Source organism: Solanum dulcamara, chromosome 3 (assembly GCF_947179165.1).
Source record: "Solanum dulcamara chromosome 3, daSolDulc1.2, whole genome shotgun sequence".
Lineage (NCBI taxonomy): Eukaryota > Viridiplantae > Streptophyta > Magnoliopsida > Solanales > Solanaceae > Solanum > Solanum dulcamara.
The window spans coordinates 20062273-20134361 of record NC_077239.1 but is presented as its reverse complement, the minus strand read 5'-3'; the positions used below and the strand labels follow the sequence as shown (position 1 = coordinate 20134361).

Genomic DNA, 72089 nt, shown 5'->3' with positions numbered 1-72089 from the left:
CTTGCTCTTGCTCAACCCACGATTCATAGGAATGAGGGTGTATTCTTTCAAATCAATAGACTTATGCGCACTAATCGGCTCCTCTCGATCCTGGTGCATTGCTTTAACCTCTGAATACTTTATCTAAAAGTAGCTCATCAATAAGAATCTGAGCTTTATTGTTCCAGCCACCTTGAGTATGAGCAGTAGTCAAATAGAGTTAAGTAACGCACAAATCGTAAGGGAAATTTTATAGAGTTAAACTCTATCGCACTAACTCAGAATATGAAAGAAGTGGAAGAATTCCTAATGTCCTATAGCCTCCTAATTGTATTTGTAGTGCATTGTAAGTGTAGTGCAGGACACACCCATAAGCAAGACTCTACTAGACAAGACTTCATAGACTCATTAGGACTCATGAACTCTGTGCTCCAATACCAAGTTTGTCATGCTCCGGAAGGGTACCCTAGGCATGGCCGGCACTCAGAGACTATTTTTAGTCCCCAAGCGAACCACTTGGCCTGTTCACACAATCATTCAATCAACTATCTATCAGCAGAAGACTTATATCATGAATATAATCAAATAGATACTCATAGAATAAGGCCAAAGGCCAACAATCTGTCTAATCGAATCAATAAGACTAGTACGAATGAAACTACCAAAAAGATAATCTCAAATCAACAAGTCAACAATTCAGTCTATGAAGCCTCTATCAACTATCTGAGTGGTGCCAATGACAGGTTCATGGCTATTTCAAATCAAATAAAAATAAAATTTTAAACTCTAAATATAGATGATAAAAGAATGACATTCTCCAAAAGCAGGGAAGACTCACCAATCAGCTGGAATATGAATGGATCCTCAACGGTGTGCCTGTTGATGATCTCTAGAATCTGTCTCTGCATAATGAAATGATGCAGGTCCAAAATGGACGTCAGTACATGGAATATACGAGTATGTAATATGGTAGAATGAAAAATGCATAAGGTAGAATACTATCAACTCAGATACCTCAAATCAAGAAGTAAGCAACTCGATCAAGATATCAAAAATCTAAAGCAAGAGTAAGGTTTTAAACAGAGACGAATCATATACAATCCAATCCAATCAAATCAAATCAGAGTACTATCAAGACCTATATGAGAGTTTCTTTTATCCGACAACAATCACTTATGAGCCAGTGATCGTACAATAAACTCATTGTTGTTGCCACAACCGTCTAATACCTTGCCGGGGTAAAGGACATATCTACCAATTTGGATCCAACCAAATATTGATGAAAAATCTTAACTTAAAGAAAAACAATCAAGATACCCTTTCTTGAAATTCTTGGATTTGTTTTTTTGGAAAAAATATGATTAGGATTTAAGATTTCTCTTAGCGATTCATGTATTTATAAAGAAATTTGGGTTTTAAATGTTGAAATATATGAAGAAGAAATTATCTTGATGAAGAACCTTGAAAGAGAACCCTAACTTGATATTTTCTTGAAAATTCTTGAGCGTTAAAGTTTAGGAGTGAATTAGAGGGTTTTTAATGAGGAAAATTTTACTTATACACATTTTAGGACATTAAAATAACTCTCAAAGGGTTATAAGATAAAAATGTAGGGTTCTCTTCCTCTTAGTGTCGCGGAGCCATATCGGACTTCTGCCAGGATGGAGCATTTTCAGCAAAATGGTCATAACATTTTACTCCAAACTCCAATTAAGGCAAACTTGGTGGAGTTGGAAAGAAGACACGTAGATCCTTAATTTGGTAGGTCGTAGGCCACCTAACTATTAATATTCGGAAAGATATGGTCATTTGAAGTCGATCCTTATACGGACTCATATGAAAACTTAGCCGATAGAAATTCTTTGGACTTGACTTGGTGTTAGAGATCTCTTACGACTCTAAACCATATCTAATACAATTTTATATGCTTAAGAATTGATCCTAACTCTTATATACAATTAGAAATCATTGAGTTCAAGTCTATACGCATATGAATAATGGTTCGAGTCTTGGCAAAAAATTTTAGGGTGCTACAGATCCATTCAATAAATAAGTCCCAATAAACCCAGCTCATATATCTCTTACCCTCTTTACCCATATAGTACTTCCCTGGTGGCCTAATTAACAATTGGATAGAATTTTATAATCAGATTTACCATTTAATATTGCATCCAAAGAATCCTTCACAAAATTAGGTACAAATTCAGTATTAATATTTTGAGCAGAATTGAACTTAGATTCTTCGGGAATTTTGGAGTTTGATAATAGAGATTGAACGGTCAGAGCTTCAATAATTACGGTTTCACCACCAACTTGTGCATCTGTAGTCATAGAAATGCACTCAAATATAAAATTCTCAAGAAAATAAAACAAATTTAAACTTTATGGGAAAAAATATATAAATTCAAAGTTTATAATTATTTTATGTGCAAAACTTTCAACATTTTTATATGAATAAATATGAGTGGAGAAACTGATTTGATTTGAGATATAGATAATCATGAAATGTAATTATGAACACCGATTCAAAGTAAGTTGCATAGACTAGTAGTACGAATTTGATGGTTATGGCATGTTGTAAATTACTTCCACCAGACTTATCAATTAGGCCACTAGGAAGGTACTATATATGTTTTTCAATGGGTAAAGTGATGAGAGGGGAATGATTATAGAAGTTGGATTTATTGGGTCTTAATAATTGGTGAATCGAATTTAAAATGTGGATCGAATGGAATATTTTAAAAAAATTAATTGTAATAAAATTATATTCATGTAGATTCCATATAGGATAATTGTAATGGCCCTTTCCGATCATTATGGGTACGCCAATGGTAAAAAAATTGAGCCAGAAAACGTTTTGGGTAGTGACTTGAAAATTCTAGGTTATGCCAGTTTTAGACGGAGTCTAGGGAATTCGGGAATGAATTGGGGATGATGTCGAGGCTTGAGTTGATTTTTCTAGTAAAAAGACATTAAGGAGTCTGTAGGGCCTTTAGAAATTAAATTTAGGTGAGTAAAACTCTCGAAATCAAACTTTACGTGAAAAGGTTGGTTTGGAACGTCAAAAATTAAATGTATGTTGTAAATTAAGAGCTTTTGGGGAGTTTTCGAGTCTCTAATCCATTGCAAGCCGCTATAGCGAGAGTGATCCCATTATAGCAAAAAAAATTATTCGAGCTCTATAGAGGGTTGGCTCGCTACGATGGAATCAATATAGCGATGTAGGATCACTATAGTTGGGCAAGTCGGATTTTATGCAAAAAAGTTCCAAAACATCTTATTTTCTGCAACTTTATTCTTAGAATTGAGAGGACAGATTTAGGGCAGTTTCCATCCATTTTCCACCAAATTCATTGGTAAAGGTAAGTTCATTACTCCCCAATCTTGTAAATTAATTCTTAAGCCTTATAACCTAGAATATTACTTGGGGAAGGTTTTGACTTGATTTAATGGTAGAAAAACCCTGGGTTGGGTCGAATGATCATGAATTGGCCTTGGGTTAAGGATTTGAGTATAATTCAAATTTAATTAGGCCATTATTATTAACTGCTTGGATTTTGTTATTATTTTAGACCAAGAACAAGCAAGGCACTTCAAAAAGGGAAAGCTCAAGTTCTTTAAAATTTTCAAGGCTTAATTTGAGGTAAGTGATAGTTGTGTGCTTCAAAGTTATGTATGTATGCATGTCTACTGCTTTGTAGTATTCCATTCGGTCGACTAGTCGTTTGTTTTGGGTTTTATGCCCGTTTCCCTATTTTGGAGCTTTTATAACTTGAAAAATTAACTTCGGTCATAACTTCAGGTAAATGACCTCAGAATGGAATTCTGACAGTTCTATCAACTCTGAAATTGCCAAATTAGGCTAGTAGTATGGTCGGCCGAGTATTGAGACAATCGGGACAAGTTTAGGACTATATGATACTTTTGCCATTAAAATTTGGCCCATAGTTGACTTTGGTCAATATTCTTTAAAAATGGGCTTTGATCAAAATTTTGATAGCGCGGTTAGTTCCAGAATATTGAATTTGGTCTAAAATGACCGTTCATTTGCTTTCTGAGGCTTTTGGTCTAATCTCAAGGCCCGTTGTTAAATTTGTCTAAAATAGCATTAGGAATAGGACCCACATTCAGTCATAACGACCTCGTATGGGAATTTTGAATGCGTTATTAAGTCCAAAACGTCAAATTTGGTGGGTAGCATATCTCATTTATATGTACGGGTTCCCGAACGAATCCCAAGCACCCGGTTGGAGACTTGGACATGCCAAAGTCCATCTTGCACTAGCTGTGTCTGGTGCCATCACTTTTGCGATCCCTGGTAACTAAAGAGAATGTCGCTAAAGCGACTTTGGCACCAGCGGCAGGGGTCACTAAAGCGACCGCCCATTACTAAAGCGATAAGTCGCTTACGCGACATTGTGTTGCAAAAGCGATGCCTGCTTTTTGGTGGGTGTCGCTTAAGCGACCAACAGGGGTTCACTTAAGCGACACCTAAGGGACATTTTATGTACAAAAATTCAGTGTTGTGTTTAACTTTGAAAATTGATTTCTCTCTCAATTTTGAGACGATTTGAGTGATTCGAAAGGCTATTTCACGTGGATTTTTGAGGGGATGAGCTCAAAAGTTGGTGTAGCAGCTTTGTTGGAGGTAATTTCTTCTGTCATGTTGTGGTCCCTTCTTATTTTTGGCTAAATTATGAATATAGATGCATATTGATATTGAAGTTGTTTTAGTGTGCAAATTGTTCTTACTTTTATAACACAAGCTAGGTATAGCATTTAGGACCTATTCTCAAAGTTAATTCCATAAGTCATGGAGCAGGTCCTACAATTACTGATTTTGACTCTAAAATTGGCCCATCTCCAAATTCAATAACTTTAGCATTAAAATGATCGTATTGATGAGATGATTAATATTTTGTTAGCGTGGCGGCGATTGGAGGTGATTCAGAGGAAAAAAGCTTTATCGTGGTGGATTTAGAGTGCGCGTGATCGGCTTTGAGGTAGGCTACGATCTCTCCCTTTTTGACTAAACTCTATTAGATATCGTGTAGTATAATTTACATATGACTTAGGTGAGTATTTGCTGAGGTTAACATTCTTCTCATCTGATCTCGATTTCTTGTTCTCAGGTGAGTTTTATGCTAGAAAAGTTTCGCTTAGCTGTGCTTGTTGGGAAGTGAGGTGGCATATTTTGGGCTAAGGCATCGATCCAAGAGATATTTCTCCACCTATCTTATTCCGAGCCAAGTCCCGATTATCTCGCTCTTATTTAGCAGTAGGCTTATGATGTAATCTCACCTGTTATCTATTGTTGAGACCAAGCTCGTATTCGAGGAGCGATTGGATATCAGGTTAGTCCATTAACTTATTTGTGTGCTAGGACTTGGTATTTCCTTATGGCTACGTGTATCTTGTTTGGATGCTGGTTATGACATGCTTACATTGTTTGAGCATATTCACTAGTTTTATGGTACGATCCTGCTATTGAAATTGGAATTTTCACTACTACTTTTGAGAAGTCTTTTCTCACATTTTTACTATTTTAAACTGATTTTAATGGGAGTCGTACCACCTGGATACTTGGTCACTGGTTTTGGAAACTTATGAGGCATCAAGGACGTGCTACTTTTTCTACTAGAGGCATTAGAGGCATCTGGGATGCACTCAGTTTCACTTGGCTATTCGATGCGTCGATACCTTTTTTTGGCCCACTGATGCCCCCGAGTTTACTCTTACTGGTTGGGCCATACCCCCGGGAGTTTATTAGCTGGGTGAGCGGCCCCTTTTCAAGTTTCTCACGGTTAAGGTTACTGGTTTACTAATTTTCTGTGTGGCGTCTCCCTTTCCATATCGACTTGGTTGCTCACTCTCTGGTATGACTACTGGAATATTATTTGTCTATGTAAGACCTAGTTCAGGCCGAGGCAGTGTATACGAAATTCTTATATCCCCTATGGGCCCCTTTAGCCAGTATACCACTAAACTAGATGAGGGAGTCTCATAGGTCCCACCTGGCAGGCGGGGGTCCGGGGTGGGTCTATATAGTTATTGTAGTTGATCTCTGAGAGCCATAGATGATTTCACTGTTTTTACTACATGCTTGCATTTATTAGCATCGCTATCACCAGCATATTTGTATGGTTTGGTCCCCCAATTTTATGGGGGTCGGAGGCATGTTTATCCTTATTTGTACCTTTTGGGGGTATGGGCATTTGGTCGGTTATTGTCTAATTATACTTCGGTTATTGTCTAATTATACTTATTCTTATCTCTTGTTGTACTTGTAGTTAGTACATTTGGGTTGTATTTGTAGTTGGTCTACATGGTATTTGAGTTGGATGGTGGTTGGTCCTTGTTGCTAGGCTCAGTCAGAATAGTTCCTAGATGATTATGTTTTAGAGTTGCCAGTTAGCACTGTATGTTCATTAGTAAACTTTTATGACGCCTTATTCTAATTAATAGGTTGTTGGATTGCATTTCAGGTGAGTTCTTTGACTCTTTTCCTTTATCTGTGGAGCTTCGTTGGCCTATGCCTACTAAGTACCATTCTTTTGGTACTCATACTACACTTCTACCCCCTGCAGATCATAGTACAGGTCATCGCCATTTATTTGGACTACTGCAGAGTAGCTTCTGATTCAAAATTTTAGTGAGCTCCTCTGTTCAAAGTTACCGATTTCGATCCACGCCAGATTAGGACTAGTCTTTACTTACTTTCGAAGACTTTCTATACTCATATTATATTTTTAAAAGCCTTGTATTTCTTTTTTGGTTTAGATGCTCGATTACTAATTGATGCCAAGTCTTAAGGTGGTTTCTTATATTTGTTTCATTTATCATCTTTATTCTCATTATTACTTGCTTTCCACTTTATTTATTCATGTTCCGCTTGATAGCCCGTTGCCTTTGGTTTCGGGCTAAGGATTTAGGGTTAGGCTCACTTGCTGGTGGGTGTTAGCAGATGCCATCACCTTAAGAAATTGGGTCATGACAAGTTGACATCAGAGCTTTCGGTTGACCGACATCATTGGTATAAGGGCAATACCAAGTAGAGTCCTGCGAATCGGTATGGAGACGTCTGTATCCCATCTTCGGGAGGCTATAGGGCATTTTTAGGAAATTTTGTTTTTTACTCCTTATCTTGTGTCCTTATTTTGAATAATCTCTAAACTGATCATTTCAAATCCATTCCTTCTTAGATGGATAGTAAAAGCTTCCTGGTGGGCATGGTCAAAGTCAACAGGTTTTACTAGAGTTTCGGCGGGTGGTTCGCAGGCTAGAGATGGGTTAGCAGTTCCTCAGTAAGGTTTGTCCTTAGTATCAAAATATGTCATGGAATTTCTCGAGTAGGCTGGAAATTATCCCACATCACCCCTTACGGATCTGGATATGAGCCAGGAGTTTATTAGGAGAGAATTTTTGCCATTTCATTAGACGTTGGAGCATTTGATAGCAATTGGGTCTACCTTTCCCTAGATTTTTATCCACGTGAGGGCAGTAGAGCAAACATGCTTTGAGGCGTAGTGGGGTAGTGGTAACAGGCTTCTCCATCAGGGCGAGTTTCAGTTTGGCAAGAGTCATCTTTCTTCTCGACCCATCAGGCTTACAATGATAGTACCTCAGGTTCCAGAAGGTTTTGATGTAGGATATGGGGTTTACATCAGATAGGGTTCAGGTCAGACTCCTTAAGGTGAACATATTTGAGCCTTCCGGTATTGTAGCTTATCCTATCCTATTTGGGTCCTTTTAGTAGGATGTCATTGGTGAAGATTATTATGGGGCTGGTGAGGAAGGCATCTTTGTTAGAGAGTATCACAGGGCCCTAATGTAGTCGACTAGGGGAAGGGACACCTGTAGTAGCCTACCCTATTAGGGTGGATCTAGTATTGGTCCGAGTCAGGGCCAAGATAGCTGACCTCAAACTTCTAGCCGACAGTCACAAGGGTGTTATGACTGTGGTTCACTAGACCACTGGTCCCGGGGTGCCCCAGGTGAGATTCGATGTTTCAGACTTCTCATACTCATCAGACAAGAGTTGTTGCACCTTGTCGTACCTGTTGAAATCTTGGTCATCGATCTAGAGATTGTCCTCAGCGTAGGAACCATGCATAGTTTCCTTAGCCAGGTCAGTATCAGGGTTTTATACCATCTCATGTTAGAGGTTGAGCTCATAGGGTTGCTGGTGATGCTTCAGTTGTTTAGGCCGAGGTCGGTCACGATCCATTCCATGCTTCCATGCGTCAGTCAGAGGCTGAGGATTCAGGTATTAGTGATATTCACTTGATTTTCTTATTTTACTTTATATTTCTCATTTGGTGTGGCTTTTAGATTTTCATACCCATACTTATCTAATTGGCTTGTTAGTTACCTTCTGACTATTATGGCTGCCCTATTTGGACCTATGTTTGTGTGTTTTAGCTCCGTAGTTAATTTTTTTTAGTAGTGGATCATTTTGGTTTTACTATTATGCTACAGTAGTTGTAAAGTTATACCTTGTGGATATTGAGACTAGTTGATTGCTCTGGTGGGATTTGTTCAGCTATTTTAGAGCTTTGGGGCTTAGTCCTTTTCCCTTCCTAGATTTCCCCCAGTGTACTTAGCTGGTATGAGGTTGCTTCGAGAGAAGGGTGTGTCGGCAATTGTGGTCCTCTATAGATCTTGTGCATCAGTTCTTCCTTTGTTCGACTTCCTATTCTTAGTTTATAAAGGGGTGAAGCTAAGGTTTGACCTTCAAATTGGTTGGGTTTTCTCTTCATGGTAAGTTTGATGGTTTAATTATCGGTTCAGCTGGTTATATGATGCGGTGTCAGATGGCTATGTTTGAGTTGAGAAAACTGGAATGAATTATCTCTTATTATTCCAAGTATGGTGATGTTTTAGCTTGAAGCATCACGTAAAGAGGGTTTCATTGGGTTCATAGAAATGGTGGTTTTCTTATGCTTGTGACCGACCAATAATTACCAAGAAAGGATGATTGCGGAGCAAGAGCATACATATTGATGAGTCATAGTTTATCAGAATTGCCTTGTTGTGCTATGGTGATTATTGGACTTTTAGGTGATTAGTCAGTACATTCTAAAAATCTCAGTCACAGGCTTGTTCTACCTTACAACTAGGACTAAATTTAGTTTCGGTGATTCCGTGTCATTCCTTTGTTCTATTGAAAGCTATAATGGGTGTCTCAATAGTCCAAAGAGTCAGATTGTTGAATTGGGTCTTCTGTGGTGGTGTGCTTTGAAGAATTCAGACCCTTGCTTCCATGGATGAATGGGATTTCTCAAATGACTCTCCTTCAGGATAGAGTTAAAGTAATTCGTGGAATCATCTCTTGGTTTCTTATTCAGGGTACGAGGTTTGCATGTGTTCTTGTGGTGTTCCTTGAGGTGGCAAAGTAGTTTCTGGGCACCTAGTGCTGGTGTTTCTAAAGTTTCTATGATAGGAGTAAGTCGGAGGAGCTGGAGTCAATACGGTCTTGTCCTTCGCAAGGTGAACTGGTCCTTTGGAGTGGAGTGTTTAGTCTCAGAAGGTGAGTTTTAGTTGGGTTTTTGGATTTTGAAGTTGAGATTGGAATTTTGGGCTTTGCCCTAGTTTAGTTTCCTTGTTTTAGTTGTTGTCATCCCTTGAGGTTAGTTGAGTTATGTGACTTCCTAGAGGTTGTGCAGTGTAGTTCGGTAAGTAAGTTTCAAATGGTATTGGCACTACTAAGGATAGTTAAGGACTGGCAGAACGCCCTTGGTGACTTGGAGAAAAGGATGTGGAAGCATAAGACAAGCATTTGGAATTTTGATTGAGTTGTATCCGCCATGGCCCTATATTGCTTATATCGGTGGTTTTGGTTTAGCTTGATCGACCTCAGTTGAAACTCGGTGTTTTTAGTCTAGTTCTGGCTAAGCGAGCGAGATTTGGAGCCCATAAAGGGATTTAGAGGGGTTTGGGGTGTTTGAATGGAATTTGAGGATTTTCCTCTCAGCCCAGGCTCTGTGATGGCGTTGCTCGACCCGAAAGGGTGTCCGAGGTCTAGTGGAGCAAGCGGACCCGGTACCCTCATCCTTTATGCCTCTAGGCTGCGACTGTACTTTTATCTTTGTGAATAAAAATTCTTTTAGTAGTGGATGTTGTAATGACCCTTTCGATCATTTTCTTCATTATCTAACCTTTTCAGCATTTAGAGCTTCTACCGCGATCCCAGGTCATTTATGACTTGTTGGCACTGACAATTCGATCGTCTAGTCATTCATTTGGGTTTTATGCCCGTTTCCCTATTCTAGAGCTTTTCTAACTTGAAAAGTTGACTTCGGTCATAACTTTAGGTCAAAAACCTCAGAACGAGTTTAGGATCATTTGGCGCTTTTGACTTTAAAATTTTGCCTATAGTTGACTTTGGTCAATGTTCTTAAAAAATGCACTCGAATCAAAATCCTAACAGTGTGGTTAGTTTCGAAATGTCGAATTTTGTCTAGAATGACCCTTTGTTTGCTTTCTGAGGCTTCCGGTCTAATCTTAAGGCCCGTTGTAGAATTTGGCGAAAATAGGCATTGCAAGTGGGACCTATATTCATTTGTAACGACATTGAATGGGAATTTTGACTGAGCCATTGAGTCCAAAACGTCGAATTTGGTAGGGTAGCATATCTCATTTGCGCACTCGGTCCCCGAACATATCCTGAGCACCTTGTTGGAAACTTGGATATGCCAAAGTCCATCTTGCACCAGCTGTGTTTGGTGCCATCACTTTAGCGGTCCCTGGTCGCTAGAGAGAATGTCGCTAAAGAGACCAGAGAGTCACTTATAACACCCAAAAAGTGTTAACAAGACTCGAACTATTCTTCATATGCGTATAGACTCGAACTTAATGAATTGAATTCTAATTGTATATATGAGTTAGGATCAATTCCTAAGTATTTGAAGTGTATTAAAGGTGAATTATGGTCATAAGGAACCTCTATTACTAAGTCGAGTTGAAAGATCTTATACCGATTAAGTTTTCATATAAGATCGTATAAGGGTCAACTTTAAATGACCATATCTATCAGAATTTTAAGGTTAGGTGACCTATGACCTATTAAATTTAATATCTACGTGTCCTCTTTCCAACGCTACCAAGTTTGCCTCATTTGGAGTTCGTAGTAAAATGTTATGACCATTTTCCAGAAGATGCTTCATCCTGGCAAAAGTCCGCGATGGCTCCGCAGCGTGGAGAGGACGCAGACTCCACTACCTAAGCCAAATGATGACCCATTTATTTTTTAAGGATATTTTTGTCCTGTAACCCTTTGGGAGTTATTTTAATGTCCCCAAATGTGTAGAAATCAGTTTTTACTCATTAAAAACTCTCTCATTCACTCCTAAACTTTAACGCTCAAGAATTTTCAAGAAAAAATTCAAATTAGAGTTCTCTTTCAAGGTTCTTCATCAAGGTAAGTTCTTCTTCATAGATTACAAGATTTCCAACCCAAATTTCTTCATAAATACATGAATCTCTAAGAGAAATCTTAAATCCTAACCATAGGGTTTCCAAGAAAACAAATGCAAGAATTTCAAGAAAAGGTATCTTGATTATTTTTCTTCAAGTTAAGATTTTTCATCAAAATTTATGGAGTTTTTAATGTATGTAAGGCTAAACTAAAGCATGGACATTGTTCTTCCATGTGCTCCATGATTGTGATAGGTTGATTTGTGAATGATTTGAGTCCCCACGATTGTGTTTCAAGAGATTTTCCTTAAATTTAGATATGTTTCCTACTATTGCAAAATTGATGTTTTTCTATGAACTTGTTTCTTGAACAAATCATTTAAACTACTTATTTCATAAACCCTAATAGTATGTTGACTAATATTAATTGTATATGCCTAAAGATTGAGTTAGAGCCTTGAACTCGTGAATGTATGATTGTGATTGAGATGTGAGCATGATGATAGTCTTGATTAAACTTGATAGTCTTTGCATCTTCATTATTGAACTAAATTGAATGGTCTCAACTAAATGTTGTCATAAATAATTATCCCAACTACTCATAAATGAATGATTTGGGAATGATTGAAAGATTGATTATTTGAAAGGATTGATTGGATAGAACAGATGAACTAATAAAAGTCCATATGAGACTTGTTATTTGGTTTGATTGGAAGATTGATTGTCTTATGAGCATTGAGTCATGGGAGGAGTATCGAGTACCAAATTAGATAAGAGTAAGTAATAACTCGAACTTAATAACTACATCGCCAAACGTAGGAGAGGATTGAACCATTAAAGTCGGATGTTTCCCTATTTTATTGCCCTGAAAAGATAGGACTTGATTGATTGTAGATTTGTCCTTTACCCTGGCAAGGTATTAGACGGTTGTGGCAACAACAATGAGCTTGTTTTATGATCACTAGGTCATAAGTGATTGTTGTCGGATAAGAAAAACTCTCATATAGGTCTTGATAGTACTCTGATTGGATTAGATTTGATTAGATTGTATATGATTGGTCTTTGTCTAAACATTACTCTTGCTTTAGACTTATGGTATCTTAATCGAGTTTCTTACTTCTTGATTTGACTTATGTGAGTTGATAATAGTCTACCTTATGCATGTTTCACTCTACCATATTACATACTCATACATTCCACGTAATGATGCCCATTTGGGCCTGCATCATTTTATGATAAAGAGACACATACTAGAGGTCATCAATAGGCGCATCGTTGAGGATCTATTCGTATTCAGCTGATTGGTGAGTCTTTTATATTTTCGGAGGATGCCACATTTTTCTTTTTAGCTTTTGAATTTAGTTTTCTTTATTTGAATTGAGGTATCCATGAACTTGTCGTTGGCACTAATTAGATAGTAGTGATAGAGGTTTCATAGACTATATTGTTGACTTGTTGATTTGAGATTGTCTTTTGGCTAGTTTCATTCGTACTATTCATGTTGATTGGATTAGATAGATTATTCGCCTTTGGCCTAATTCTATAAGTATCTATTTAATTATCTTGATAAGTTAAGCCTTCCGCTGATAGAGAGTTAACTAAATGATTGTGTGAATAGGCCAAGTGGTTCATTAGAGGATTAGATTAGTCTCTGAGCGCCGGCCACGCTTAGGGTACCCTCTCGAGGTGTGACATCACTAAAGTGACCTTGGCACCATGGAAGGGGGTCGCTAAAGCAACCACCCATCGCTAAAGCAAAAGGTTGCTTAAGCGACCTTGTGTCACAAAAGCGATGCCCGCTTTTTGGTGGGTGTCGCTTAAGCGACCAGCAGGGGTTCACTTAAGCAAACCTGAGGGTCATTTTATGTTCAAAAATTCATTGAAGTATTTAACTTTGAAGATCGAATTCTCTCTCAATTTTGGGGCGATTTAAGTGATTCCAAAGGTTATTTCGCGTGGTTTTTCTAGGGGAATCGGGTGGTGAGCTTAGAAGTTGGTGTAGAAGCTTCGTTGGAGGTAATTTAGTCCATCTTGTTGTGGTTCCTTCTTGTTTATGGCCAAATTATGAATATAGATGCATGTTGATATTGAAGTTGTTTTAGTGTGCGAATTGTGCTTTCTTTTGGAACACAAGCTAGGTTTAGCGTTTAGAACCTATTCTCGAAGTCAATTCCATAAGTTATTGTAACGATCCATTTAGTCATTTTGAGTACTAGAGTTTTTATTTCATAAAAGACTCATCTCTTAAACTTAAATATAATTTTGGACTATTCGATAACTACAGTTATTAAGTTGATGGATAATTTTAGATAATTAATTTAGTTGGAGAGCTAAATTTATAATTTATTTAATACCCTATGCCACTTTATTTATTAAAATAAGTTAGTAGAGCTTGCCACTTTTAGTATATAATAGCTTTATTTAGAGAAAATAAATTAGGCGAGGAGACATACCTATACAACGACAAAGAGTGGTCATGAGTGCTCCTGGTAAATCAACCACGCCTCTAAATCCTTGCCTTGTGCATATGAGTTGGATCATTTATTGTTATTATAATGTGGGTAGTAAAAGAGAAATAAGTGAAATTGAATTGGAAACTGATATACCTATGTAACGTTTTATACTTTTAAGTTTATAGATGGTAGAAGGAAATCATTGGATAATGGTTATGCCCTCTCATTGTACAATTATATTGATTAGGTGCATATGAGGTAGTTTTGACAGGTTTAAGGATTTGCATATTGGGTTTTCTCAAATTGAGTTACTGATATGGTAACTTTGATGTTAGTTCATATGTATTTATTATATTACTTTTAAATTTTCTTACGATTATCATATTATGATTTAAGTTCTGATATATTAGGATAGTTAATTAAATATTAGGTGTGGTGTATTATATGAATATCATAAGAGTTATGATATTGGAGAAATTGAGGCTTAATACTAGGCTTGAGGTTTAAGGAATTGATTATAGAGTTGGGAGAATTATTGGGTACAGGTTAACATGTATATATATATATATTATTGGTGTCTACGGATTCATTTGCTTACGAATATTGTATACTTGATAGATTGGAAATGTGGGGTATTGAAGAAAGGAAATACATTGGTAAATTAGCTTTCTTGACTTTTGGTTCTTCAGTTGAGGTAGGTTATGATTTATTCTATATTATAGAGAGATTCTTAATAGTGATTGATAGTCATTCAGTAATATTTTGAATTTTTCTATGCATTTAATTATTGTGGTTTGGATGATAGATATATTGTTGTGATCGGTCTGAAATTTCAAGATCGTGAGATTCATAATCTTGAACTTGCTCTATCAAAAGTGATGCCTTGAATAAATAAGGTTTGATGAAATAATGTTAATGGAGTGAAAAGTGATAATAAAGAATAATAAATTAATTATATTTGGATCGGGTGTCATGAGCCAACACGATTTAATTAGATCATGTGTAATAAGCCAACACAATATAATTAGATCATGTGTCACGAGCCAACACGGTATAATTAGATCCAGTGTCACGAACTGATATAATATAATTAGATCGGGTGTCATGAAATGACACAATATAGTTGAATTGGGTGTCACGAGCCAATACGATATATTTGGATTGAGTGCCATGAGACGATATGATATTATTGGATCGGGCTTCACCTTCCAACACGATAATATTAAAGGAAAAAATATGAAAATGACTTGATCTACTCAATCTCAAATAACTCATTTTCCAAAAAAGCCTGGTGTAGAGGCATGAGTCCTCATGTATACTTTTGATATTATTGACTGATTACATAATTATTTTATTATGTTGTCACTTTATCTTGATCTTGTTGTTTCCCACCTGTTAAGTGCTATAGTTGACTTCCTGTAATTACTTTATGGATGTTGATTTCTATTCCGAGTCAGCCGATGATACTTGTACATGTTGCCCTGTGTTGACCCCTACTTGTATTTTATTCTATTTTTAATTTTGTGGAGTGTAGCGAGTGTACCATCAACTTTGACTCGCCCTCAGCTCTAGCCAGTCTCTAGTATATCAGATTCTAGGATGAGCTAACCTCCTATCTCGTGTTTGATTCCTTTAGTCATGGCACAATGTCTTTAATTTTGGACACAAACTATGTTATCTATGTATTCTAGTATTTGATACTCTTAGACTTGATATTTGAGATTAGATGTCCGTAATGTGATGACTTTCAGATTTTGGAAAATGTATGTAATAGACTTTAGTGGTTTTGTTATTTCTTACTTTCATAAATTGAGCTTCTGTATTATTGTCGTATCTTATAAGTTGGGTTTGTATCGTTGGTTCTCCCACTTAGGAGATTAAGTGTGGGTGCCACTCATGAATGTTTTGGATCGTGACAGTTATGGAGTGGGTCCCACAATTCTTGATTTTGACCTCAAAATTGGCCCGTCTCTGAATTCGATAACTTTAGCATTAAAATGATCATATGATGAGGTGATTAACATTTTGTTAGCATGGCGGCGATTGTAGGCGATTCTGAGGACTAGATCTTCATTGTGGTGGATTCGAAGCGCGCATGATCGGCTTTGAGGTAGGTTATAGTCTCTCCCTTTTTGACTGAACTCTATTAGATATCATGTAGTATATTTTACAGGTGACTTAGGTGAGTATTTTTTGAGGTTAGCATTCTTCTCATCCGATCCCGTTTTCTTATTTTTAGGTGAGTTTTAGGCTAGAATAGTTCCGTGAAATCTTTAGATTGGGTTGTGGACCTTGGTTGTGGTGTTGGTTTAGCATTATTATCCTATTTAGGATTGTTATTGATGACCTTAGGCTAGGTTTGAGCCTTAAGTTCTTTATCAGGTGTTTATTGCCCTCTTAGCTAGGCGTAGCTTCAGGTAGGACTTATTATGGATAGGATACTCTTTATGCTTGTACATATGGCCTCTAGGGCTCTTCGTAGTCGTAGGTGTGGTTTAGATGTGCTTGTTGGGAGCTGAGGTGGCTTATTTTGGGGTAAGGCATCAATCCAAGAGATATTTCTCCCCTATCTAATTTTGAGCCATGTCCTGATTGTCTCGCTTTTATTTTGCGGTAGGCTTATGATGTCATCTCACATGTTATCTATTATTGGATCCGAGGCCGTATTCGAGGAACGATTGGATCCTAGGTTAGTCCCTTGACTTATTTGTGTGCTAGGACTTGGTATTTCCTTATGGCTGCATGTATCTTGTTTAGATGTTGGTAATGTCATGCTTGCATTATTTGAGCATATTCACTTGTTTTGTGGTACAATCCTGGTATTGAAATAGGAATTTTCACTACTACTTTTGAGAAGTCTTTTCTCATATTTTTACTATTTTAAACTGGTTTTAACGCGAGTCATACCACCTGGATACTTGGTCACTGGTTTTGGAAATTTATAAGGAATCGAGGACGTGCTCCTTTTTCTACTTGACCATTAGAGGCATCTCGAATGCACTCAGTTTCACTTGGCTATTCGACATGTCGACGCCCTTTCTTGGCCCACCGATGCCCCCGGGTTTATTATTGCTAGCTGGGCCATGCCACTAGGAGTTTAATGGATGGGTGGGCGGCCCCTTTTCAGGTTGCTCACGGTTAAAGTTACTGGTTTACCGATTTACTGATTTTTGGCGCGGCGTCGCCCTTTCCACATCGGCTTGGCTACCCTCTCTCTGGTACCACTATGGGGATACTCTTTGTCTATGTAACACTTGGTTCGTGCCTATGTAGTGTATACAGACTTTCCGTATCCCTTATGGGCCCCTCTAGCCAGTGCACCACTAAACTGGATGAGAGAGTCGCATGGGTCCCCCCGGTAGGCCAGGGGCCTGAGCGGGTCTATACACTTTTTGTTGTTGATTTCTGAGATCCACTGATGATGTCACTAGTTTTTACTACAGACTTACATTCATTAGCATCGCCTATCACCAACATATTTGTATGGTGTGGTCCTTCGATTTTATGGGGGCCATGGATATGTTTTTCCTTATTTATACCTTTTGGGGGTATGGGCGTCCGGTCGGTTATTGTTTGATTATACTTGTTCTTATCTCTTATTGTACTTGTAGTTGGTACCTTTGGGTTGTATTTGTAGTTGGTCTACGTGGTTGTCACAACCCAACCTCGTAGGCCGTGACTGGGGTCCGACCTAGACACCCATCTACATATCTATCAGATGTAGTCAAACCGAACTACGAACAATGTGACAACATATATAAGAACCCCAATGGGACACAACGTTTCCATACACATATACCCCCTTTTATTTGTCTCCTGAGTAGTTACCACTAATCATATCGTGAAAGGACACGCAAGCTGATAAGGTTGCCATAGCATATTAACATTCACAACACATCATATAGACGCAGTTGAACAAAACTTATACACAATCCACACACATATGTCTACAGACCTCTAAGAGTGTAAATTGTATCATATGGCGGGACAGGTCCCCCGCCGTACCCCTAAATAAATAAATATATACATCAACAGATCAATACCAACAGTTTAGGCTCTAGTACAAGAGAGCACTTCTAAAATCGCTAAGTGGAAATCCTAAGCTGGCAAATCCCTAAAACGCGTGTCTGTACCTGTGGGCATGAAATGTAGCCCCCCGAAAAGAGAGGGTCAGTATGATATATGTACTGAGTAAATAATAAGCATAACATATCATAAGTGGGACCACATCTGAAATAAGACTTCAGGAGACAAGTATGATACTCAAGAAATCACTGTACCTTTGCCTTATGAAATAAAATCATGTATGATCATATCATATATCATATCCTGCCCATTATGGACTCGGTGAATCTGTCATAGACAAGGCCCATCTTGGGGCTCGGCACCATTATCACATTATCATGTCATCATAATAATGCTGAGGAACGTATAAACTGATCTATATATATATATATACCATACCCGGCCCTCTAGTGAGGGACTCGGTGAACTAGAAACTAAGCACGACAACGTACTCGGCCTATTGTGGGACTCGGTGTCATAAACATATCATCATAACATCGTATCATCATATACCATACCTGACCCTCTGATAAGGGACTCGGTGAATAATGTAGTTAAATGCGCTTGATAACATAGCCGGCTCGGGACTCAGTCAAAGATGTATTAATAGTATGCACGAGCAGAGTAGTGAGTAACCATATGCAATTTAAATCATCATCTGAGACTCAATAGAGTAATCAAGTGAACCACCACTTAAAGATCAGGGTATTAATCGTTCTAAAGTACCCTTTAAATGTCATTAGGGATCACATCAAATAGAGCCTCAGAAATCATAGACATGTATCGATATAATTCTAAATAGCTTATGGAATTAGAGACATTTGTCATCGTAGAGTCTTTAGGGATAGGAGCTTATACATCCAAGTACTATCCAACATATAGAGGGATCGAGGGTAGTAGCTCAACTACTTTAACAACCTTAACATTCAGAGGTGAATAAGGATCATGAACCATGTTCAGAACTTACGAATGGAATTACCCCTAAAGCTCATGTTACATATCACTTATATCTAAGACATGCCAAAAGAAAAAAAATGATAGGCTTTACATACCTTTTATAGATCAACTATAACCAAGCTTGCTTTGTTACCCCTTGAACCTATTTAACACGAAAGTAACATTATTATGAATAAACTACAACTTTCTAACTTATAAATCTATAACCAACGACCCATAGGAATCATTTCCTCGTTCACACTCCTAGATTAGTATATTGATTAGTTAAGAAGTCAACGGAAATCGTGCAACATCTCCCCTATAACTCGCCCTATCCGGACTTCCATTAACCTCCAATTAACACAGTCATACCAACAACAACAACCACCATCCATATACAACAAAAATACTTCAACATTATTCAATATAAGTTCCAAACAGCCTATCCAAAATCACGACATCAAAATACAGTTTTCAATCTTTATTTTATAAAATTACAACCACACAGAAAGGAGCACAATGTGGCTGCAAACAGCAGCACTCATGCTCATCAACGACCATATTTCCATCCCTTTAACACACATAAATTACCTTCAAATACAATACCATAATAATAATAACATTAATCAACTTTAATCCAACTAGAACTACTTCAATTCTGTCCATTTACAACGTCAACAGTAACTATGTAATTTTCTTATTTTCAACTTCACTTAACATAATTAATCTCTTCATTATAACATCATTAACTCCAATTTGAAAGGAAGAAACCCTACCTTAGCAACTTGGCTTCTTAACTCGGCTGAAAGTTGTAGACTTCTCGTTTGACCTTCTTTCTACCCCAACGATTAATTTACGTTGTTAAACACCATCATTTGATCAAAGAATACCTCAGATAATTAATTTATGGATCAAAACTTGAAGCTCATCCTTGCAGCAGCTATGGTCGTAGCTTTCTCTCTATTTCTCTCTAGGGTTATAAGTTAGAAGATGAGAAAATAAGTCCTTAGTCATAAGTTCAACTTTATATACATCACATTTGGGAGGGACATGTGTCATCCCCTAAGGGAGACAAATGTCCAGCTCCTAGCCATCTACCTCATCCATGCATCCACCCTACTGCTGCCACGTTTCCTAGTGGGGTCCATCTTAGTAGGTGTATCACCTACTTAAAGTAGGTGCATTACCTACTTGCTTATTTTCGTAGGTTCGTAATCTCGTCTCACTTTAAGAACCTATGTGATCCTCGCTACTTAAACTCGACATATATTCAAGTAGCTTAATTATGAAAGACATCTAAGCGGTAGCTTACGCAAGTAGGTCGATTACCATGACTCATTACTTGGCCTCCAACTCCTTTCAAATCCTTCCTTAGAATTATTTGATAATGTCATGGATAACATGGATCGCATGCCAACTTTAGAGAAGCTAAACAAATGTTCCCATGTATCAAAAGTGCGGGGTATAACATCCTTCCCCCTTTTAGAACATTTGTCCTCAAATGTTAATTAACCTCATAAGGTCTTACAAGGATATCAAGAAATCTCTGTAACAGTTTGTCATATATAGGCCTCTTATTAATCAATACAACCAATTTAGGAGTTTAGATTACCTGTAGACATAGGGAACAGGTACGGATATTTATTTTTCATTTTTTCTTCAGCTTTCTAGGTCATCTCTTCTCTATTCTAATTTTGTCACAAGACATTAACGGAGGTCACGTCCTTGGTACATAACCTTCTGACCTGGCAATCAAGTATGGCTATAGGGTGTTCCTCATAAGATAGTTCCTCCATCATTTGGAAATCATCCACGGAGAATACTCTAGAAGGATCACCAGTATATTTGCAAAGCATCGACACATGGAAGACTGGGTGTACTGCTTCTAAATCCGATGGTAGGTCCAACTCATAGGCAATCTTACCTACCTTACAAATGATCTGATAATGGCCAATGTACCTCGGGCCAAGTTTCCCTTTCTTGCTGAATTTCATTACACTTTTTATTAGTGACGCTTTCAAGAACACCCGATCCTCAACCTCAAACTCTAAGTATCGACACTGGTTATCTGCGTATGACTTCTATCGACTCTGGGCTGCTAATATTTTCTCCTGCATAAGCTTCACTTTATCAATAACTTGTTGAAGCATGTCTGGGCCTATTAGTTTACTTTTACCGACCTTAAACCAACCAATAGGTGATCTACACTTTCTGCCATACCAAGCCTCACACAGTGCCATATGGATGTTGGAATGATAACCATTATTATAATCAAACTCAATAAGTGGAAAATGATCATCCTAGCTACCTCTAAAGTCAATCATGTAGGCCCACAATATATCTTCTAGCGTCTGAATAGTGTGCTCGGCTTGTCCATTAGTCTGAGGGTGAAATGTTGTACTAAGATTCACCTATGTTCCCAATCCCTTCTGGAATGATCTCCAGAAGTTAGCTGTAAATTGAACTTCTCTGCCTGAGATCATAAATATGGGGACTCCGTGAAGTCGTACTATTTCCTTAATATATAACCTCGTATAGTCCTCGGCTGAATATGTAGTCTTAATTGGAAGGTAATGGGCTGATTTTATCAGCCTATCCACAATAACCTACATAAAACCATACTTCTGTGGAGCACGAGGTAAGCCTGTAATGAAGTCTATAATCTGGAATCTTCAGCCTCATGTATTACCTTTCGATTTCTTTTAAAAGACTTTAACTGTCACTCTACTTTTTAGCTCTTAATCTCAATCCTTAGGGTTGGTTGTCAAGTAACGTTGGAGGGTAATAGACTATTACCGTTCCGTTCATGTGACCCCCCATATAATAACTTTACATAGTTGTTCTGTGCTCTGTCTATCATTAACTAGTATAATTCTGAAAAAATTTGACATATAAGTTCACCATCTTTTAGTAACTAGCTAGTTCTAATCATCTTGCGTAAACCATTTTGTAATTCCCTTAACCCTGTCACGATCCAAGCCTAAGGCCTAGACGTGACACGGCGAATGAGACACCCGGAGGTACCTCACCCAAGCTTCTTAGAATTCATTAAGAATTTCATTAGTAATGATAAACAATAATAAGCGGAACTAAAAACATTTTCCATTTGTGTCCAAACATACCTCTACTAATAGAATTGGCGGGGGCTAAGACATGTCCCTAGCTCACCCTCAGAATAAGTGTCAAGAAATTCCTCAATAAAAGTCTTGCTATTCTACATAACATAAGCTTAGAATAAAAAGGATGTTATTCCCGAAACATGGGAACTCACCACAAGCAATCTTCAACTAACTCAAGCTAGCCATGTAGAGGAAGTCGGGAAGCGACATCGATTCCTACATGGTGATATTATGTAGGCAAAAGTATGCGTTAGTACTTTGAATGTACTAAATATGTGAGCATGCTATGCAATATATCATTATACAATAAGGTGATACAATGGACCATGCTAGAACCTTGTATTCATTTGAAATACCATTTGGAGTTGTAAAGCTTAGTCAATAAAATATAGAAACCATCATTAATCATAAAAGAAACTTAAACATTATAGAGGAAATCATGAGTCATTATAAGAACCCATATACTTGCAAAATACCATAAATCATAAATAAATATACCATAAACCTTTTGAAAGGAGTCTATAGCTTTTGAGAGCATATACTTTGCTTTGTGATAGATATAGTAGACATCACATGATATATCTTAAACATTGGAAGAGGGACCTTGTACCTTTGTGAGAGAGACCGTTAACCGACATAAACCATGTGAGCTATAGCATGGAGTCCCGATGTTACCCCTACACCGGAGAAATATGGGGAGACTACTTGCCAAGGTAGACTCCGTCATGCCTAAGTGGATCCACTAAGCTATTGTGTAAAGTGGGTACTCACCCCTAGTTCTTAGACTCAGTACTCACCACTAAGCCTTGATATTTCGGGTACTCACCTCTTAGAGATTGGGTATTCACCTCTATCTCCTTTATACCTATGATGGCACGTAGTTTTGGGATGTGGGTATTGCCTATAGTACAACTCGGTGCTAGGTAAGCTCTTAGTAGAATAACATTTAAGTATCATAATAACATAAGCATTTATATAACTTTAACATAAATTCATCATTCCATGGAATAGCTCATTAAAACCTTTGGTTTATAATATCATCATGGCTGCCATGCCCTATTTACCATTTTACTAATAAACCTTGATTTATAAGAAAATTAGGTCTACAATTAGTGATGGTATTCCGGGTACCATGCTAATCGGACCTTCCTTTTTGGAAAAATATTCAAAAACGTTGACGACCTATAGGGATGTCATACATGTCATATCATAACCTTAAACATTTCATTTGATTCAATGTGAGAATTGTCCTTTCACATTGAAACCTTACTTTGGCCAAGAAGCCCTTTCATCAATCAATCATTTCATAAAGACTCCCCTTCATAAGCATTTACTTCATAACATTCAATGGAGTCAAACTTCATTTCAACTTTACTTTATCATAGGAAACTAGGTGGGTTCATTTCAAAAAGACTTTCAAATACATTTAAAGGATACTTGTATGCATGAGTGTGATATGAATGCATCCAATCAAACGTCTTAAAAACAACCCACCATATGCAGTTTAAAACTACCTTTCAAACCTTCATATAAGAATATTGATAATCCATCCATTTCATGTAAATAAGAATCAACATAAGTCAATATAAGTAAATAAACTTTAAATATTCAAGAGTCTATGCATTTGGAATCATAGTATGAAAATCCATAAAAACTCATCCCTTGAAATTAAGAGTCAATATACATATAAATCAAAATGAGTAAATAAACTTAAAATATACCAAAATCTATGCCTTTAGAACCATTATGTGAAATCGCATAAGATTTCATTATTTAAAACTGATATAAACAGTTGGGCTCCATGGGTAGAAGAACCCATGAATGAAAATCCACATACCTTAGAGTGAAACTTTAAGTAAACTTGATTCTTAGTCTTCAATGAGGAGCCTTAAATCCTTTGAGTTTGATAGAAAAATTGGAGGGGTTGATTTGAGAGAGAGGAGGATGAAGATTAGGGTTCTTTGGAGGTGAAAGACTGAAAATAAATAACCCAAAACGCGTCCAAGTTCATATACATAGATATTAGGTAATTTTCCCAAAATGTTCCTATAAAATATGGAAAACTGGACAAGTCCACGACAGGTCCACGACGCGGATGTGTCGCACACCTTTCTGGTCGACAAAAAATGAAATCTGGAAAAATTGTCCCAAGTTCGTTGCAGGTCCGCGATGTAGACTTGTCGCGGACCTCTTTGGTCAACCAAGCATAACTTATATCTCCGAAATCAAAAGAATACAATCTTGGTGTCGTTGGAAAGAAGACTCAAAAACCTTTAATTTGATAGGTTATGGGCCTCCTAATTCATTATATTCTAGGAGATATGGTCATTTGAAATTGACCCTTATACGAACTCATTCGAAAACTTAGCCGATAAAAATTCTTTGAAATCGGTTTGGTGTTAGAGATCCCTTATGACCCTAAAACACATCAAATACTCTTAAAATACTTAGAAATTGACCTTAACTCATATATACAACTAAAAGTCACCGAGTTCGATCCTATACGCCTAAAAAGAATGATTCGAATCTTGGCATAGAAATTTTTGAGATGTTACAAACCCAACTTATAACACTCTAGACACATTATCTCATGTCGTTTCTTTATCTTTAATTTAGACTTTTTATTGGCTCTGTTACACCTCGTACTTTTGTACCTTGAATGACTTTTATACCTTGAGAGGTTTTTGAGTTTTGTGAAAGATTCTTAATCTTCTTAAGTTTATTAAAGATTCCTAAAGCTTCTTAAGACTTCTTAAGAACTCTTAAGCTTCTTAACGTTATCAAACAACTTTAAGGAAGGGAGAATGTGACACCCGATGGCGAAAAAGATTAGAAAGAAAGTTATAGGAATCCAGAAGGAATTGGAGGCCAAGTAGTGAGTCGTAGGACCCGACTTACTTGTGTAAGCAATTACTTTGGATGTGTTACATACATAAGCTACCAACTTGGAAATTTTACATACTTAAGCTATTTGAGTACATACCAAGATTACGTAGCAAGGATTACATAGACTCGTAAAAGAAGATGAGATTACGAACCCACGAGGGGGAAAAGAAGGACACATGGCAGCATAAGAGAGTGCCACATGGCAGCATGAGAGTCTCATTTAGATTTTCTAAATAACGAAGAGATCAATCCGCATTTTTTTATCTTCCTCTAAAAATCTAGAGCAGGGGGTGGACCTACATGCCACATGGCATCCCGTGATTGGAGGAAAGGATGTGTTGGCCTAATGATGGCTTGACACGTGTCACCACTTAGGGCTTGACATGTGTCACCACTTAGGGATTGACACGTGTCACCCCTAAGGTGGCCTATATAAATATATATATATATATATATACATATACATTTTATGACTTATTTCCCTCATCCTTATCCCATAAGTCATCTTCTTCAAGAGAGTTCTAGAAAAGAGAAGAAGAAGAAGAAGAAACCTTGAGCTAGAGAGAGAGTGCTATGGTTTTAGGGAGAAAAAGGTAAGTTCTCCAATTCCTTTCCATGAATTAATTATATAGGGTATACCACAAGGGTATGATGGTGTTACTAATATAAATTTATGGTCTGGATCAGCATCAAAATATTAGCAAACAGCCATGAAGTTTCAGCCGCACTAGAAGAGCTTCCGAGGTAAGTTTTGGCAAGTTTCGGACAAGATAAGATTTTCCCTTTCAAATTAAAGTTTATGATATTGTTATGAAGTATATTACATGTCTTAAATAATGTTGGAAGTGGAAAAAGTGTATAAGGATGCTTGACATTTGAAACAAACTAAATTGAAGTCGTAGTAGTTAAATCGAAGTCGAGTAGTGGATTGTCGTTGTGGTGTTGTGGGTGCAGCTAGTTGGATTGCGTGTTGCAGGGATTTAAAGTGTTTTAAAAAGGTTGTGGGTGCTTCTGGTTGCATCCACACAACCCTCCATTTGGTATGGTTAAAGATTTTATGAAATAAAGGTTGAAAACTCTATTTTGGTATCATAGTTTTGAGCTAGATGTTTGGAGTTGTATTGAGTAATGTTGAAGTGATGTGATTGTATATATGGCTTCTGGTTGTTGTTGGTAATATGTCTTATAAGATTAGCAATTGTATAGGGCAAGTTATAGGGGAGATGCTGCCCGATTTTCGGTAACTTAGGAACTAGTAATGAACTAGTCGAGGGAAATGGATAAGGAAATGACCTCTATGGAGACTTGGTTGTAGAGTTGGAATTGGAAAGTCAAAGGTTATTAATCTTAGTATTACTTTCATGTTAAATAGGTTAAGGAGGTATCGAGGCAAGCTGGGTTACGATTAATCCCTAAAGAGGTATGTGAAGCTATCCTTCTTTTCTTTTGGCATGTCTTAGCCTTAAGTGATTGAAATATGAAATGTGGGGATAATTCCATTCATAGAACCCCAAGTATGACTCATAAGTCTTATTCACTTCTCGATGGTAGAATTCCTATACTAGTTGAGTTATTGTCTCTCAAGGCTTCTATATGATGGACAGTAGTAAGTATGTGAAGCTTTCTCTTGGCATGTCTTTGGCATAAGTATGTGAAGCCCTTTCTTCTCTTGGAATGTTTTTGGCATAAGTATGTAAAGCTATCTCCTTTCTCATGGCATGTCTTTGGCATGAGTAAATAGATTTATCTTTCTTTCCTCTTAGTATGTTGTCGACATAAGGATGATATTATTATGCTATAATTATTCACCGAGCCCCATCATGGGCTAGGTACATTATATGGTGATATGGTAATACATAAGAAAGTTATAATACCGAGATCATGACGGACTGGTACGATATATGTATATGATGATTACATGAGGGAAAGTAGAGAGTATGTAAAGCTTATTCTTTCTCTTCATTTAGCATATCCTAGACGTAAGTAAAAGGTGATACGAACTCTAGGGTAACTCCACTCTTAAGTCTTAAATGTAATTTGGATCTCTTATTCACTTCTGAATGTCAAACTCTTGTAGTAAATTGAACTACTTTCCTTGAACTCTATATGCTGAGAAGTACTGGATGCATAAGCTCCTAGTCCTAAGGACTATATGACGACGGGTATCCCTGGTTCTATGAACTATCAGTATTGCTTTAGTGCATGTCTAGGGTCCCCGAGATTCTAAGTATTATAGGCCCTAATGGCAATTAGAGGTCACTCAAGATGGCTACACCACTACTCTGGTCCTTAGAGGATAGCTTAAACTTCTTACATGGTCGAGTTTCTGATAATGATTTATTTGTATATGGTTACTCACTGCTCTGCTCATGCATATGGTTAATATATCTTTCACCGAGTCCTATAAAGAGCCAGGTATGACCGAGTCCCATAAAGGGTCGGGTATGACCGAGTCCTATAAAGGGTTAGGTATAACCGAGTCCCATAAAGGGTTGGGTATGCTATATAAGAACATGGTAATACAATGATATGAACAGCTCACCGAGTCCCTCACTAGAGGGCCGGGTACGTATGTATATATATGATGATGTGAAGTGAAAAGGGGATGTTGGCATCGGGCCCTATGATGGTCCTATAGTTATATGATTCACCGAGCCCCTGAAAGGGCCAGTTATATTGTATAATATGAGCATGCATGTTTTTATGATTCACAAGGTACATGCACAGTGTTTTCTTAAGTAATGTATTTATTCCCCTGGCTCTCTTTATTTTAGATATGCTTCCAGTTATGCTTTACATACTCAGTACATATGTCGTACTGACCCCCCTTTCTTCGGGGGGCTACATTTCATGCCCGCAGGTTCAGATACATGCTTTGGGGATCCACCAGCATAGGAGTATCGTTCAGCAGTTTAGAAGCGCTCCATTGTGCTAGAGCCTAGATTTGGGGTACTAACCCTCGATGTATATATTTATATATTCACGGGTACGACGGGGGCCTGTCCCGCCTTATGTTACTATTCTTACTCTTAGAGATCTTTGGACACATATGTGGGTTGTGTATATATGTATGTATGTACAAGTTGTGCCGATATGCTACGATAGCCCCATTGGCTTATATATTATCTTAGCTGTTGGCATACTATGACTCAAATAGGAGACAAGTTTACCATAGTTAGCAAGGGTATATATGAGTGTCCGATTCGGGCACCCATCATAGCCTACGGGGTTGGGTCGTGACAGCCTCTTTACTCAGATTTTGCTCTAAATTTCCTATCACACGTTATATTACAATTTTTACAAGAATATACAAAGGTGCTCAACTTAGTCCAAGAAATACCTTAGCATCATCTCTCTAGTCTTCATACTTTCCCTTGCCTTCTCCTCTCTTATCTTACTATCAGTATCGGAATAGATCTTTGTTCCAATCATGGCCATGTCCTATCTACCCTTAGTATGAATTTTATCGCGATAATTTGGCTTCACCCATCTTTCCATCTCTCTGTAACGTACCCAAAATATCATAACTGCATTGCCATTATTGAACCTTACTCCTCTTATTATGTACTCACTCACTTGGTCTCATTCTTAATTTACAAACATTTATAGGTTGCATAACCTTTCTGACTTCTATTTATTTATTGTTGGCTTTCAGATCTTACTAACTTGTTTCAGCAAGATATCTTATCTGAAGTTTAAGCATCCATATCAAATATATTGTAGTGTCCATTATTTCCATCTTGCACTTGCATTTCTCGTATCTTCTTCCCCCCTTAAGGGTGTACTTATACCATTACCCGTTTATACTTTGCTCTATGTCCCTATTTCCACTCTCAAATTCCTCCACTCTTTTTTTTCCAATCCACTTGGTACTGTACCATATCCATATCTTTCTTTATAATTTATAACTTGATTATCCACATACGAAACCTTGATTAAATCACGAAGCAACAAGACCCTTTCCATATATAGTGCAAAATTTCATTTGATAATCTGTACTCGAGTAATGCGACCAATGTAACAACTCATCCAAGGTGACATTCCACTCATTCCCATCAATAGTTAATTAGTACTTGTAGTCGTTCCAATCTCACTTAGGCAGCACTTATATTCTGACAATAAGTGTCCAAAGTTCTTGTAAAATAGTATCTTTATACAACCTATATCATCTATTTCTTTTGATGAACTTATATTGCACCACTTGTTCCTCAAGTCTACCGTCTTTGTGCCTTAAGTATTTCACTATTTTCGAGGTGAAGTCATATGCACGCAATACCCCTTTATGTCTTATGCCTTTCTACCCTTATTGCGTACCCAACAAAGACTTCTAACTTTCTCAACAACATACCAAGTTCGCCTCAATCATGGCCTTACCTTATCACCATGTAGTCGTACTACACCTTTAAGTTCATAACTATATATTCCCTTTTCGTTCCATACTCATATTCAATTAATTACATCTATCTTGGGTGCTTCCATTAGAATTCCCTTAGCATTTCTCCCGTCCATGTCTATCTTTTATTCTGCACACGAGGAATCTTATGCTACCTCTATATCATTCAAAACACATTACTTCCACGTAATCTTTTTTCTCATTTTCAAAATGTATTCTATTCATCCATCTTTATTCGTATTATACCAGTCATTTTCTAGCACTCATTCTACCTTGTTTCTCATCTTTCTACAACTTGGTCTTTCATAGTTCCGTCACTTCTAGCATTCGTATCCTTAGCTACACATGTCATGACTTATTGCTACACTGTTATCTCGCTTTTTTCCTATTTCCTCCTTTCAGTTACTCTTTCTTTCCTTGTGCTTGCTATCATTTCCATCACCATATAACCTTTATTCGAAGCTTTCCCTATAAAACTTGATAAGTCTTCCTTGTTTGTTCCATAGCTCGCTTTTCCATTTCACACTTACCTTTATATTCTAGTCACACGTATCATGTCATATTTTTGGCCACTTTCTCACTAGGCTTTCCTTATTTCCATAACGATCCTCAGTATATTCACATTATATCTTGTTCACATTCAATCCCATAGTATAACACTTCTTAACCTTTTTCACGATTCCTACTATGGGTTAATTGCACTCGGTGAAGTAAGCGTACTTAACCTTTTACCCTTCCTGGTCAATCTTATCCTTCATATCTCACAAGCTGTTATCCCTACTTATCAATTCAGTCAGTATCTTAATATGACACTCTATCAAGATTTGACAGCCTCTTCTAAATCATCTCTTAGTATTACAAGCCCTTCCGAATCATAGCAGTTCATTAACAACATATGAAATACACGATCCTGAATAGCGATAAGTTTGTTTCCCTTTCATAAATTCCATCTCCAATTAGTTGGTGAAGAACTAATAAAATGTTACCATAAAGCATTCTCCAACCACCACCAGAAGGGAACTAGAATCCAATAAGCACCACAGTACTTCTTAGTGCTTGACTCACATGATTTCCCTCTAGGTTTATTCTTGAGTCGTGAACAAATTATCTAGTTCACAACTAATGGTTGAGTGTTTTGTACTTTTCAACAAAAGTGAAACTCAATCGCTGGAATTTTGCCCTTCAACATGAGCTTTTTCTAAGGCAAAGATACGGCTGGAAAATATCTTGGTCCGTTTAAATGAATTCTGAACTTTGCTGCTCATATAGGCTTTTTTCGAAATAAAACTCCCCAAATAAAAATGGTGCCTCTTACCGATGACATAGAGGGTACCTCTTACAGCTTTAGTCTAACATAATAAGTTTACCCTATCGGTATCAACTTCCAAGACATATTATGAACTTATATCTCATTCTCTTTTTTTTCTGGGAAAATTTGGGCAGAGTTTCCTCTGTATTTCTTACTATCTCAAACCTACACGCAAAAAATAGCAACAATGCCTCATAGGTCCAACATATATATATTTATATCATCTCATATCACAGCCACACAGGGCGCCCAATATCAACAACAGTGTAAAAAGGATGGACCTACCTCGTATGTCCAACTCAAACTACACCTGTTACACTATCCTATCTACTTTTCCTTTCCATTTTTAACTTTATATCTCAATTATATTTCATTAATCGTACAATCCAACACATGTCTTTCGCATCATTACTTACCCTGTGTACTATGGGGCATCCAATATCATCAGTCAATTTCTTCTGTCAATGTCGTTTTTCAGGTGTAATCGAAGGTTAGTATAAGGAATCTCAGTTCCTATAGCTCGACCCTATCGTACAATCTTAGATATGAAAGAAAGGTAGCATCCTAAATGTCCTATAACTTCCTAGTTATAGATGTGGTGTACAACACACCGATAAATAAGACTCTACTAGACACGGTCTGTAGACACTCCAAGGATGAACTTCTCTGATACCACTTTTATCACGACCCAACCCCGTAGGTCGTGACTGGGGTCCCACCTGGACACCCATCTATATATCTATCAGATGTAGTCAAACCAAACTACGAATAATGTGAAAACATATATAAGAACCCCAATGGGACACAACGTTTCCATACACATATAGCCCCTTTCTTTTGTCTCCTGAGGAGTTACCACTAATCATATCGTGAAAGGGCACGCAAGCCAACAAGGCTGCCATAGCATATTAACATTCACAACACATTATATAGATGCAGCTGAACAAAACTTACACACAACCCACACACATATGTCTACAGACCTCTAAGTGTGTCAATTGTATCATATGGCGGGACAAGGCCCCGCTGTACCCCTAAATAAACAAATATATACATCAACAGATTAATACCAACAACTTAGGCTCCGGTACAAGGGAGCACTTCCAAAATCGCTGAGTGGAAATCCTAAGTTGGCGGATCTCCAAAACGCGTGTCTATACCTACAGAAATTAAATGCAGCCCCCCAAAAAGAGGGGATCAATACGACATATATACTGAGTATATAATAAGCATAACTTATCATAAGTGGGACCACATCTGAAATAAGGCTTCAAGAGACAAGTATGATACTCAAGAAATCACTGTATTTGTGCCTTATAAAATAAAATCATGCATGATCATATCATATATCATATCCAACCCATTATGGACTAGGTGAATCTGTCATAGACAAGGCCCATCTTGGGGTTCAGCGCAATCATCACATCATTATGTCATCATAATAATACCGAGGAACGTATGGCCCAATCTATATCTATATCTATCTATATATATATATATATATATACCATACCCTGCTCTATAGTGAGGGACTCGGTGAACAATATAGTGAAACTGAACACGACAATGTACCCGGCCTATTATGGGACTCAGTGTCATAACCATATCATCATAACATCGTATCATCATATACCGTACCTGGCCCTCTGATAAGGGACTCAATAGAGTAATCAAGTGAACCATCACTTGAAGATCAGGGTAGTAATCGTTCTCAAGTACCCTCTAAATGTCATTAGGGATCATATCAAATGGAGCCTCAGAAATCATAGACATGTATCGATATAATGCTAAACAGCTTATGGAATCAGAGATATTTGTCATCGTAGAGTCTTTAGGGATAGGAGCTTATACATCCAAGTACTATCCAACATATAGAGGGATCGAGGGTAGTAGCTCAACTACTTTAACAACCTTAACATTCAGAGATAAATAAGGATCATGAACCATGTTCAGAACTTACGAATGGAATTACCCCTAAAGCTCATATTACATATCACTTATATCTAAGACATGCCAAAAGAAATGATAGGCTTTACATACCTTTTATAGATCAACTATAACCAAGCTTGCTTCGTTACCCCTTGAACCTATTTAACATGAAAGTAACATTATTATGAATAAAATACAACTTTCTAACTTATAAATCTATAACCAACGACCCATAGGAATCATTTCCTCATTCACACTCCTCGATTAGTATATTGATTAGTTAAGAAGTCAACGAAAATCGGGCAGCATTTCACCTATAACTTGCCCTATCCGAACTTCCAATTAACCTCCAATTAACACAGCCATACCAACAACAACAACCACTATCCATATACAATAAAACTACTTCAACATTATTCAATACAAGTTCCAAACAGCCCACCCAAAATCACAACATTAAAATATAGTTTTCGATCTTTATTTCGTAAAATCACAACCACACGAAAAGGATCACAACGTGGCTACGAACAACATCACTCATGCTCATCCACGACCATATTTCCAGCCCTTTAATACACATAGATTACCTTCAAATACAATACCATAATAATAACAACACTAATCAACTTTAATCCAACTAGAACGACTTCAATTCTGTCCATTTACAACATCAACATTAACTATGTAATTTTCTTATCTTCAACTTCACTTAATACAATTAATCTCTCCATTACAACATTATTAACTCCAATTTGAAAGGAAGAAACCCTACCTTAGCAACTTGGCTTCTTAACTCGGCTGAAAGTTGTAGACTTCTCATTGGACCTTCTTTCTGCCCCAACGATTAATTTACATTGTTAAACACCATCACTTGATCGAAGAATACATTAGATAATTAATTTATGGATCAAAACTCGAAGCTCATCCTTGCAGCAGCTATGGTCGTAGCCTTCTCTCTATTTCTCTCTAGGGTTTTAAGTTAGAAGATGAGAAAATAAGTCCTTAGTCATAAGTTCAACTTTATATACATCACCTTTGGGAGTGACACGTGTCATCCCCTAAGGGAGACACATGTCCAACTCCTAGCTATCCACCTCATCCATACATCTACCCCACTGCTGCCACGTGTCCTAGTGGGGTCCGCCTTAGTAGGTGCATCACCTACTTAAAGTAGGTGCATCACCTACTTGCTTATTTTTGTAGGTTCGTAATCTCGTCTCACTTTAAGAACCTATGTGATCCTCGCTACTTAAGCTCGACATATACTCAAGTAGCTTAATTATGTAAGACATCTAAGCCGGTAGCTTACGCAAGTAGGTCGATTACCATGACTCATTACTTGGCCTCCAACTCCTTTCAAATCCTTTTTTAGAATTATGTGATAATGTTATGGATAACATGGATCACATGGCAACTTTAGAAAAGCTAAACAAATGTTCCCATTTACCAAAAGTGTAGGGTATAACAGTGGTATTTGAGTTGGATGGTGGTTGGTCCTTTCTGCTAGGCTCAGTCAGAATAGTTCCTAGGTGATTATGTGGTTAGAGTTGCTAGTTAGCACTATATTTTCATTAGTAAACTCCTATGTCGCCTTCTTCCTATTAATAGGTTGTTGGATTGTATTTCAGATGCATTTTTTTACTTTTTTCCTTTATCTATGTTCCAGTCTTGTTGTCTTATTTCCTGTCATTATTGTGATAATTCATGATTAGTTACTTGTACAATATTTACCTAATTATATGTTAATTATACTTTCTTTATCTGTGGAGCTCAGTCGGCCTATGACTACTAACTATCATTCGTTTGGTACTCATACTACACTTCTGTCCTCTACAGATTATAGTACGGGGCATCACCGTTGATTTGGACTAGTACAGAGTAGCTTCCGATTTAGTAATTTGGTGAGCTCCTGGCGTTCAGAGTTACCGATTTCCATCCACACCAGATTAGGACTAGTCTTTACTTGCTTTCGAAGACTGCCTGTACTCATATTATATTTGTGAAAGCCTTGAACTTCTGTTTTGGTTTAGATGCTCGATTACTGACTGATGTCAGGTCTTGGGGTGGTTTCTTGTATTTGTTTCAGTTGTCCTCTTTCTTCTCATTACTAGTTGCTTTCCACTTTATTTATTCATCTTCCGCTTGATAGCCCATTGCCTTTGATTCTAGGCTAAGGAGTTAGGGTTAGGCTTACCTGCTGGTAGGTGTTAGCAGGTGCCATCACGGCCTAAGAAATTGGATCGTGACAATATGTAAAGGAACTAAAATGCTAATATAAAATAACACCATGTTGATAATCTCAAGCAGTGAACCGATTTATTTATTTATGGTTTCAAGTGTGTTTGTTCATTGTGAATGTGATTGTGTATGCTATTTGTGATTGATAGTTAGCTCGGATACCACGCCAGTACAAAATACTAACGGTTGGCACGGATACCATGTCTGATATGAAATAATGATTGGCTTGAGTACCGTGCTGGTACATTAATAGTTTATATGTGAATTCCATGAGAGGATTGTGTATGTGCATTTTATGATCATGTGGAACATGTTTCATGCATTGATCGATTCAAGGTATTACAACAACAACAACCCAGTGAAATCCCACAACATGGGGTCTGGGGAGGGTAGAATGTACGCAGACCTTACTCCTACCAAGGTAGGACGGCTGTTTCCTGGAGACCCTCGGCTCAGTAAAAGCATAAATGCATAAAAAATGTTAGATAAGAATAGAAAATTAAAAGCTTTATGAGAAAAACAACAAACAAATAACAAATAGATGACAAATAAATACAAATAAATAAAGACTAATAACAAATAACGATTATATAAATAATGAAAGCGTCACAGGTAAAATTGAGTAATCAAAGCATAGAAAGTAATAAATAATAACAGAAATAACAGAAATCAGAAGTCAAAGCGCAAGAGATCGTAATGCACTACTACACCTATGAATAGAGAAGAATAACGAGACTATGAACTAGCCTTCTACCCTAATGTGGGTCCTCCACACCCTCCTATCTAAGGTCATGTCCTCCGTAAGCTGTAACTGCGTCATGTCCTGTCTAATCACCTCTCCCCAATACTTCTTCGGCCTACCCCTACCTCTTCTGTAACCATCCATGGCCAGCCTCTCACACCTCCGCACTGGGGCATCTGTGTCTCTCCTCTTCACATGGCCATACCATCTCAGTCGTATTTCCCGCATCTTGTCTTCCACCGAGGACACTCCTACCTTGTCCCGAATAGCCTCATTTCTAATCCTGTCGCTCCTGGTGTGCCCACACATCCATCTCAGCATTCTCATCTCAGCAACTTTCATCTTTTGAATGTGAGAAGTCTCGATTCAAGGTATTGTGATTGGGAATCTGTATTATATTGTGGTTGTTGATTTATTTGTTGGCCTGTTTTACTATGTTGTAGTTGCTTGTTTACATTCATGTTTTGAAACTGGTCGTGTAATTCTACCAGTACATTGTGGTTGTGTATTGATTTTGCAAGTGCTTTTTTTATCGAGTACAGGACATATTGAGGAAGTTGATACGAGACCTCAGTTAAGAGACACTTGACTTTCGAATCCAAGGGTGAGCTACTCTTTCGGGCTACATTGGATTCTTCTCTATTTCTTTGTCCATCTTTTCAGACACAAATACTTTAGACTATTAGTTTATGATTTCTAGTTTTCGGGGTTGCATTTTTATTCTTGACTAATTAGAGTTTTGGTACTATGACTTTCAGATTCTAAGGGTTTATTGCTGGAGTTTTTTATGATAATTTGACTAAGTTTATGGAAACTTGGTCATTTACTTATTTAAATGGCTTTTTTAGTTTTTTATGTTATAGGTTGCTTATATGATTTGTCTTGATGGGTTAAGTTGGGTTGGAAATTGATTCTCCCATCGAAGAATTAGTGTGGTTGTCACTCACAACTGATCAAGATTGTGACAATAATAAAAGTTGGGACATAGACTTAACAGTTAAAAGGCAAATATGTGTCTAATGTTGGATGACAAGGACAAATATATTCAAAAAGTATGAATACAAACAAATATAATTTTTTTTGAGAGTAGAGGAGCAAATATGATCCTTTTTCTATTAATTTATATATGTTAATCCTGTTTAAATTTAGATAAAATATTTTTTTCGATAAATTAAAAACTAAAAAAGTAAAGTTAAATTATGGATTGATGCAAACTATACGATGTTGAGAGAAATTCTCATTTCTACTTTCGAGATTATAATAAAAAAGACAAACAAACACTAAATCTACAAGTATAAAAATCAATCTGTAAGATATAAATGAAGAATTATCAAATCAATTCATTTACACAACATTTATTTTAAACCTATTTATTACAAAATTCACAGAATAAATTGCTTCAAACAAATCAAAATAAATAATTAGGGACATATGAAAAAGAATACAAGCATCAAAATGAAAAAAAATAGCGACTTTGAGAGATGAGTTGAAAAATATATGTGATCTATAATTTAATAAATCTTGTTACATGAACGTTTTTCAAACACTAGGCAGTGCGAGGTTTATCCCTGCACGACAGCCGACACCCTTGCCTACTCAGCTTGTTCAATACTTAGCCAATTTTTTGACAGTTTAGGCAACAAGTATGAAGTTTAGGAATTAGACGTTTTAAGGCAACAATTAATGATAGACAACGACATGAAATGAAGAACAACACAAGGTAGCTTTAGAGGAAACCCAAATCCCAATCTATATTATTTAAAGTGAATACAAGAACACTCAATTTCGCACCAACCTTGGCACTAAGATCACCTAAACCTTACTTATATTTTGCCCTTAAAAGTATTCTCTAGTACTCTAAGCAACACAATCCATTTTTGCGCATAAGATAGCCTGCACACTTATAATTTGTGTGACAACAAACTGTCGACATGTGGCGTGCAATGATAGGACCACTTGGCCCATTCAGCCTATTGTATCTTAATATAGTTGACAACCCACAACTTTTTGGAATATTCAAAATAATTCAAATCAGGCGTGAAAATATAGCCACAGCCGAAATAGGACAAGACTCAACCGCCACAACTGTCTGCCATGTGCCTGACATGCATTTTGTAACTGTTGATCAGGTCTGCCGCTTGCTTACTAGGCATGTTGCGCATGCGCATGCCACTGCCTTGGACTCCTGAGTTGCGTACTACTGCTGCTCAATGCCGCTATGTCAATGTCCATGCCATGTCCGTGTAAATGTCCTGCTCATGCCTTGCCTGGACATCAATACCCCTTGCCTTGCTGCCTTAGCTATGCCTGTTCTTTGCCTACTCCTTGTCTTGAATATTAATGCCACACCCACGTGCCATTATCTTGCCTACACCTTGTCAAGTTTTCACCAAACCACCTTGTTATACCCAAGCGTTGGTCCTCACTTGCCACTCTGGTGTTAAGCCTTAGTGCCATTGTGCGCACTTTTGCTTCGCCAATAGTTTCACTGTCGACGCTCGCTTTGCATGTTGATTTTGTCCTGTGTATGTGTGTGACAAGACCAACATTTCCACAACCTTATTACTGTCGCCTACTATTCGAGCTCACTGATCAGAGGCTAATAGATCATAATAATTATACAATTTTTTTTAATAATATGAATAACTTATAATAATAAGTTCGTAATAGCCTATTTAAATGCTATCAAAAACTACTCTATTAATTCAATCACTATGCATTTTTTTCATTTCTCTCGAACAATTTAATAGTTTTTGAACGAATTTTTAAAAATAAAATATTTTATTAATTTGACTCAAAATAAATTATTCGTGCTTTCAATTATTTTTAAGTTTTTCACATTGTCATCTATGCCTCCAGCTGCATTAAATTCTATGTTTTCTATACTCCTCAAGTTAATCAATACTTCATAATTCATTTAATTATAAAAATTTAATCACAATTATTATGCAGTTATTTTATTTTTCTCTAAAAATTAAATGTTTCAAACAAATTTTTGAAAATGAGGCAAATCATTTATTAATTTGACTCGAAACAAATTATTTATGCGTTCAGTTACTTCAATTTTTCCATACAAAATTATCTATGCCTCAAACTGCTTTAAATTGCTACTTTTCTACACTCCTCAAGTTGATGAACACTTCATAATTCATTTAATTGTAAGAATTGAATCTGTTTTTTTTTTTAAAAAAGTAAATTAGGGAAAAAGAAAACAACAAATTGCTTATATTTAAAAAATAAAATTATACAAATAGAAAACAACAACTCTCTCTCTCTTTTTTCTTGTTTTGTTGCTTCAACAGCCGCACTGTCCTCCTCCTCCTCCATCAACACCATCTTCTAGGGTTTCTTTTAGGGTTTTCAAGAACCTTCTCGAAGCTGAATTCTCCTTCCTTCCTTATTCCCATCTCCCACCGTCGCTGTTTCACTGGTTTCATTGATTAATCCTCAAGAAACAACCTTTTCAATCTTCCTTTACCATCGCTACTGAAACCCTGATCTTTATTGCGAATTACCGGATAAAAACGGTATATTTAGAGTTTTTGGTATCAGTGTCGATCTGGGTTATGAGTTTCACTCCAAAATCTGTTCGATTAGGGCAAGGTTAGGAAAATTTACAGCTTCAATTATTGCGATTTGAATGGCATTGGGGGATTTGATGGCGTCGAGGTTTTCACATTCATCAGCAGCTTTGGATGAGTTTGGCAATGAGGATGGAGAAAGGAGTAATAATGTTAGAGATTCGGACACTGCTAGTAGTAGCTATGTTGGTGGTGGGGTTGCTGATAATGCGATGACGACGACGACAAGTATGGCTTATTTTCCGCAGACAATTGTCTTGTGTGAGCTTAGGCATGATGGTTTTGAGGATTCTGTTCCTTCTGGTCCATCTGACACCGGGTTGGTCTCTAAATGGCGGCCTAGGGACCGAGTAAGTTGTGCTCTTTTCGTGTCATATTCATTTGTGTATCTCAATGTCCTTGGTTTGCCATGAAAAAAATTACGTACCAGCATTGGAATGAAATGAGCGTGAATAGAGCCAATACACGAGGATTTATATCATCAAACTGATGAGTAGTTTCTTGATTGTTACACGAGGACTATAAGTAAGGTGGGGTTAGTGGTGCAGTAAAGCATCATACTTGTTGCTTGATTTGTTAGCTGGTTTTTCTCTGAAAGTTGAATGTTACTATGCTTTGTAAGATAGCCTTCTTTCTCTAGAGTGAATCTTATTCTAGGATCGGCTTATAATTCAAAAAATTGGAAGAAAAAGTAGACGTCAATGTTATTTTAAATTAGGTATCCTGAGATTTAATTTAATAAAACAAGTTTGTTTCTAACAGCCAGTTCAAAGATGGAGGTTCGAACAAGAGATTTCAGCCTTTGCAGTTTGTGTTTTGGTATGACTACTCTGCGACCTGCAAGGAATTGGCGGAATTTGGATATTAGATTAATTTAACATTTCGTGATTCAAGGTGAAGATTAGTTTTGTACGGGAGCATGAGTTCTCATCTGTCATCATTGCTGTAGAAGTGTCTTCCTTTGTGAGCCAAAGTAAAGCTGAAGCTTGTTTTCATCCTGGATGTTAACTTGGGGAGCTAGACATGATAATTTCCGTTAAACTAATTGCTTATTGTGCTCTTATTGGATGCTTTTGGCATGAACTTATGTTGAAAATTACTTTGTTGTTACTTTGATTAGAGCCCTTTGAACATGTCAGTAGTGTCTTCCAAAATTGCAGAATCCGTAAATCAATATCAATCTTGACTCAGACATTCAACATACAATTCCTTAAAGATTAGGAGGATGAGGTGATTCTTCTATGAGATTAAATGTTTATGTGGGTCTCTTAAAAATTTCCTCGGTTTTTGTTGAAATGTCATGTTTCGACTTCCAACATGTAGGATATTAAGGAGTCAATGGGGCTAGACTACTAAATGGGGGAACTCATGGGTCATTTTGTTCTTTTAATTTGTAAGGCTTAGAACATTGGGCTTCAAGAAGCTTGTTAATTGCTGATCAGCATTCTGCCCACTGCCTCCCCGAAGTGGGGTTTCCCCTAATGTGTATCAGCTTCTAGAAAGGGAGACCTGATGTGTCAATCAAGGCACTTATTGATTAGATGTGAGGGATTTAGTGGGAAGGTCTTGTGGTAAGAAGTAGTGTGTGTTTTAATTTGGTTAGAGTACAATATGTGGTTGAACACAATTTTCCTGCTATAAGGATATTGTCTTTAGAGGGGTTAATACAGAAATATGGACATTCAATTTGAGGCAAAATGGGATAATGGATTTTATTGGAAATAGGGGGAGAGAAAAGAACATAGGGAAGAACTCATAGGACTTTAACATATTTTAATATTGCAAGCAAATGTTAAATTGTAAGCACCCAAGATTGTGGTCTAGCTTTCAATGCAGTGGGTTAAAATCATGAGAAACAACAGTTCAAATCTCACCAGAGAGAGAAAGCACCAAGTGATCTTTTCCCGTCTAAGACTTGATGGGCAGGCTACCTGATACCTGTGTTGATGGGAGGTAGCAGGTATCCCATGATATAGTTGACGTGTGTGCAAGTTTCTGGACACTGTCCTTATCTTGCGTTATTAAAAGTTATCATGTCATTACTTAAAAGCTATTGTAGCAGTGAAGCGAGGAGTTATTGCTTCATAGGTGAAGCTATATGCTTCAATGAAATGTGTGCTTTAACTAATGAGTGGCGAAGTGATCCAAACGAGAAGGGTCAGTTTCTTAATCTCAGCTTACTATATATGGATTAATATTGACATTGATATATATGGATGTTGGAATAGTTATATTAATTGCAATTTGATTAGCATAGTTCTAAATTCATATATTTGGTGTTCTCTAATTTTCTCTAATTGTGCACTTTACCTAAAAGGAGCATGCACTTCACTTTTCATTTTCGCTTCAAGCTCCTGGGACTTTGTCGCTTCTTTTGCGCTTCTCGCTTGTAAAAACATAGCCATCACAAAAAAACAAATATTAAATTTTATGGGTAGTGACTACTCATATACCCGAACCCAACTAGTTCGTGATTGAGGAGTATAATAATAGTTTCTTCGGAAAGAACAATTTTTACTATTACACTTCAATAGTAGCAACGGTAGAAGCAGTTGTATCAAAAGCCAAAATTATAATAACAATGGCTGTCGGAGTCCTCACACATTTGACTTTGTGAGGTCCTCTTTTAGTGTTAATCTAGATATTTAAAATGGAGTATAGTTTGAAGATGTAGTTGTTCATTATGCCCCTCAATAACTAAAATAAAATGCATAATAGCATATAGCTAATTAGGGGTAAGAATTGGGCAACATATTGGATATGAAAACTTCAATTTGGATTTTTGGTTTCTGGATTCAAGAGATTACAATCCAAATAAGTTTTGATTGGATCAGTTTTTAAAGTTAGGTTTTTTATTAATCAGTTTTGTTATTTTTGGATTTTCGGTTTTGAGCCTATAAATTGAGCTGCTTCTTCTTACAAACAATTAACATCCAAATAAAGTTATTCATATCAATTGCACCATCCATTACCACAGTGAATGCATCTCAGTTTGCACATTCATTACCCTAATAAGGTATATTAACTGATTTAGTAGGGTTCCTATCTTAGTATTGGGTATTTGGGCTTATGTCTAATGGGTAGGGATTAATATAAGGTATAGAACATTCAGATTATCAGATATCCGAAAATTTGAAGTCCCAAATCCAAAATCCATTTTTTTAAAAGATCAATTCCAAAATCCAATTAGTAGTACGGAAATTCAAAAAAAAATTCCATAATATTCGGATTTTGGATTGGATATCAATTTTGCCCAATACCCTACAGATAATACAAGCATTGAGATGGAATGATGTTTATCTCTAAGTCCGGGGGTCAATTAAGTTTACAATAAAAAGAGTGCCTTTACCTTAATTCGTAACTAACATCACTTTTTTTTAACAAGTAAAACATTTTATTAATTTTGTGGATTACGAAAAGGAAGTATGGTGTATAATACCATGTTGGCGTCAAAAGTATGTATATGATGAGTATAGGACTGCACTGAAGTCATCCAGATTCATCTATCAAGATTGACTGCTTATACAATAAAGTATTATTCTCCTTGCACTGGAAGTATTAAAAAAAATATATAGTATTCTTTAGTTTTTGAAATAACTAAGATATTACTTCCTCTCTAATCTGAATAGAGGTCCACTACATGAGAAGTGGAGGCTATTATGGACCAATTTTTTTTTTAAAAAATATGCATCTTTAGATTATGTCCAGGCACTATGATAAAGTGTATACCTTCCATAACATATTGCGAATGGTGTACCCTTGTGTGCTAGTTACTGGTATCTGGATGTGGTTGTTTTCTTCTATGAAGAAAGAGACAGCTTAGTGCTGGTAGATTGAAACAGCAGTTTTGCAAAGGAGTCCAAAAGTGTCTTTGGATTCGTTGTTTGATAAAATTTTGTTTTTACTTGTTGCTTATCAACGTGTAAAGTATTACTTGACACATGCAATGCTTGAGGACCAATGTGTTTCAACTGTATTTTGCAAGCTCGCTAATATAACTTGCATTTGGAACTTACCCTCCATTCAGTAAACATGCCCAATCTTTTACCTTCTTGTCCATCTTAGCATGCAAAATTTTCTGCAGATGAAGACGGGATGTGTTGCCCTTGTTTTGTGTTTAAACATCAGCGTTGATCCACCCGATGTAATAAAGATATCTCCTTGTGCTCGAATGGAGTGTTGGGTTGGTACGTTTCTTCTTCTTCTTCTTCTTGTACAATAACCAGCTACTGTTCTTCTTTACGCTAATATTTCATTTAAATGAATATCCTTTATGTCACGCTATTTACTTTTAGTAACTTTCAGTGTACTTAATATTCTGAAGGATGATTGTTCATAAATTCCCCCTTTTCCCCTAAGAAAGAAATGTCGGTGGTAAATTTGTTTTAACGTGAGACGTTTCTAAAGGATTATAACTTTTCAATTTTCTTACTTGTATTGTGGTTGCGATAGTTGTTGAAAAGACATAGACGATAGCTACAACTTCTCAAGAATTAGCTATTGCCTATTGATGAAGTTCACAAAGGAGGCTTGAATTTGATATGCTCTGGGAGGACTTGTTGGAAAAGCAACCTGGACTTTCAGGATAGACTTCTCATGAAGCCATGGAAGTTTCATTCTTCAACACTTCCTTTGTTCCTTGATAAATGACCATAGTAAAGTTTTTTTGATAATCAACCGTAGTAAACTTAGTGATAGGATCTCCACTCTCGTAGAAAGCTTCAAATGCATAAGTGCAATGTTTAACCATCTAGAACCTCAGCTAATGCACTGTGAGATCTTGGTCTGTGTTCTATAAAGAGGCGGGGGGATCTGCACAGTGGATGTGACATGCCATCAAGAATGCCTGCTTTTCCAGTAGAGACTGTTCACATTTTTGACCTTTCCGCCAGCCAGTGTTGGGAAAGGCTATCGCCTTGTCACCAATGGCGAGAGGCGAGGCGACCCTTCATCGTCTATTAGCTTTGTGGTGAGGCGATCTTCAAAAGGCGCTGCCACGACGACAATGGCGACAAAAGCGAGAGTCGATTTTCTTTTTTCTATTAAAAGAGGTGACCAATTTAGAGTTTTAAAAGATGAAAGGTAATTTTAGGGTATTCTTTCCAAATTTGCACTCTTAGACTTAGACTGCGACTGCAACAAGTCGGACTCGACTAGATTTCTCCAGCGACTAGCCAGACTTTTCCGGCGAATTCAAAGTCCAACCAATATGTATTTCTTCTTTTCCTCTTCAAATTTCTTCTTCCTGTGTTTCTTTTTCCTTCTTCTTCTTCAGACTTCAAAGTTACTTCTACCTCTGTTTGGTTTTTCTTTCACTGTTTTGACTTTTGTTCTATTTTTTTCTTATTCAAGTTCTAGACTTTTAGTATCTACTATATTTTCAGTTTTTGAATTGAAATATTTGCTAATATGTTATTGATATTGAGATTTTGATTATTTATATATGCAATTAAATATTTTAATTTTTTGGTATTAATTGGCGCTGTACTTCGAAAAGGCAAGCACCTCGTCGCTCGCCTCGCCTTGTGGCGAGGTAGACCCTTGTCGCTTTTTGTCGCCTTTCGCCGTCCAAAACACTGCCGCCAGCTACAGTTGAATGTGTCCATGGAGCCGAAATTCTAGATCCAGCTAAAACCTCATGTTTCTTTTGTTTAGCTGACTGAGAAATCCCTCTCGACGGGCCAATCGGAGTGGCTTCGGAACTCGGGATGATGGGCCTGTCCCTTACCCCCTTTACCCTTCTCCACTGACGTAATATACTTTGTTCGCTTGTCGCAGGGCTCAAATTTCATGTTTTCTTGAAAGTTATCCATTCTTTTTTGACTGCTCTGTGACATTTGGCTTTGAAATATAAGCAGAAGCCTTGCACCATATGATAATTTATATGATGATTTCTGATCAGTGGCTCAGAGAAGTGCCATTCTTGATAAGCAAGATTCATAGGAACAGAGTCTCAAGCGGCTCCACTTACCCTGTGAAATTTCAAAACCACCTAATCTAGCCTTCTCCTAGCTATGTTTTTCTCCCCCTGGCTGACATGAAGTCATGTGAGTCTGTCTAAGAAAAGTGCTTTGTCCCTATGACATACTTCAGTTGAAGAAGATTTCGGATATTGTTAGAATCCAGAGTCGAACAGAGAGGAAGACCTCAAGCTGAGTCTCTGGTCGGCTTTGCTCGGGCAAGAAGTTTGAGGAAGAAAAATTCTGAGTACCTGGACATTAGTTCCTAATCATAACTTTCTGCCTTTTCCTTTGTTTCCTCCATCATCTGGTTCAGTTTGTCTTCTTCGACTTCTCTGTGTGTCTCCAACCTTCTGTCTACTTCAATTTGTTCAAAGCATTTGCCGTACTTCAACTGGATTCAGTAAGAATCTCTTATTGGCATCAGCTTCCTTGTCTTTTTGTCCGATCATGGTAGGGGGTAAATGAAGGATTTGTGCAACATAGGTTATTACTTTAGCAGAGAAACACATAAACAATAGTGTTGATGATGGTTCTTTTTGTCGGAGTATGTTATCTCAGCAAACTTTCATGGTGTTGGTGTCATATTCTCTTTGAGGGGGGGGGGATATAAGATGTAATTCGATAACTATAGATTGCTTTATTTGCGTCCCATCTTAATTTTCAAATATTAGTGCTTGAAATTCTTCAACAGACTAATAATTACTAATGGTGCTAATTCCCGTCTCTTATTTGACAGATCCATTTTCGATGGCACCTCAAAAAGCACTGGAGACAATTGGGAGAACTTTGAACCAACAATATGAGAGGTGGCAACCTAGGGTAAGAAAATGTTTTCGCCACCAATTTGATATCTACTGTTGATAAGGTCTTAGCCTTGTTTATATGAATGAGTAGTTATGATGACCAAACACGATATGTAACCTTATGCAGGCTAAGTATAAGATTTCCTTGGATCCTACTGTTGATGAAGTCAAGAAACTTTGCACAACTTGTCGGAAGTATGCTAAGTCAGAACGAGTTCTATTCCATTATAATGGACATGGTGTTCCTAAACCTACAGCCAATGGTGAAATTTGGCTATTTAATAAGGTTTACTTTCTTACCCAGATTGCTTTCTCAGGGCTGTGGATGATTTCTATCTTTTCTTATTTGGGCGGTTGTTTTAGAGTTATACGCAGTATATTCCTTTGCCAATCAGCGACCTGGATTCCTGGTTGAAGACACCATCGATCTATGTGTTTGACTGCTCTGCTGCTGGGATGATTGTTAATGCCTTCATAGAGGTATACTCTTAGTTGCCACTTTACGTCATTTATGTACTTAATGACGTGATACTGATCTATCCATTCCTAATCTTACACACTAATTAATTTCGATGCTTTTGTTTGATCAGCTTCAGGACTGGACTGCTTCTGGTTCTTCTGGAACTTCTACAAGGGATTGTATTCTGCTTGCTGCTTGTGAAGCACATGAGACCCTTCCACAGAGTGCTGAGTTTCCAGCCGATGTATTCACTTCCTGCCTCACAACACCCATCAAAATGGCATTGAGATGGTGACATGCTCTCAACAATTGTTTATCCTTTCTTCCTTCTCTCTTTCCGCTCCTTTTTCCTACACTTGTCCAATTCTTCAATGGGGCAGGCATAGCTGCAATTCTTGAGTGATGTAAATTAGTATAGTTTCACTTGGCATTTTCATTTTATGATGCTATATAGTTTCTCTCGGTGGAAGACAAGATACGGGAAATGCGACTGAGATGGTTTGGGCACGTGAAGAGGAGAGACACGGATGCCCCAGTGCGGAGGTGTGAGAGGTTGGCCATGGATGGTTTCAGAAGAGGTAGGGGTAGGCCGAAGAAATATTGAGGAGAGGTGATTAGACAGGACATGGCGCAATTACAACTTACCGAGGACATGACCTTAGATAGGAGGGTGTGGAGGACCCACATTAGGGTAGAAGACTAGTTCATAGTCTCGTTATTCTTCCTTTTTAGTAGGCGTATTAGCGCACTATAATTCCTTGTGGTCTGATTTTTGTTATTATGAAAGTACTTTGATTGCTCTAGTTTATCTGGTTTGCTTTCATTAGTTGCTTTGCCATATCGCTTTGAACTTCTTACCCTACTCTTACCTTTATCTGACTTCTTTTTATGATTTTATTGAGTCGAGGGTCTTTCGGAAACATCCGTCCTACCTTGGTAGGAGTCAGGTCTGCGTACACTTTACCCTCCCCAAACCCCACGTTGTGGGATTTCACTGGGTTGTTGTTGTTGTTGTATATAGTTTCTCTCTCCCTTTTAAAAATAATATAGGGGTCATCCCCATTTTCATTGTTAATGAATAGCCTCTAGCCAAAAAGAAAAAATATGAGAAAAAGAATTCGAAAATAATGGTCATCTCTCGTGCCAATCTGTGTAATAGGTAATGCTATCTTAGTGAGTTTCCATATACTGTGTTTTAAGTAAATACTTAACTGTCTCTTACTTGCCTCTGTTTGCTTGTGTTGCTAAGTCCTTAAACCTAGTATGCTGCTTCTTTCGTGTTTATACTGATACATTTTCTTCTATCAAATAAGTTGATTTTAGTTTTCTTTTTCCTCATATTTGTTAAGTGAGAGCATTTTTTCTTACAACAATTGTTAACCATTTAGAGTCTCTCTTCCTCATGTGTTTGGCTTCTAGGTTTTGCACTCGTTCATTGCTTCATGAGTCGCTTGATTACTCTCTGATTGATAGAATTCCTGGCCGGCAAACTGATCGGAAGACACTTCTTGGCGAACTGAATTGGATTTTTACTGCAGTTACTGACACAATTGCCTGGAATGTTCTACCACATGGTAATGGAATAGATTATTTGGATTGATACAAATATAATAATTTATGCATTTTAGTCTCTTTCTGAAGTATGAGTTTCAAACATGCAGATCTATTTCAGAGATTGTTCAGGCAAGATCTGTTAGTTGCTAGTTTGTTCAGAAACTTCTTACTTGCTGAAAGAATCATGCGCTCTGCAAATTGTTCACCAATTTCATACCCGATGCTACCACCTACACATCAGCACCATATGTGGTAACTACATTTAATATTTCCACGTTATCTTAAATTCATGTTTACCTTTTTCTCACTTGTGATTTACATGTATGATAGGGATGCATGGGACATGGCAGCAGAAATCTGTCTTTCACAGCTTCCAACTTTAGTTGAGGATCCCAATGCAGAATTTCAGGTGGGCTTAATGCTTACCATCCATTTGATATGTGTACTCATAGTTCCAAATTCTCAAGAATATTACGCAACGATTAAATATTCCGTGTTTTGTATGTCTTCAGCCAAGTCCATTTTTCACAGAGCAGTTGACAGCTTTTGAAGTATGGCTTGACCATGGATCAAAGGATAAAAAGCCTCCAGAGCAGTTGCCCATAGTGTTACAGGTAGGAAATTTCTCATGGTCCAAATCAAATGAGGGACTGTCCTTGGTTCTTCTTGCCATCTTGTATTGATTTAAGTAAATTTTCTGGGATGTAGATTCCATCTATCCCCCATCTCCTGTCAACTCCTGTTTCTTTAATAATTTGATGAAAAGGTGGAACAAAAATATTGGATATCCCATGCTGTAATCAAATTTATTGGTCAATATCTTTTGTTGTTCCCTACTTATCAAGAAACCAAAGAATTTTATTGGTTGCTCCTTGATAAAAAGCATTGGCTGCTGTCTCTTCCGACTTTGATAGAAATAGTTTTTAGGATAATAGTTAGCTACATAACATGCTTAAGATTTAGCTTTACTGAATTCTTTAAAGAATTTTTTAAAAAGAAAAATGTGACACAAATGCTATGGCATGATGCCAAGGAATGTTTGAACCATCCCTCGTATTACGTCGAGATGCGGGTATGATTAAACTTTTTCCTGTTGTTATTTATAAGGCCTCCTAATACTGGTTTAATATTCTTGGCACATCATGTGTTCTTCATTTCTTTCATAGGCTTTTTAAGTTGAATTTTTGAACTTTCTTCCCATGTTTCCTGATAAACGAAAGTGATCTATCATTTCTAGTAGATTAGTGCACTTTTTTTTTATGATTATGGTGAATCTTACTTTGTATATGCAAAGAAATTAACCTGAGGCAAGTTATTAAAGTTTTGGGGTAGAAGCAAAGTTTTTCTATTGAAATTGTTGAGGTAAAAAATGCATCATATCTGTCAGAGCAGATATTGCTGTTGGTACTGTTTGCTGGTAAAGTAACTGGTAAAGTTGCTGCAATGTGACCAGGAGGTCACGGGTTCAAGCCTTGGAAACAGCCTCTGGCAGAAATGCAAGGTAAGGCTGCGTACAATAGACCCTTGTGGTCGGGCCCTTCCCCGAACCCTGCGCATAGCGGGAGCTTTAGTGCACCGGGCTGCCCTTTACTGTTTGCTGGTTGAGCAGAACATTTATTTTTTTGAATTATGAAGTAGTTTTGATTTACTTGATGATTGTCCTCTTGACACTAAAGATATATACAGAAACCGAAACCATAGTTCCCTAAAATATGAGCTGCTAGTGGTCTTTGCTATTTATTGCTGGTTATATTAGGGTTACTTTACATTTGGTAGTCTTGTTACCTTTGTGCATTTTTTCCCTCTTGCATGCCTCTGTAACCAATTTACATTTTTATTAGGTGTTACTTAGTCAATGCCACAGGTTTCGTGCACTTGTACTTCTTGGAAGATTTCTCGATATGGGACCTTGGGCTGTAGATCTGGTACTTACAAATTGACTTCAGTTTTCCATTTTCTTTAATTGTGGCATCTATTTCACGACTAATATTTAAGTGAACATTCCCAGGCCTTGTCTGTAGGAATATTTCCTTATGTTATAAAACTTTTGCAAACCACCACTCCAGAACTTAGACAAATTCTTGTCTTCATCTGGACGAAGATCCTTGCACTCGATAAGGTACATCATTTGGTTGTAAATCAACATCTATGTTGTCTTATATATCATTTCCTATGTATTTCATCTTTGTGTTAATTTTTTCTTATATGAAGTTCTCTGTTTTCTTTTCTGTTGTTACTGTCAAACACCTGTTGGACTTCTGTGGACTCTATTCATGTCTTATCAATTTTCCTCTTTTTATTTGTTTTATGTTGCGACACTTCCTCGTGTTTTTGTAGACCAATAGGACATGTGTTTGCAACTTTTGTGGTATTTAAACTTTTAAAGTTCTTTCCTTCGGTGTACAAAGCAGAACTTTTGAAAGAATGGAGGGATACTTTTTCTGAGATGAAACGTGTGATAGACCTATAATCTCGAGCCTCTTTTATTGAACCAAGTGCTAATTGGGGAGCAAGAGGCAGAGATCTTGCTTCAGCTTTCTGTTAGTTTGTGTGTTCTTTTTTCGAATATTTTAAACTACTTTGAAAAGGTTATAGTCTTTGTTCTGATTTTTCCAAATTTAGCGATTCTAATTTGGAGTCTGTTACACCTATGGAGTAGTGGTAAGGTCTGCGTACATCTTACCCTCTCCAGACCCCACTTGTGGGATTTCACTGGGTATATTGTTGTTGTTACACCTATGGAGTATGTGTTTATGTTGATACTTGTTCTCTTTTGTTTTTGTAAGTTATGATATCATAAAATCTACCATCTACTTCTATACTAATAAGATTATTGTTTTCCTTTTGAGTCAAAAGTCTTGTCAGGTTGACCTCGTAAAGGATGGAGGACATACATATTTCATTAGATTTCTTGACAGTATGGAGGCTTATCCAGAACAAAGGGCAATGGCTGCATTTGTTTTGGCTGTCATTGTGGATGGTCACAGAAGGGGTCAGGAGGCCTGTACTGAAGCAGGTCTTATACATGTCTGCCTGAAGCATCTTCAGGGATCGACGCCTAATGATGCACAAACTGAACCACTTTTTCTTCAATGGCTGTGCCTTTGTCTGGGAAAACTGTGGGAGGATTTCACAGAGGCACAAGTACTAGGTTTGCAGGCCGATGCGCCAGCAATATTTGCGCCTCTGCTGTCTGAGCCCCAACCTGAGGTTTGTGCCGCCCCTCTTAATAGGAATAAGATGCACTTACAGACTGGTGAAAGGAAAGAGCTGGGTTGTTCAATTTTGTGTTAAGTGGTTGCAAGTGGGTCTTTAATGAAATATTCAGATTTTGACAATCAGATGAAAAATTCATTATTTCAGGTGCGTGCAGCAGCTATTTTTGCTCTAGGGACTTTACTTGATGTTGGATTTGACTCAGCTAGGGATGGTGTTGGAGGAGATGAAGACTGTGATGATGAGGAGAAGGTTAGGACTGAAGTCGGTATAATTAAGAGCCTTTTAAGTGTTGCTTCTGATGGAAGCCCTTTGGTTCGAGCGGAGGTTGCTGTAGGTATGGTTTTGCTGAATCTTCTCCCTGAAGAAAGTTCTTTTTGATCCACTTACTGTTTACACACCCTCAGTTCCCAATATTTGGTCTTTATTTCCTAGAAGGAAAAATATTTTTGTTGCAATATTATTTGAAAGGTTTTGCCACAGTTCTGTATGTTGAGGTGCCTCATGCATGTTATCTGTCCCAATTATGAATTTTATTTATCTTTCACTTTGGCGGATTAGGCTAGAAGGCAAGTAGGGATAGAATGGTGTCCTACCGTGTGTCGGTTTAGGGTGGTCATAAGTCTAGGCGTGTCTTTATAGTTGTGTTGTCATTGCCTTTGATTATCGTATTACTTTGCTATCGTTATTGTTCTTGTCTTGTAAATTTGCATCGCTTTTCGGTTTTGTTTTGCATTATGCTTTTCGTTTTTTTTTTGCATTATTACTTGGGACTGTGACTTTTGAGCCGAGGGTCTTTCGAAAACGGTCTCTCTATCTCCATGAGGTAGTGGTAAGGTCTGCGTACATCCTATCCTCCCCAGACCCCACTTGTGGGATTTCACTGGGTATGTTGTTTCACTTTGAAGGATCCGTTATTTTCCTTTCACTCCTGCTTTGATTACTCTTCTTTTGAGCCGAGGGTCTACTGGGAACAACCTCTCTATCCCCACAAAGGCAGGAGTTAGGTCTGTGTACATCCTACCTTTCTCAGGCCCCACTTGTGGGATTATACTGGGTTTGTTGTTGTTGTTTCACTTTGAAGGAGGAACCTGACGCCAAAGATATAAGTCTGCTGTCATATCACTTTGTCCAAAATTCTTTTCTTTGCTGTAAAATAAAATAAAAGAAAAAAAGTGATATCCATGTCTAAATGGTGAATCTTTACTGTGGTTGCTCAATTGTATTCTTAGTAGTGCAAGTAATTCAGCCTGAAAGTTGCTTATTTCATGCTTGGTGAGTCCTGATTCTTGGATGTGAATATCAGCTGCCTTACAATCATGTCTAGTCCTCTGATTTCCCGTTATTAGTCCTTTCTTGATCTTGTGTATACACCATATAGTATTGTGTCTTTTTAGTGTAGTCACTGCTATGCACAGAATTCTAACTGGTAGGAGTTGGGTTCATGTTCTACCATCTTTTGCAGCTTTGGCACGTTTTGCTTTTGGGCATAACAAGCATCTGAAGTCAGTAGCCGCTGCATATTGGAAGCCTCAGTCTAATTCCTTGCTAACTTCCTTGCCTTCTTTCGCGGTCAAGAGTTCAAGTAGTGGTTATACAACCCCGACTCACTGTATTTCACATGGAAGTAGAGTTCCGTCTCCTATTGCTCCTTTATTGAGAGTGGGGGGTGAGAGTCAGTCCATATCTCGGGATGGGAGAGTGACAACCAGCAGCCCCCTTGCAACACCCGGCGTCATACATGGATCTCCTTTATCCGATGATTCCTCTCAACTTTCTGATTCCGGAATCTTGAATGATGCTGTTACCAATGGTGTTGTAAATCATACAAGATCAAGGCCTCTAGACAATGCACTCTATTCTCAGTGTGTACTGGCTATGTGTGCCTTGGCAAAGGATCCGTCACCACGTATTGCAGGTCTTGGCCGGAGAGTCCTTTCCATTATCGGGATTGAACAGGTTGTTGCCAAATCTGTTAAGTCAACTGGTGAATCCACAACAGTTCCAAACTCTGGTTATGCTGGATTGGCTCGATCTTCGTCTTGGTTTGACATGAATGGAGGTAATTTTAGGGCTTCTGGGAGATTTGGTCCATTTCTTTTTTTGTGGATGAGTTTGATTATGGTTTATATTGTTTCAGTCTATATGCATCCGTAGTCCACTAACATATCATTTTAACACCTCATTTAGTGCCTTTTTAAATAACGTTATAACGTTTTTGAAGTGATTCTGGTCTCGTTTAACTGTTGTTGCAGGACATTTACCTCTAACTTTTAGAACTCCTCCTGTTAGTCCCCCGCGGCCTAGCTACTTGACAGGAATGCGAAGAGTTTGTTCTTTAGAGTTCAGACCCCACCTAATGCATTCTCAAGACTCAGGATTAGCTGACCCATTGTTGGGGTCTGCTGGATCTTCTGGACCTTCAGAACGCAGTTTTCTTCCCCAATCAGCCATCTACAACTGGAGTTGTGGCCACTTCTCAAAGCCACTTCTTACTGCAGCTGATGATAGTGAAGAGATGATTGCTAGAAGGGAAGAGAAGGAAAAGTTGGCCCTTGACCTCATTGCAAAGTGTCAACACTCTTGTGAGTCTGTTCATGTTCTTTCCATTTTGTATCCATACCTTCTCTTGTTTGTGTTTTCTCCTAAGTTGCTCGGACTCTTCACTTTCGGTGCTGCACCCGTGTCGACACGACGTGGGTGTGGGTGTGGGATCCGTACCCAATCTGGCCAACCAGTTTTGGATACTTTGACCGAATCCGAGAGAGAAATTCTGAACAGTTTCAATGATTTTTGTAAGCAAAACAAAAACTAAGGTGAAGTTGAAGAAAATGAAATATCTTGTATATATAACTTTTTATTGCCACTCCCCTTTCTTTTATCTCCTTCCAGGATTCTGCTCTTGATCAATATTTTCTCCTCAAGTTTTCCACATAATATCTCATAATTTAGGTTTTACAACTCTATTTTTAGATATTCGAATTATTTGTAGCCGAATCCCCACACCCGTATCCATATATGGATCCATATCCCCGAATCTTAAACTTTAGATCATAGAGGATCCGACCTCTAGATCCACACCCTTATCGGACACCCGCACCCGAGTCCGAGCAACTTAGGTTTTCTCATAATTTATAAATAATGAAATCCTTATCAAAATATTCTATATAAAACAAAGTCTAAATTTTAATATGAGCAATGTGTTTCTGTTTCAGCAGTAAGCAAACTACACAATCAAATCGCTAGTTGGGATACTAAGTTTGAGACTGGCACCAAAACTGCTTTGCTGCAGCCCTTCTCTCCTATTGTTATTGCTGCAGATGAGAGTGAAAGAATCAGGTAGAAGAATCTCATCGACCTGAATAATCCATTATTGCTGTAATAACTTGGTTCAGTTTATTATTGAAAAATACTGGATAGGATAGGTTGGTTCAGGTGCTGTCTTAGTTGGAGCTGCATAATCTGCAATTTCGGCATATCTAGTTGTCCGTCAGCAAACAGTCAATATCAAGTGGAAAGTTTGAATGCAAGTCAATCTAAAAGAACTCAAGACATACTGGAAATATGCTCCTCCCGCCAAAAAAAATTATCAACATTTCTTGGATTGTGTCATAGCGTTGAAATTTTTCTCTTTGAGTTGGTGCTTGAGTTAGATTCTTTTGCTCAGTTATACCAAATTAACAGATAAAAGATTAGTTAATGACGTTTCAATCTGTTCTGTCAGAGGCATTCTCATTATGAACTTAATAATGTGTTAACATAAAGGAGGGTAATTTGTGATGTAAAATTTTCCTTTATCACTGCTTCACTATACCTGTATCAGTTCATGGATTTTTCTCTTTCAGTTGCTTATATTTGTCGCTCTAGTCAGTTTGATATCTTTTACTGTGTTGTCTCAAATCTTCTAATGTTTCTTGCCATTAACTTTGTGTATGTGATGCATAAAATATCAAGCTCCTTGTGTCTTTATGAACAGGGTATGGAATTATGAGGAGGCAACCCTTCTTAACAGCTTTGATAATCACAGTTACCCTGATAAAGGAATTTCAAAGCTGTGCCTCGTCAATGAGCTAGATGAGAGTCTGCTCCTTGTTGCTTCAAGTAAAGCTTTACTGCAACAAACTTTTAATTTATATTGTTCATTGATGCCTAAAGTTTTAACAAACTTTTGTTCATAAAAGGTGATGGGAACATCCGGATTTGGAAAGACTATACTGTAAGAGGCCGACAAAGACTAGTTTCTGCATTCTCTTCCATTCAAGGTCACAGACCTGGTGTCCGTAGTTTGAACGCTGTTGTGGATTGGCAGCAGCAGTCTGGATATCTGGTAATTCTGTGTAATATTAGCTATTCAGCATTAATATAAGAATGCACAAGTACCTTCAATTTCCATTTTGGTTAGATGTATTACTTTTGATAGTTAAATAGTTTATTAAAAGAAAACATTGTAGGGGGATCTGTAGTATAATCATGTATGGAAGACCCAAACAAGAAACTCAAAAATCTAAGAAATAACTGAACAAGATTCAATCTATATGATGTATTTCTTAAAAATGCCTATGGATTATATTTCTTGTACTCTGATTTATGTTATTTATGTTATGTATGTTATGTTATCTTATTATGGTATTTATGTTATTATTTGACGATATCTACTGTTTTTTGGGTGCTTTGATTATACTATTGTTTGGAACTCTTCCGTTATCTACTTTCCTACTTTTAATATTCTTGTCTGACCTTTTTTCCTATACTTCTATTGAGCCGAGGGTCTTTCGGAAACAGCCGTCCTACATTGGTAGGAGTCAGGTCTGCGTACACTTTACCCTCCCCAGACCCCACAATGTGGGATTTCACTGGGTTGTTGTTGTTGTACACTGTTTTCCATTTGTTTGATGCAACATACTTATCGACTTATCTTAGTTCATCTTTGTGGATTAGTTCTTAGTCTGTACTATCTTAATTGGTAAAGTGTATTGTATTGAAAAGCAGCGAAACTGCTGGCAAGTATTCACAGAGGAAAGTGTTGAATACACGTTGTGTAATGAACTCAAAAAGTCAACCCTGGCTTCTGTATCATTAGCTATTGCTATGTTGCACCCCCAAAACATTAAAAAAATGTATCTGTGCTTTAAACTAATTACAGATTCCTTTTGCTTTAAAAAATTCTCGAATTTCTGTCCAAATCTCGAATTTATTTAGTACTATCTTTGTCTGGCACATTTGTGCAATTAATGTCCTAATACAACCTTTTCAATTCATTACCAGTTTTCATCTGGTGAAGTTTCGTCAATCATGGCTTGGGATCTTGACAAAGAACAGCTTGTTAATACAATTCCAACATCCTCAGATTGCAGCATCTCAGCATTGGTGAGTTTTCGGAATTTCCCTTTAGATTTTATGGCATTAATATATATGATCAATTACCATTAAGATCTTCACTAATTATGAGTAATAGATAAAAACCCAGCATCAGCTCATATTGATGCAGCAATGAGATGCCAAAAGCCCATTTTTCTTCAAAATACTATAGACTATCTGGCGCGTCTTCTTTTATGCACAAACATTTTTGCAGTATAGTTTTTTCTTCAATAACTTTTTCCAAAAGATGTTCTAGCTGCTTTGGTATATTATGTACGTGTTTAGCAGAATTCTTTTTGTGCCCAGGGACAATACTTTGAAGCAGGTTGTTATGGCAACTCTTTAAATTATTAACTGTTATAATTAATATATCCTTATTTAGGAAGGCGTGGTTTTATGGGGATCTGGTATGTAGAACAAATAGTGGTCTTGTCCATTGCAATACCTTTAACAGGGAATAACTTTGACTTATTCGGTTCTTGCTAAATTCAGTTTGATGTATCAGCTAAGTTTAGGAATAGAGGTGGCATCAAGAGTTGATACTGCTGTCTAAAAGGCATTGCTTGAAACACACAATGATTCAGGTCTGGTCAGAGGTGTATGCCTCTTGAATTGAACTGCCTTATAATATGGTTAGTCAAATGAACTTTTAAGGCTATAAAAGAACAAGTCATACAGATTTATTTGTAATGCTTACGGTTGGATGAAAGGGAGGTTAGGATGCTCCTGCTGAGTCCTGCATTAAGTAAATATGCAGGGCTAGTCTTCTGAAAGGAGTTGGTTGTGGATGAATCCTTTTCCACCCTTTTCAGTTATCCGCAGTTTCTATTGTAAAGCACTTGTGAGTTTTTTGCGCCTTTCCTACTAGGCGACGACATATGTTGCTTAGGATTTGAATGTTTCATTCCATCTCTGATAGATGCTTACATTTTACGTCTGCAGTCAGCTTCTCAAGTTCACGCAGGACACTTTGCTGCTGGCTTTATGGATGGATGTGTCAAACTATTTGATATTCGAATTCCTGAACTGTAAGTTGAAGCTTTTACTATATTTGGGTGATTTTCTTTTCTCCTTTCTACACAGATTGTATAGGATAATTGATGTGATGGCATAGGTCTATTCTCTTTTTTTGTTTGAGAGTGGGTGGTGTTGGCCTGTAGGAAAAGCTTTTCTTTTGGAGTGTGATTTGTAGGCCTTTTAGGTGCTATCCTTCTTTTTCTTGATTCTATTAGGCGGTGAGTTCAAATTCGGTACGCCGGGATGAGTATCCATTCTAGTAATTGTCTTGTATCATTGTTTGTTAGCAGATGGACTTACATGCATACATATTTTGTTTTTGCATGAAATACCTGTGCCATTTCTCATTTAATGCTCAAATTGTATTTTATTTAGGCTTGTTTGTGCATCACGACCACACACCCAAAGAGTAGAGAGAGTAGTGGGAATCGGCTTTCAACCTGGACTTGAACCAGCAAAGGTGACCACTGTTATCTTCTTCACATTTGTTCTCTACTCATCTTTTCTATTCGGTATACAGTAATCATCAACTGTTTCTTAGATCGTCAGTGCCTCTCAAGCTGGTGATATTCAGTTCCTTGATATGAGAAATCTCAAGGAAGCTTACTTAACAATTGATGCTCATAGGGGATCACTAACGGCCCTAGCTGTTCATCGTCATGCACCCCTTATAGCAAGTGGTTCAGCTAAACAGCTTATCAAAGTCTTCAACCTGGAAGGTGAGCAATTAGGCACCATCAGATATTTGTCCACCTTCATGGCTCAGAAGATAGGTTCAGTCAGATGTCTTACGTTCCACCCCTATCAAGTACTGCTCGCTGCTGGAGCAGCAGATTCTTGTGTTTCAATCTATGCTGATGAAATCGCCCCAACAAGATAATTCTCTGAAACATTCAAGATTGAGAAACAGAAATGTTTACAGACATAAGTTGAGGTGGTCAGCTGCAAAAATGGACTGTTGACATCTCTGAAACTATGATCAGCTCATTGAGGTCTTGTGCTACTTATTCATTGAGCCTCTGCAGCGGCGGTTGTTGCCAAGTTGGGAAAAAATTCAACATATTGGAGGAGGCTTTAGCAAATAATTTGATTAATGGTAAAGAAAGGTGTAAATATCTGTTATTCATTGTTTCTATTTTGTAATTTTCTCCCCTTTTATTTTCTCGGTGTGCTTGCTTAGTTCAGTCCCCTCTCTACTCTTTTTTCTCCCATGGTTCAATTTGTACAGATGAATACATAATTTATATATGTTGTTGGCAAGAAATGTCCTTGTGTTCCATTGTTTTAGGTACAATCTTTAAATGAAGCTGAATGGCCAATTAATGTGTTAAATGGAGCAAATTTTGTTGCAAATATTATACTAGAATAAACAAGAACGTAATTCCTCCCAAGTTAAACTTGCCCTTTAGCTACAATACCCGTAAGTTTTCCATGCCAAATTTTCTGGTGGCCTGTGATTAGTTTACTATGTGAAGAATGCTATATGGTTGTTTCATTCAAATCGTACCCAGTGTACTTTTAGCAGAGTGGTGTGTATGCAGACTTAGACCCTACTATATAAAAGGTAAGCGTCTGTTTTCAATTTTAAATTCTAAACTAATCGGCTAAATTGTCCATCCATAAAGTTAAAATTGAAGTTGCAGATTCATTAGCATAAAGTTTTGAAGAGAATCAAATCCTCACTGTGCTGAAGAATAATCTTTCAATGGCCCTATCACCAATTCAAGTAAAACCAATGAAAGTGATTCACTGCAAGTATAGAAACATACACCTATTACAATAACAAAGGAGGGAGTGAATATAAATCAACTCCATGGTAACTTCAGTAACAGATTTCAAACCTCATCACCCTAAGAGATTATTTAACTGTGGCATAACAAACATGGATAATGTAACAGCCAACGGCCAGAATTAAATCAATCTTGTAACACTACTCTATCTGCAAACTCCAAAAAACAAAATAAAGGGTCGAAGGGGTGGGGGGAGGTCCAATCATGTACATCATATTGACAGCATGGTATAGAAGATGTGTGCCACAAATACTTTTCATTTTCGTCCACCAACCATACTTTGGCTGTTAGTTCCTGATAAACCAGAAGATGAGTTGTGTCTTTGATCCCCATTGCCAAAAACATTAAGATCTTCAAACAGCCTATAAGATGGAATGAAGGTTTTTTGACCAGAAGCAGAAGTTGTTGTCTTGGGGTTGGGATGAACTTGAGCATCACCATTAATAGCTAAACCATTCCTTCCCATATTAGGAAACGGATTAACATTCTGTATGGGTCTAGGGCCTTGCAAAGGCACAGATGTATTTGTGGTTGCTTGTGGAGTTGAGTACATGTAGGTTGGTCTAGAAGAAGGACTTGGATTGCTAAGATATCCGGGAGTTGCTGCCCAAGGTGGAGGTGGATAGGCAGAGTACTGCGGGAGCTGAGTCTGAGCACGTGGTGGTAACTGTTGAGACTGAGGATGAAGTTCTAGTTGAGTTCTAGGTTGTTGGTTCAGTTCAGGTTGCAAAGGAGATTGTGGAAGCTGTTGTGATGTATGCTGAGATTGTAATGACGATTCTTGAGGTTGCTGCGGTTGAGGCTGAGTGGATGGTTGGGGTCGGGATTGATGATGAAGTTGTGATTGAGGTTGTGGCTGTGGGTGATGCAGATGCTGAGGTTGGGGCTGGAACTGGGCTTGGGTTGGGTGTTGAAATTGAGGATGAATCTGAGGTTGGCCTTGGTGTTGATATTGAGGATGAAACTGAGGTGGTAACTGATGCTGGGGTTGGGGCTGAGCCCAAGGAGCTACATAACTGTTAAAGCTCTGATCTTGATACCCAATATAAGATTGAGATGCATATGGATTCCCTTGTGTGGTTGAGGCAAGCAGCTCCTCATGCGTGTTTTGAGTAGCTGAAGCAGAATTTTGTGGTGTTTCGGGATATACACTTGATGACAAGGTGAGGCTCAAGAGGTCAATTATGTCTTGTTCTTTCGTGGATGTAGCAGTTGCAGGTGGATCACGAAGAATTAATGCAGTGCTTGCGACAGGATCCAATGGTTCACCCGTAGAATTGCTAGTATTGGCAGAGATTGTTCCTTCACTTGTTTGGGCTGCTGGACTTGCTTTTGAATGTCTGCATCAGTGCAAGCATAAAGTCATTAGAGAGGACAAACGACAGCCATAAAATCACCATACAGTAGGAAAAAACAACTTTTGATTTCCAATAACTTTTACCGACTGCAAATAAAAGCTACTAATCTTTCTACTGAGCACTACCCACCCCCTTATCTTTTCTCTTTTTATCCAGAAGAGCCTTTGGGAAAATCAATGTGATAATTAAGTACTCTAACAGTAAGTCGGATGAGTATTTTGAAATTTCCTCATTTGAAAATGTAATAACCTGTTAATCCTGAATCTTACTGTCATATTGTCATGGTTCTACATACATGCAATGTGGTGTTTACAATTGGGACTAAAAGCATCTGTTATCTCCATATTTACCTTCGAGCTAGTTGGGCAAAGTCATCTTCCTCATCTTCCTCTTCATCAATTTGACCTGTGGTTGCTGCAAGAACTGGTGCAGAAGGTTTGACATCAGCTGTTGGACTGGGTGGTTTAACTTCAGCAGGTTTGAGGCTTGGATCATGCATTTCTCTTGCTGAGAGGTTGTCGTTTGGGACTTGAGTTGGGAGTGGAGAACCAGAAGCTATTGCATCATGTTTAGCCAGTACACTTTGGAGGTTATCATTCAATTCAAGACCCTGGGCAAGAAGTTCTTCATCCCTAAGACATTAACATAAATTTTAACAGGAGAAAATATACTAAAAAGATAAAGGAAAATAGTACCAGTCTAGTTAACATTTGCATCACCATTTTCCCATGAACACCATAAAAACAAAAGACAGAATTACCCTATTGTTGTTAACATTTGCATCAACTTCTTCTGGTTAGAGCGACACCGGTCAACAAGATCAACTATAACTTCGTCCTTTACAGCCTAGAGAGATAAAAGAGAGAAAAGGGTTAAAGAATTTTTATTAATGAGGTGCATGAAGGAAGAGTAAAGTATGTACATACCAAACGATCGCCTGGGGTCACAGCTTGTAGCATATCAGCCAACAGATCAGCAACATCTCTCATAGAATTTATGCTGGACAAGCTGCAAGGCAAAACGTTAGTTTACAAAAGATATGATAGTTTGAATCATAACATAAACCACCATAGTGAAACAATGTATGATCAATAGGTCTGCAAAGGCTATAGTTAACTTACCTTAAGTTTCCCATCTCTGCTGCCATTGCCTCGTCAAGTCTTGTTGAGGAATTGCTTGGCATTCCATAACCAGGTTGCGGTTGTCTTTGTGCAGGATGAGTAACAGGAGGAGTAAAGATTGGAGCTGTATCAAATGAACGCTTGGGAAATTCAACACCAGCACGCTGCCATGATCATGACACCAAGATGGTTACTAGAAAAGATGACTTGACTAATACATGTTATGTATGGCATTTCACTCCTTAGACCAGGTTTTCTTTTGAAAGAAAGTGACACCCCCACCCACCACATGGGGGGAAAAACAACAAACAAAAGAACCAAAAAGAGAACATCTAAACATGTAAATTAAAAATATCAAAACACAGAAATGAACTGCATAAATCCCCCTTTCCCAACTGATCATTGGAGAAAGAGATCATCTATCTCAAAGGTAATATTTCAAGCCAACAAATCAATGTCATTACGAGTATCTCAATGCAACACGAGCCTATTAACTCATAAAAAATGATTTTGAACTAAAACTTCTCATCAATTTACTAACCCTCAATTCTTCGTAAACCCAATAGTACTGGGGATACTTTCCTCCAGGGCCACCAAATGCCTCTTGCCAAGAGTCCAGTAGTACTAGCACTTTATCTCTCACATGCATATCAGTCTGCAAAACCATTAAAAGAGTGGCACAGTCTTTAAAAAACAGGTCAAGTGCACACTCAAAACTGAGATTGAGTACGCACAAATTACACTGACCAAAAAGCTAATAATCTTCGATAATGGTCCCAAGCAGCACAAAGTACACATTTCTAGCTTAAACAAGTATACATGGGTAACAATTCCACTTCTGTTATAAAAATGCAATCATTAAAGTATAACAAGAAAGTATGCCATATATTATCGTATGCAAATTCAGCTTGAGATGATATGTGCATCTAATCAGAAAGAAGTGAAGTATTTTGAACAGAAACTTGCCTTCTTCTTTACAATTTTGACCATGTCTTGCAATATGCTTCTTTCAGCAATTTGAAAGTGCACGCTATCACCACAGTTCTTCACCATTGTCTCCATAAGCTGTAGGCGGAAGGGCAAGAAGTATAATCATTAGAACCATCAAAATTTAGTGCAGCTTGACCTTAAAAAGGGATTGGATATATTACTAGCAGGTAAATAGAAATACCACTCTGCTTACTTCTATTTTAGTCAATAATATGGCCCTCGGTGTTATCAAAAGCAAAAAGCATTAAAAAACGTTCCAGGTCTATCGGGACTATAAGCGCAATATAAGTGTGGGCTTCATTTGAAAAGGTGCAACAAAGAAAAGAAAAGTAAAACAAGAATAAAGTAACAACTAAAAAAAAAGTAACTTCATTCATAATGATTTTCGTAACGATTATAAATATCTTTGGATTTCTTATTTATTGTTTAGTACTGCTCTGTTCAAGATGACAAGTGGGAAATGAGGCAAACACCATAGTGCCTTGCCTACACTGAGGCGCAACCTAAGTGAGGTGAGGTGGAGCGCTTACCCTGCTCTTGAAGGCTTACGTGTACCTCGAATGAGCCTCGGACACCACTGATGGCCCTAATGGCTAATGAAATTTAACTGATTGTAAATTATATAAATAAACGAGAGGTTCCAACATACGTACTGTTAAAGCAAGTAGCTGAACTTTGGGGTTCTTGTGCTGCAACCTCTTTTTCACAGCTTTGACAACATCTTTTGCTAACCTGTATAGAGTAGGGAGAATTAAATCAAACCTTAGATTATTTTCCACTTGTTCTAGCTATATGCATATAGTTTACATTAACTTTAAGCAATGGAGAATGGAGCACAGTAACTGAAACTAGGATGATAATACTCCTTTTATTCTGGTTAAAGGCTTGTATATCCGCGTGGGGGATAAGTTTGATGTTCAAATAACTAATTATTGAGAATCCCTACTTTCCTTGAAATATATTTAGTACTACTCATGAAATAAGAATGATTAGTTTGTATATCCTTCTTAGATTAATAAGAAACAATTAAGAACTGGTTCCCCTTGGGAATTCTTGGATACAAGTGAAAATCCATTCTTGGTTGCTATAAACAACAACTTTGAACCTAAAAATGTTTAACAGAAAGGTCTGACTTTGCTCCTACATGTTCCCTAACATTCAACAGCTCCCAAAAGGCTAATGGAACACAGTAAAAAATAAAAATAAACACTTCTAGACTGACAAGTCCAAATAAGACTTCAAACTATCAGAATTTGGGAAAAGCACAGAAAGAAAATCCCAATACAAAAACAACCCTAATTTCTATTGGCTTAAAAAGAAACCCACACATGAATCAATAAGCCCAAATAAGAATGACTTCAGAAAAAAAAAAGAGAATCAAAAAGGAAAACGAAGCCTTTTTTCCCCATTAACCATCAAGAAAACACAGATTAAACTTTCAAGAAACACAGAAAAAAGTAAAACCCCATATAAAAAAGAAAAGAAAAGAAAAAAAGTCAACTTTTCCCCCTTGCACCATAAAACAACAATAAAGAGAAGTAGAGAAAAAAGGGTTTTGCTAATATGTAAAATCAAACAATTTACCATTGGTTGGAATTGATTGTATCACAAATATCAATATTCATAGTCCAATCAGGACCGATCAAGAACTCGCTCGTTGCCTTTTCAACACGAATAGCAGCTGATGAAGATGAAGACGACGACGAAGAAGAAGTTGCACCCAATGATGAAATCATTTTTTTTCTTTCTTTCTTTTGGAAAAAAAGCTTTAATCTTTACAGTAAATCTCTTTGATATTTAAGTTTGTTTGTTTTTCTCCGAGAAAAACTAGGGAATTTTGGGTTATCTCTCCAGTTGCCTTGTTGGTTTCTTCGTATATTATGGTGGGTGTTTGGTTTTTCCTTTTCTCTTTCCAGGAATTTCGTCTTCGTTTCCTTCTTCTCAATTATCTGCTTCTTCGCTCTGAAATAGGTTTTTCTTTACTTACGATAACGCACGCGCCATCCAGGTATTTAACCACACGCGCCTAAATTGCTGAATGGTCTGGGTTCCGGGTGAGCCTCGCTCGTAGATACCGGGAAAAAAAAAGGAGTATAGTATTCTCATTTCTATTTAATTTATTTATTAATTTATTGAAAATGTTATTTTCGTATTAGTTCCGTTAAACAAATATTATATTTTTAATAATTTTCTTTTTTATAATTATATAAATACTATGATAGTACTAAATTACATGTTTTAAACATAAATTTATAATCAAATAAATATTGTTATACATATTTAAAATTATATAAAAAGATTTATTAAATTTTATATAAAGTCAAAATATAATGGATAAAGCAAAGCAGAGGTTATAGAAGGAAAATAGATCATTTATAATTTTTAATTTTCAGTTAAATGAGGATGAAGTTGTATTTGTGGAGTTAATTTTCGAAATGATCATTCAAGTTTTTCTTACTTTGTGGGAAGTTGTTATTTTGAGTTATGAGAATTGCCTATTAAAATCACATTTATCTCTTTCAAGATAATGAAAAAATGCGACTATTATTTTTTTCCAAAGAAAAATAACAAAAATTATAGAAAGTTCATTCTCTTTTAATTGACATGTTATATCATAATTTTTTGCTAACTAACTTGTATTGTTTGCCAAAATTAACATTGTAGCTCAAAAAAAAAACGTGTTATGACTACTCTACACAATATCTACTGTCTAAAATTCTATGCATCACATCTAAGGATAAAAATTTAGATTCCTAAGTATACTTTGTAATCTAGCAATGTTGCTTCCTCTCGAATGAATCTCCTGTAGCATCGGATTGCACACTTGGTCCGGAAGTCTCGACTGCTTGTTAAACACTACGTGTTTCGTTCCAACCAAATATAGTATATAAAACACTTGCTAATGTCATGCTATAAGCATTCACCTTTGCACTTCTATTTCTCATCCATCAAAGATTCCATTGTTGTTGTGGATTTGTCACGTCTCCGACCCGCTTTGACTGACATCCACATTAATCTTTCGGTGGGAGAATCATTTTTACAGCCCAAATAATCAATTTATGAGATAAAACAATTAAAGACTTGCGAAAGCAGGAATAAAATAAGAATAAGACTGAGTTCCCATAAACTCAGCAAAACAATTTAAATATCAAACAAAATGCGGAAACTTCCTAGGAACTAAAAGTCGCCCATACCAAAAATCTAATTAAATGTGAATAAAAAAATTAAAAGGGAAACACTCCCCAAAAGAAGTCATAATATTAAACGATTGTCTGAACATCTGAGTCCCGGACGAAGAACTTAGACAATGAAAAAGTCCACGACAGCATGACAGAATAGCTCATCCTTGGACTTTGAACAAGCTTCTACTCTTCTAAATGAGGTCTCTCCGCAGCTGGCTAAATATGCCCTGTAGTCAACAAAAGGCAGAGCAAGAGGAGTATTAGTACACAAAACAACGGTACACTAATAGGATCACGCAGTTAGCCAGTAAGCGGATTATAGACAAGTAAATTCAACACAATAGGCATATATATACACAGAATAAGTCAACTAAACTCAGGTTCAACAATATTTAGCAATATCACAACTCAATATCTTCCACATACTATAACTTCACACAAGGGTCCTCTTAAGGGACCTATAAACAATCAACTTTGTGTTGGAACGTGACACCTGTCCAAATATGTGTCGGAACGTGACACCCAATCTAATTATGTGTTGTAACGTGACACCCGATCTAATTATGTATCGGAACGTGACACTCGATCCAAATGTACCATAATCATAAATACATCCAGTATTTACAACATTATATCACCAAGAATAGGTTCATCACAAAAGCAGGCCAACAGATGATTATTTCACACATAATCTAGCATGTTTCCTTATTCATATATACATATGCATATCATGAAGCAATTTAACAAGCATACGAAATACATACGGGAAACTAGACTATCACCTACCTCAAATTCAAGCTTCTACAACTTTACAATGCAAGAACCTTTCTTTTCCGGGTTCATTCTTCTCATTCTTGGTCTAGAAACAGTAAATACATATAAAGGATCAACACAATGGCCTAACTATCATGAAAAACAATAAAATTCTCATCCTAGGACAAACCCATGATCCTAACCCTACCCTAGGGCTATTTCCCACTATTAGTTTTTAGTTCAAACCCTCCCTAGTGATTACCAACCATAGTTTCTAGGTTCTAAGAATCAAAGAATGAATTTAAGGAGAAAAATCCTTATCTTAAGCGTAAAAATCCATGGGAAATTGATAAAAATTACCCTAGGTCGTCTCCTAAGTCACGTCTGCCCTACTCTAGTGGGGCCTCTTTGGTGGGAAAAATCCCGCTCTGGTGGGTTGCACGGAAAGAAAGAGCTCGGATTTTGATCTTCAAGCCCTCATTTCATAACATACCCTCTTTCCAAGATGTATTAAAATATACCCTTCATGCTAAATTTAATTTCAAGAGTTTTACTCGTCCGAATATAATTTCACGAAGCCATAAATGCTTCGTATTATCTTGGCTCTCGGCCTATCTAATAAAATTAGAGATTTGACCTCCCATCATTCACATGATCATCCTAGACTTCACCTGACTCATAATTTGTCCAAGTCTGGCCTAGGCTAAGTTTTTTTGAAGTTAATACCCGAAGTTTTCTGGCCTGAAATCCTTCCTCATTGGCCTATTCCTAACGATGGGAACAATTTGTTACAATAGATACCAATTTACCCATCACTCATCCCTGAGTGACTAACTAGGGAAAACAGGGCTAAAGTAAAGATATAGTAGTTCTGTTTCGTCGAACAATTGAGGATACTTGTCTCGCATGTATTTCTTAGTCTCCTAAGTAGCTTCCTCTACCGAATGATGTTTACATTGCACTTTAACCATATTGATCTATTTAATCCTCAAATTTCATACATCACGATCAAGAATTGCAACTTGTTCCTCATCATACTGAAGTTCCTTGTCTAATAACACCGAGTCCCATTTAATGATGTAGTCTCTATCTCCATAATACTTTTTCAACATTGACACATGGAACACTGGGTGTACTCTAGACAAGCTAGATAGTAAGGCCAATCGGTACACCACTGGCCCTACACAGTCAAGATTTTAAAAGGCCAATATAACGAGGGCTGAGTTTGCCCTTTTTGCCAAATCTCATCACCCCTTTAATGGGTGATATTTTTAGAAGTACTTGATCACCAGCCTCGAATGTCATATACCTTACCTTTCGGTCAACATACTCTTTCTAATGACTTTAAGCTGCTAAAGCTTAACTTAGATGCTTCTTATCTTATCCTGAGCATCCCTCACCAAGTCTACCCCCAATGGCTCCACTTCTCCATCTTTAAAACACCTTATGGGAGACCTGCATCCCTTCACATACATGGCTTCAAATAGTGACATGTCAATACTGGAGTGATAGATATTGTTGTAGGAGAACTCATACAGGGGCAAAAACTTGTCCCAATGTCCCCCAAAATCGATCACACATGCCTTCAACATGTCTTTTAGCACTTGGATAGTCCTATCTGATTGCCCATCTATCTGTGGATGGAAAATAGTGCTGAAAGTGAGTTGAGTGCCCAGCTCTTCATGCAACTTTCCCTAAAATTTGGATGTGAATTGCGTACCACGGTCTAAAATGATAGAGAGGGGCACCCCGTGCAGCCTTACTATCTCTTCCACATAAATCCTGGTCAGCTGTTGTGCATTATAGTCCACTCTAACTGGGATAAAGTGCGCTGACTTTGTTAACCTATCAACCACTACCCAAATGGAGTCATACTTCCCCCCAGTCTTGGAAAGTCCCACCACAAAGTCCATGACTATTCTCTCCTACTTCTATTTAGGAATGGGCATTCTTTGAAGCAAACCTGCAAGTCTTTGGTGCTCATATTTCATCTGTTGGTAGTTCTGACACTTGGCTACATATTCAGCTATGTCCTTCTTCATACTAGGCCATCACTATAACCATTTCAAGTCTTGATACATCTTAGTCACTCCCAGGTGAATAAAGTATCGTGAACCATGAGATTTAGAAAGAATTTTCTAAATTAGTCCATCTACCCGGGGAACAAAATCCTTCCCCTAAAGTGAAACATCCCATCTATATCAAGTGTGAGCCTTAAGCCTTGCCCATCAACACTTTTCCTCTAATTTCATTTAAGTTAATATCTTCAAAATGCTCGATCTTGATCTTTTCTATAAAAGTGGGCCTTAGATCAACTCCGACCATTATCCCACCTTTCTCTCAGATGCCTAGCCTTATGAACCTGGCCTCCAAGGCTTGAATTTCTCTAGCCAAGGCCTCTTAAGGGCTCTCAAACAAGCTAGACTGCCCATTCCAACTGGTTTTTGACTTAATGCATCTGCCACCATATTAGCCTTATCTGGATGATACTGGGTGGTAACATCATAATCTTTGAGCAACTACATCCACCTGTGTTGTCTCAAATTCAAGTCCTTCTAGGTGAACACGTGCTGTAAGCTGCGCTGATCAGTAAACACCTCACACTTTAGAACCATATAGATAATGTCTCCAGATTTTTAGTGCAAACACTACCGCTGCCAACTCCAAGTCATGAGTTGGGTATTTCCTCTTATGCACCTTCAATTGTCGCGAAGCATATGCTACAACATTCTTATCCTGCATTAACACAGCACCCAAACCAGAATATGAAGCACCACAATAAACAATGAAGTCTTTACCTTCAACCGATAGGGTCAGAATTGGTGCTGTGGTCAAAAGAGTCTTGAGCTTTTGGAAGCCTCTTCACATTTGTCAGTCCACTCGAATGGTATATCCTTTTTAGTCAGTCTGGTCAAGTGAGTAGCAAAAGAAGCAAATTTTTTTATGAATCGGCGATAATAACTGGCCAGTCCCACAAAATTTCTATCCTTGGTCATGGAACTAGGCCTAGCCCAGTTCTTAACTCCCTCAATATTTTGTGGGTCACCATTACTCCTTTTTTGGAAATAACATGGCCTAAAAAGGCAATTGAAGGTAGCCAAAATTTACACTTAGATAATTTTGCATACAACTTTTGTCTTCCCAAAACACCTAAAACAATTTAAAGATGATATGCATTTTCCTGTTCATTCCTTGAACATACCAATATATCATCTATAAACACTATCACGAATGAATCCAGTAACGGCTTGAATACCTTATTCATCAAACTCATGAAGGCTGTAGGTGCATTGGTCAACGCAAAAGACATCACAAAAAATTTATAGTGCCCGTACCTAGTTCTAAAAGCTATTTTAGGCACAGAGCTGAAGCTGAAGCTGAAAGTGCAGACTTGAAAGATGAAGTTCAACAGCATCAACAACAACAGATGCCAAAAGCAACACACTCCCATGTACAGAACTATAACAACCATGTTTGTTTGCTGCCTTGGCTACTTGTAGGTGCAGGTCTGCAGCAACCATACATTTGGACCCCCATGCAGGTGTTCGAATGCAGCCACACTTTTCTCCACAACAACTCCAAGGCTGTTGGCTACTATAGCTCCATATACTTCCTCTCCTTTCAGCCTCCTTAGCTGGTAATCATGATACTGATACAAAGGCACACTTCACCTGGATTTACTTGGTACGACAAGACTAAAAAGAGCAAAGATGAAAAGAATTTCCCATCCCATGCGAGATAGAAGTTTCGTATACTTGTTCTTCTTCAATGTAGCTATGTCTGGTATGTAGCATAGTTGGAATAGGACTAGTGTAGGTTACTTTCCTTTTTTCTCATGAAAGGGGAGAGTCTCCCTCATTTATGCTTTCATAGTTGAATTGTACCGGGAGGAGTCCTCTCACAGGTTTACTGCTTTCTAGTTATAGTTAGTCTCTTTTTTGTATCGGGGATGAGTTAGCCGACCTTAATAGGTTAGCTGACTTATGAACCACCATAGGATCGGAGGTAAGGTTTATGTCCCCCTCCTTGTATTTTATTTTGATTATTTATATTAAGGCTTGGGGGTGTTGCTTAACCCCTGACTGTGCACGAGAGGTGGGAGCCTCGTGTAGGGTCTGTTCCCATAAAAAAAAAGAAAAAAGAAGCTATTTTGGGCACTTTCTCAGGCCTAATTTTCAACTGATGATACCCTGACCTAAGATCAATCTTTGAGAAGACTGAAGTACCTTGCAACTAGTCAAAAAGGTCATCAATACGAGGCAAATGTTATTTATTTCTTATGGTAACCTTATTCAGTTGTTGGTAGTCAATGTACATTCTCATACTAGGATCCTTTTTCTTGACAAATAACACCAGAGCACCCCAAGGGAAAGCACTAGGACGAATGAATCTATTCTCAAGAAACTCCTAAATCTGAACCTTAATCTCTCTCAACTCTGCCGGAGCCATATGGTAGGGAGGAATGGAAATTGGATGAGTACTCGGCTCTAAGTCAATGCAGAAATCTATATCTAGGCCAAGAGGTATGCCAGGCAAGTTTGAAGGGAATATTTCTAGAAATTCACACACTACTGAGATAGACTCAATAGAAGGTGACTCTACCTCTACATTCCGGATATAGGCCAAATAAGCCAAACAACCCTTCCCCACCATCTTTTTAGCCTGGAGAAAAGATATGACCTTAGCTGGCTTAGTCTTGTACACCCCTTCCCACTCTAACCTTTCCCTTCCCGGAATCTCTAGAACCATAATTTTTGCACTACAATTAAGTACAACAAAGTAGAGGGATAACCAAGTCATGCCTAAGATCACATCAAAATCTGTCATGTCTAAGGTCACTAAGTCAACCCAAGTCTGGTATCCCATAAACACAACAGAACAAGAATGATACATATGGGTAACTATGACTGACTCTCCAACAGGAGATGCATGAACAGAGGCATCTAATATATCGCATAGTGCCTCAAAACACAAGGAATATTTTATAGACATATAGGAATAAGTGGAACCCGAATCAAGCAAACAATAGACCTCTGTTCACATACAAGAACAATACTTGTGATAACTACGTCAGATGCCTACGCCTCGGTCTTGCCCAAAAATGCATAAAACTGAGCTTGGTCATCTTGATGGGCTACTTTCCTGCCTGGCTGGGCGGCCCCTTGACCTACACCACCATTACCTCGGCCTACACGACCTCTTGAATTTCCTCCTCACCCAATCTGTGGACGCCTTCAACCATTACTCCCCCTAGCCACTTGGACCACTGCTTTTGTTACACCCCACCCTTTTTAAACTCAGAATGTCTCATAAGTTCCTTGGACATTATCATGTGAGCCGGATATGCTACGACACTATCAAACGGCTCTAAGGAAGGGAGAATGGGACATCCCATGGTAGGGAAGATTGGAAATAGGGTCAAGAGAAGTCGGAAGGAGTTGGAGGCCAAGTAACGAGTCGTAGGACTCGACTTATCTAC

General features: G+C 37.6%; 2 protein-coding genes across 4 annotated transcripts; one reads left to right on the top strand and one right to left on the bottom strand.

Annotated features, from left to right (window-relative positions):
* Positions 1-38721: 38721 nt before the first annotated feature.
* LOC129882466 (regulatory-associated protein of TOR 1-like) lies at positions 38722-58703 on the top strand. 3 transcript variants are annotated; one of them, XM_055956765.1, is made up of 24 exons: positions 38722-39395; positions 39808-39864; positions 43130-43232; positions 45745-45827; positions 45939-46097; positions 46175-46291; positions 46402-46562; positions 47691-47845; positions 47933-48077; positions 48156-48234; positions 48338-48439; positions 49667-49750; positions 49834-49944; positions 50682-51035; positions 51189-51378; positions 52507-53103; positions 53297-53626; positions 54260-54380; positions 55018-55142; positions 55223-55368; positions 56307-56408; positions 57342-57427; positions 57792-57876; positions 57958-58703. In XM_055956765.1, exons 1-24 carry the CDS (start codon positions 39105-39107, stop codon positions 58294-58296), a joined length of 4122 nt encoding a protein of 1373 aa, XP_055812740.1. In that variant the 5' UTR covers positions 38722-39104; the 3' UTR covers positions 58297-58703. The 3 variants fall into 3 exon arrangements, with proteins under 3 accessions (XP_055812740.1, XP_055812739.1, XP_055812741.1); XM_055956764.1 differs by having other exon boundaries at positions 54257-54380; XM_055956766.1 differs by lacking the exon at positions 39808-39864 and having other exon boundaries at positions 38723-39395; positions 54257-54380.
* A 469-nt stretch (positions 58704-59172) lies between these two features.
* Positions 59173-64627, bottom strand: LOC129882465 (TOM1-like protein 6). The gene is made up of 9 exons (XM_055956763.1): positions 64260-64627; positions 63329-63407; positions 62652-62750; positions 62227-62340; positions 61686-61849; positions 61491-61572; positions 61325-61410; positions 60915-61196; positions 59173-60546 (listed from the first exon to the last, which is right to left on the bottom strand). The coding sequence occupies exons 1-9, from the start codon at positions 64409-64411 to the stop codon at positions 59463-59465; spliced, it is 2142 nt and encodes a 713-aa protein (XP_055812738.1). The 5' UTR covers positions 64412-64627; the 3' UTR covers positions 59173-59462.
* Between the last annotated feature and the right edge of the window lie 7462 nt (positions 64628-72089).

Excerpts from the sequence above, each read along its gene's own strand:
- LOC129882466 (XM_055956764.1), top strand. The coding sequence starts at position 39,105 with ATGGCATTGGGGGATTTGATGGCGTCGAGGTTTTCACATTCATCAGCA. Across the intron at positions 46,563-47,690 it reads ATCAAAATGGCATTGAGATG|GTTTTGCACTCGTTCATTGC; the intron begins GTGACATGCTCT and ends TTTGGCTTCTAG. Across the intron at positions 57,877-57,957 it reads CTGGACTTGAACCAGCAAAG|ATCGTCAGTGCCTCTCAAGC; the intron begins GTGACCACTGTT and ends ACTGTTTCTTAG.
- LOC129882465 (XM_055956763.1), bottom strand. The coding sequence starts at position 64,411 with ATGATTTCATCATTGGGTGCAACTTCTTCTTCGTCGTCGTCTTCATCT. Across the intron at positions 62,751-63,328 it reads TTCAGCTACTTGCTTTAACA|CTTATGGAGACAATGGTGAA; the intron begins GTACGTATGTTG and ends TTCCGCCTACAG. Across the intron at positions 61,197-61,324 it reads CAAATGTTAACAACAATAGG|GGATGAAGAACTTCTTGCCC; the intron begins GTAATTCTGTCT and ends TTAATGTCTTAG.